This window comes from Conger conger, chromosome 1, assembly GCF_963514075.1.
Source record: "Conger conger chromosome 1, fConCon1.1, whole genome shotgun sequence".
NCBI lineage: Eukaryota > Metazoa > Chordata > Actinopteri > Anguilliformes > Congridae > Conger > Conger conger.
The window spans coordinates 16,081,419-16,153,507 of record NC_083760.1 but is presented as its reverse complement, the minus strand read 5'-3'; the positions used below and the strand labels follow the sequence as shown (position 1 = coordinate 16,153,507).

Here is a 72,089-nt window from a genome sequence, read left to right as displayed (position 1 = left end):
CATAAGTGCTATTATAACCTATGGCATACACAAGGCTAATCATGGTAGTGAGCTAGGGAGGGTAAGGTGCAGCCTTGATATGTGCTAGATGGTTGCACCACAGCATGGACTGTTGCCTAGATTTAGCTGGCAAAGCATGGAGATAAACTCTTCTGTAATGTTCAGCCTGATGTATAATTCATATAGTGTGGTACAATATATAGAAAACTTAGCAAGTCCTTTGGGCTTTGAAGCATCACAGCTTGGTCACCTGGTGGAATATAATGGTAGTCCCAGGTGTCTAAACTATAAACTTGTTCTACAAAAGTAAAGTTCTATGATGTAAAGTTAATCAACTCAGTGTACTTCTAGGCCTATTCGTCTGGGTTTTTTTTGGGTTTTTTTTTGCACTTGTGCCCTGTTTGTATCATATTCAACATAATCTCCCAGTGCCCCTGCACGCATACAGTGAGCTGGCTTTACTCATAGAGAGATAGTCATCTTAGTCAGTTTATATAAAAGTATAAAATGCTCAGACATATCTGTATCTTGGCACCCTATAATGATTGGAAAAACTTTTATTAGAATTCATAGAATGGCTTCACTGGGTAAATTGATAGGGTTTAAATGAACTGTCTGATTCTTAATTTCCCCCCTTTTGGAATAATGAATTGGACTGGAGTCCTGGGTTTTGTTCAGCAACTGAACAAAAATGATCTGAGAGCATATTAGCTTTCCCCACAACAAATGCTTTCCCCTGGTTCTTTCATCTCAGGCAGTGCCATGTTTAATGAGAAATCAGAATTTTCCATTTCTGTGGCAGGGATGCGTGATTTAATTTTAGATATCACATCTTGAAGACAACTGCAGTGAATGACAGATATAAATGTTTCCCCAGAAGTTTGCTTCCGGAAGTTTTGCAACTTCGATTCATGTCACCACAGTTCTATTTATTTGTAAATTATGTGACCCTTTAATTATTTTCTTCTCAGGATTCAAACAAATATGTCAATCATCTGGGACTGAGGTTATTACATCCATGACCTTGTGTCTGCCATTACTGTCACCTGCATAAAGTAAAAGGAATATCACATTAAAACAAGTCATGTCCCTTTGTCACACTACTGGAATTAATTTAATGACAATATCAGAAATATTAAATAATTCAATGTCTGCGCCCCGGGCCAAAATATGAAACAACATCAAAAATGGCAACAGAATGTGTAAATGTGCAGTTATGTCAGGTGTGGCTATGGTAACCATGTGGTCTCAGCAGGGCTGTTACCGTGGTCCAGGCATCGCTGGCGGCCTTCCAGCACCCGCTAATTCCAATTCCCCTCCTGAGGCCAACTCCAAAGGCTACACGCAGAATGCCGGAATGTTGTAATTCAGAGGATGTACTCTGTAAAGTAAAATCTATTATTAATAAATTCAACTCCCACCCTTTTGTGTGTCTGCGCCTTCATTGGGCACACTCATTTACAAATCCCTTTGGGTTATAAACTCCTTTAATTTGCATCTAACATGAAAAATGTGGCCATTTTGTCTTACTCTGGGAATGCTGAGACATGGTCACGATAATCCATGAATGTGGCCTAATTAATGACTTATAAACAGTCATCATCAACAAAATATTGTACAAGTCGTTACTGCTAAACGAGTGTAACTACAAATAAATAAAGCATTATAGATGCTTAACCATTTAAATTCTTTGCTACTGTTATTAATGGATTGATATTTACAAAGCTGTCATGACTACAAATAGCTAGCTTGCAACCCACCATAAAGACAGTGGCAGGGATGTCCCTTTCAGTGAGATTGACTGGTATTGTTCCATGCATATCTGACCCTACCACTGTTTTGTATTTTCTATTCTCTATTTTCACACTGCAGATTGTATTACTAGTAAACTTATTTTTAAAATGTGTACGAAAATACACATATTCACGTATAATATATAATAAGATATAATTCACAGATTATCTACATATGTGTTTTTCCCCCACTTCATTACCTGAAAATCACCTAACCAAATCTGAAACTCCTGGCTATTTGCTTACTGTGAACAGTCAGCCATTCATACACACACACACACACACACACACACACACACACATACACACACACACACAAACTAATGAAACCCTTGAGATAAAAAAATACAGGAAGGAAATTACTAAAATGCATTGAGATGACAGTGAGAATTTCCTGGGAACATGATAAGTATTTTCATTGGTGGATTTACTGGAAAATACTAATCATTTTCTGGCACCTGCTCCCAGAGTTAGATATGGCTGGTGGACTGAATAAATGTGAATGAATTGTTCACTTTACTCCTGAGCAAATCAATATAAAATATGGCTCAAGAGCAAAACATGGCATTAAAGTAGATGTGTTTTTTCCTGTACAAGTCGACTGCTGCCAAAGCTATTGGGTTCTTTGTGCAAATTCAGATTTGAAGTTATGATTTTGAGGCATAGTCTGAGCACTCAAGGTCAGCTCCATGCATAAGCCAGCTTTAGCTCAAGACCAAGTCTGGATAATATCTAGAACAATGCGGCTGGTTGGTTATGAATGATCAGAACATATAAGATGAACCACTGCACATGAAGCCAGCAGTAATGACTCCAGAGCTGAAAACAGAGGAATATCCAAAAGAGGGCTGACATACAGAGAAATAATTTCAGCTTTACCAAATGTTTAAAGATTCACCAAGGTGTTCTTCATGTATACATACAGTACTTTGCACCCTAGACTTTATTATATATATGTTTATTTTTTGTGTGTGTTAGTATAAAAGAACACATTTGAGATTTCCAAATATTCATTTTCCAAAAGATTTAATTTTACCGAGACATTTTTGTATTTAATTTAAAAAAAGCAATTGACTACTTTTTACATAAAAACTTGATCAAGGCTGTCTGAGATCAGTAGCAAGGAGCCAACCAAAGTCTGCAGTACTGTATACATTTTTATCCTGTATTCTAGAAAGAGTATATATCATGTTTTCCCATGACAATTATCTATTGCATTATCTATAGTGGGGCGGCAGGGATGGTGGACAGTGGGTAGCACTGCCGCCTCACAGCAAGGAGGTCCTGGGTTCGAATCCCTGTCGGGGGGCCTCTCTGTGCGGAGTTTGCATGTTCTCCCCGTGTTTGCGTGGGTTTCCTCCGGGTACTCCGGTTTCCTCCCACAGTCCAAAGACATGCAGGTTAGGCTGATTGGAGAGTCTAAATTGCCCATTGGTATGATTGTGTGAGTGAATGGTGTGTGATTGTATGGATAGGCTCCAGCCCCCCTGCGACCCTGTTCAGGATAAGCGGGTTAAGATAATGGATGGATGGATGGATGGATTATCTATCCTTCCCTGCCTCTGTCCTCAACGTTTTGCATATGGTATGATTACACAGACCAAAAATGCACTGAAAAGTAACTTCTCAGCAGTCAGTAAAGCAAAGACCGCCATGGTTCCTGTGTACTGTAACTTTGTTATGAAAGTCATTCTGAATATTTAGAGTGATAGCCATTTAATAGGCCAAAATGCAAATAAACAGAAATGAAATTATATAAAGTAATACATGTAAATTACTAACTGACCAATTTTATTATTTGCAGTAATCACTGGGCAATGCACTCTCATCAAGGTGACAGTGTATTTTTTTGTTTTGTGCTTACTTTATTTTGGAAAAGTATTTTGATACAAGAACTGCAGGTGTACATTATGCAAATGCTCTTTTCTTGCTTGCTTCACTAATTCCAAGGGTGTTATTATTTAGAGAAAAATTGACCTTTATCAACATGAAAACCCTGGCAGAAAAAATTTAGTTAGATAATTTCCCATCTTATTTCTCAAATCAGAAGTAGTAACAGGAGGTTAGGTAACACTAAGGCCTTGGTTATTGTATATTTGTATGTGCTGTTAAAGTTCACCATGGTATGCTAAGTATGCTCCTTCTCTTGGATCAATCAAGTCACAATTTCCAATGTAATGATTGGAAATTCTTCTGGATATCTGGACCATGGAAGCATCTTTCCCAATATACTGACAGGGGCTCCTCACTATGCTGACCCAGTATCCTTCTTTTCACACTTTGTCGTGAAGTTAATTTCACCATTTTTGCTTCAGGTCGATTCAGGCCCACACTTCCTTCATTTCGTCATTGCAATGATGTCCGAGCGAGCCCTCCACTTTGGCTTGGGAGAGTGTAGTGCCGTATCAAGGGAGGCAGTCACGGTGAGAAAGTGTTGTTTAATGTGTCAAGGTAAGACCATTCCAGTATTAAAAGGTGCTTAACAGTGCATTAATTGTTGTTTATCGTGTCAAAGTAAGACGCAGAGAGAGAGAGAAGGTGTTTTAGAATAATTATGTACCATTGCTTACTGTGCAAGAACCTGTAAAGACTATAAAAACAATTAAAATAGGTGTTTGTGGTGAACAATGCAGTATGAAAACATTCAGGGAAACAGCTGGATGTGTGGGCTTGTAGAGATATACTGTAGATGCAGATGGAGAGGTGGAGACATAGATGCGATGTATGTGAATAGGTGCTATCCTATTTTATCAGATGAAATGTGTCAAAATTATCCTAGAGCAGCCTGGGTGAGTACATGAAACTGAACATAAAAGACCATCAAGTTAAGTCAAGCAATGTGTCTCATGGGTCTCATTTTTTTTTTTAAAAGGGCTCATAAGAGAGTGCCATGTCGGATTCAACAAACGCACCTCACTTCAGACTGTCCTAAATAAAGATGTCCATTGTAATATAGTAGATACGGTACTGTAGGTGGGTTCCATCAGATAGGTGGTGTATGGACCACGAGACCACATTTCCCAGGATTCCACAAGACCTACCATGAAGTTTACAGCACAGCCCCGGCGTGACGTCTAGTTACAACCAATACTGTAACAGCAGAAGCAGTAAACGGTATTGCATTCTTATCTCTCATTGACTCTCTTATCTCTGAAGCACTGCAGTTCAATGAAGAAAATGTATTATGAATTCCTCAACCTTAGATAGATATTATCCGCAATTCCTCTTTTAAAATGCACTCAAAGTAATACAAATTTGTATTTGCAATTTGTACTGTAGCATATGATGCTTGATGCTGCCAATAATCTGTCAGAGGGGCCGACCCCACAACCCATAGCCCTGGCAGTATGACAGATACTCACTCATGTCACATGTCATAATGGATTTTCTATGTTGGCTTCTGGGGCCCAATCATCTCAGGTTAAGTGCAGGGTGAATAAATCATAGCTATGTGTCAATTGGCTAGCTATTTGTAGATATTCTTGTAGTTGCTGTAGTAGCAGTCTCGTTATAACTTGAAGACTTTCGTAGTAGCTTAGCTGTAGCCTAATAAATATTATAGCTTATGAATATGTCAGCAAAACAAGGTTGAAAACCTCTTAGCCTCTATAGAGAAACTGCCGATCAAAAGGTTGGGACCCCACCATTCCGAAAATATTAGCATCACCCAAGCAGGAAAGGATAAAAAAGTGTTTCCAGAGATCTCCTGTTAGGAACCTGGCATTCTGCACCTTGCCAAAAGACACTGTAAGTCCTCTCTAAGTCAAAATAACACAAACAGGAACTATCATGCTCCACATTCTTCAAAAACAGCCTACTTCTCCAAATTGATATTTTTATACCTATATATCCAACTACTTGACATCTGCCACTTCCAAATTGCTTACTGTGATTCCTAGAATAACTTGCAATCCCAGTCCTTAAAATTGATGTAAACCACATTTTACAACTACTGAACATGCTGTGTCTATGAACATCAACAGGGCATTTCATGACACACACAGCGCCACAAATCAAGCCAGTTGCTTGGATCATCCACCACGACTCAGTCATGACATGAGTCATAAAACATTGATCGTTTGAAAATGTGCCAGCTTGCTTGTCTCTATATTATTAACCCTTTGGGACCTAGGAATGATTTTTATGTTTTTTCACTATTATTTTTTTGACATTATCTAGTAGATAACTGCTCATGCAAGCCCTCATTTTTTGTGCCGATTGGAAATGTCAAGCATAGGGCTGCATATGATATGGTTGACTTGGTGAGCCCCATTATATGAGGAAAAAAATTCTTATCTTCGTAAAAGGCACCTGTATAGGGAGGCCAGTAGCGTAGTGGTACATGACTGGGACCCACAAGTTCAGTGGTTCAATCCCCAGTCTAGCCACAATAAAATCATCACAACACTCATACCGACGGGCAATTTAGACTTTCCAATCAGCCTAACCTGCATGTCTTTGGACTGTGGGAGGAAACCGGAGTACCTGGAGGAAACCCACGCAAACACAGGGAGAACATGCAAACTCCGCACAGAGAGGCCCCGGCCGACGGGGATTTGAACCCACGACCTCCTTGCTGTGAGGCGGCAGTGCTAACCACTGCACCATCCATGCCACCTTGAATTAACATTATACTCAACTATATAATAAAATTATACATTATTATATTGTAAATTACATGTTACCATAACAAACTGATTACAAGCTACTGAAATTATTACAAGCCACTGAAGCAGGTGACAAACAGGTACTGTGTTGCTTCCAAAATAATGGTTATATTCTAATAGTTATACCTGTAAATGATAGATGCCTGCATTTTGCCTGTAAATGCCTGTAAAATTAATGCTTCTCATACACCCATCCACACACACACTGACACACCAATGGCGACTGCCCCCCTTGGCAACCCTCCGACTGCCAGACAACTGCTCTTACCTCCTGAGCCAATGTCGCCCTGTAAATACATTTGCTACTTCAGATACAGTAGTAGAATATATAGATATTCATGTTTTGGATTTTATTGCACAAACAGATGGTTTCAGATGGTTCTCAATTGCATGTTTTGCTCAGTTGCATGGACATACACATCCCCAGAAAGTGAGGAAACAGCCAAAATTTGGCTAAATGTAGGTGTGATTTTCAAACACAACGCTTTTACTGTCCGTCAAGTCGACATATCTTAGAGTTGCATAACAAAAAAGGAAAATGATTCAGAAACAGAGTTATTCAACAGAGATTAAACAGAGTGCTTTTTGACGCAACGGGTTAATGAACATGCCAAGATTGAACTTGAAATCTAATCTGAAGGGTGGAATTTAATAGGGAAGGGGGGTAAGGGTGGTTGGGTGGAAGAAGGAGTAGGGAAAGAAGAGCTGCCCTGGAGAAAAATATTTCGGAAATCTTATTAGAGACAGTAATCCAAACTACAGATTTGCAAATTTGTTTGACTGCAAGTTTGAAATGAAAATGTGTAAATATTTAATGCCTTCACGTAATGTTTCTAAAATTGATTATAGTCAGAAGCGTACACTTTTGATTCCCAGAACAGGCAAAAATATGTAAAATATGATTATGCAAAAATATGAGCAGTCGCAAATGATGCCTAATGTACCCATAAAAAAGCATGGAGAGTTAGAACATTAGGAATGTAGGAACGTACAGGATACTTGAGTAAATATATGCATTGCATTGACAGTTCCAATATTTGCAATGAATGGGTGAAAATTATATTTACTTCAGGATGTGAAAGTTATATAAATGGCTACAAAATATTTAACACAATTTAATACATTCGGAGCAGAGAACATTTTTTGTTGGATAAATCTGCTGTTGCAATAATGATACTGATAGAAAAAACATACAGTGTAAGAATTCTGAAAACTGTCTTAAATTGGAATATAGCAAGGGCAAAATCACTGTTGATCCCAGTCGCCACTTGAGGAAATAGGCTCCAAGCAGAATGCAAAGTAATGTTTTCTTATCCTCAAGGGAAAGTTCCATGTCACTTTGCCGCTAGCTTTAACAAGATAAAACCTTTTGGACACGAAGGCCACAGTGCATCCTGAACTTTTGAACTGTGACAGTGTGCTTAAGTTTCATTACTTTGTTCAATGGTCCTCATAGTAGCACCCATGGGCATTTTTCTGCCTGTTTGCACTGGCCACCTAATGTATACCAGTCTTTCCTTGTTTGTAAGAAGCAAGTGAGTACAAAGCAGAATGGATACACAAGAGGTGTATGAAAGCAGCACATGATACTGATGCAGGTATGGAAGGTTCACCTGGGTACTTCCGGCCTCTGTCAGCAGCCTCTCCAGCATCCCAAGCCCTGGTCTCTCCAGTGTCCTGAGTCCCAGTCTCTCCATCTCCACAAGCCCCAGTCTCTCCAGTGTCCTGAGGCCCAGTCTCTCCAGTGTCCCAGGCCCCAGTCTATCCAGTGTCCCAGGCCCCAGTCTCTCCAGTGTCCTCAACCCCAGTCTCTCCTGTGTCCTGAGCCCCAGTCTCTCCAGTATCCTGAGCCCCAATTTCTCCAGTGTCCTGAACCTCAGTCTCTCCAGTGTCCTGAACCCCAGTCTCTCCAGTGTCCCAGGCCCCCTGTCTCTCCAGTGTCCCAGGCCTCAGTCTCTCCAGTGTTCTGAGCCCCAGTCTCTCCAGTGTCCCAGGCCCCAGTCTATCCAGTGTTCTGAACCCCAGTCTCTCCAGTGTCCTGAACCCCAGTCTCTCCAGTGTCCTGAGCCCCAGTCTCTCCAGTGTCCCAGGCCCCAGTCTATCCAGTGTCCTGAACCCCAGTCTTTCCAGTGTCCTGAACCCCAGTCTCTCCAGTGTCCCAGGCCCCCTGTCTCTCCAGTGTCCCAGGCCCCAGTCTCTCCAGTGTCCTGAACCCCAGTCTCTCCAGTGTCCCAGGCCCCAGTCTATCCAGTGTTCTGAACCCCAGTCTCTCAAGTGTCCTTGTAAGGCGGAAATTATTAATTATTAAATTATTATTCTGGCATTATCAATCAGGGCTGGTCAGCTTGCTGGCTTCCTCTGGTATTGTGGAATATGTGGCTGTAAAGTAATTTAGGAGCATGCATCATCAACCCCCACTATCTCCACACCCATATGGGCAGGAGCCTGTGGGGGAAGACTCAGGCCTCCAGCCGTAAAACTCGTTATGACAGGGCAACATCCTTTACGGCACGGGAAGGTTTCAGAGGGCACGGCCTGTTGGGCCCATTATTCCCTTCAAACCCCCCTTTATTGCTCTCTCCCTCTTTTACTCAGTCTCTAAATGATGTGTACAGCATTGGATGTTTCATGACAAAGTCAGTTTAGATAATATTCATGTTTGGTATTGTTCTGATTGTTTCAGTGCGACTGGTGCAATGGTTTTATTTCTGCAACAGCAAACCCTGTACATCATAACCAACCAGGAGAAGCTGTGTGGAGCTCTGCCCCAGTGAAAGCCATGTGCCTCAACCCCCTGCGCTTCCTGGGGAGGCGTGGCTCCAAATTACAGATGGGTGACCCATTTTTATGGTTAACATCAAAGGCCAGATTTTGGATTTAGGGACAGCAAACTAAGCAATCTGGGAGAATGCAATCAGCCTCCCGTGCACTCCGTGCACGTAATTTCTACATACAGGGTGTCTGTAGCCAGACTCCCGTATGTAGCTTTTATTACCAGGTATGACTTTTAAGACTCCGTAATTTGGTTTCCATTGTAATGTTTTTTATTTGAAACTAGTGTGTAATTACGTATGTAACCTGCCTGGTAAAATAAAATTGTTAAAACTTGGTCTGTTTGGTTTTCTTTACTGACACTTAATGTTACACAGGGAATGCGTGGTTTACCCCCTCAAACTGGTCTAGGGAGGATGATTATTTCCACTTACTGTATCACGGCGTATAGCACCCGTAGACCTATGTTGGTAAATCCCTCGCCTCCGCATGGTAGTTCATTCATGTCGAGCACAGCCGTAGCTATGTTGGTCTGCTTGGGTCCCTAGGCTGTAAACAGATATACCCGAGAGTAGCTATTCCTGCGACCTCTGTAATGACTACAGATAGCTAGTCAGTTCGTGAGACGTGCACATTACGCGCGATGTGACATGCGGTGGTACCAGCAGAGGATTGTTCAGCGAGTTTTTCTCAGTACAGGATTCCTATAGCGATCAAGTCAAAATTATAAATACAACATCCACTAATGTGGATAACTAATCTAAATTATTATTCTAAAATGGAGTCAGATAAACGAAGGTGAATCTATTGGCCCTATTGTGGAGATTCTGGGTCAGCCCGGACCAGTAAAGAGCGGAAGGCAGAGTGGTACTACTGCCCTTGTATCGTGGTTTGTTTATTGGCTGATCTAGACTGTCTGCATAGGGGCCACTAATTTTTAACCCTATTAGTATTCTTTCAGCAACACCAGAAGGACGAGCACGCTGATACCTTCAGCCCTCACTAAATTCCGTCGTTGGGTTAGCGTTGGGTTTTACATCCTGAACCCCAGTCTCTCCAGTGTCCTGAACCCCAGTCTCTCCTGTGTCCTGAGCCCCAGTCTCTCCAGTGTCCCAGGCTCCAGTCTATCCAGTGTTCTGAACCCCAGTCTCTCCAGTGTCATGAGCCCCAGTCTCTCCAGTGTCCCAGTCTATCCAGTGTCCCAGGCCCCAGTCTCTCCTGTGTCCTGAGCCCCAGTCTCTCCAGTGTCCCAGGCCCCAGTCTCTCCAGTGTCTCAAGCCCCAGTCTCTCCAGTCCCTTGATTCTAACCTACCTCTTTCCCACTTCTGATGGCCCCTCTTGGCAACCGTCTGGTGCCGGTCATCGAGGAGGGGGGTGGGGGGGGACTGTTTCTTGTAAGGGTTCACAGGACACAGTCCGTATGGCCTCTGTCAGCAGGCTGACAGCTCTTCCCTCATGTCTCCCAGTCTTGTCAGAGTTCATTGTTTGTCATTATTAGATTAATGGTTCTCTTCAGTCTATATGTGTTTAGTTAATTTGGGTGATTGTCTGCATGTGTCTTGGTGTATATATACACCTGCTCCCCTTGTTCTTCGCTGAGTCTTTGTTTGAACTTCCCCAGTTCTTTACCAGCTCATTGTGTTTATTACAGTGTTTTTTTTCCTTTGTGGATTTATTGTACTTTGGATTTACTCAGAAAAGATCCTTGTTTTTGACGTCACTCCTGTCTCTGTGTTCCCCATTTGTCACACGGTGATACTCATCTATGCATGTACACTCAGTGAGCACTTTATTAGGTATTTATTAGACTTATTTTTTAATACTTATTGGTCTTCTGCTGCTGTAGCCTATCCACTTAAGAGGCTTTTCTCTATATCACTGTAATGTGTGGTTATTTGCATTGCTGTCACCTTCCTGTCAGCTTTGACCAGTCTGGCCCTTCTCCTCTGACCTCTCTCATGAACAATACATTTCTGCCCGCAGAACTGCCTCTCACTGGATGTTTTTTGTTTTTCGCACCATTCTCTGCAAACCTTGTCTGGCACCAATAATTATTCCACGGTCAAAGTCACTTAGACGACATTTCTTCCCCATTCCCCATTTGGTCTGAAAAACAGCTGAACTTCTTGACCACATCTGCAAGCTTTAATGCATTTACTTGCTGCCACATGATTGGCTGATTAAATATCTGCATTAACAAGACGGTGAACAGGTTTACCTAATAAAGTGCTCACTGAGTGTGTATTTATTTTGGAAGGAGTGAAATGAGATAAATGAGAATCAAATATTGTTTCCTCTTCACTGCAGTGAGGGGGTTTACAGGGATTAAAAATGCCTCACTGCTCCCATCTGTTGATTCTGGCACGACAATAGGTGGCCAATCAAGTGCCACTGATCCATTGACTGTGGTGCACTGTTACTGTGCCTACCTTTACCGCAAAAACATTATCTCATGTAATGTTCAGAAACCCATTTCCTGGATCAATCATGTATGAAACCATGAAAAGTGCAGAAAGAGCTCTATTACATGTTGTATGGCAAAGGTCGTTTGATTAGACAGCAGCATGATTATAATACATTATTGATTAACACCCAGTTTGTGAATTACTAGATTTATTATTTTTGATACAGTCATTTATTTCCTATGGAACTGATGTGTGCCTGCACAGTGGTGACATATCAACATTATCACAGGTAATTCCAAAATAGAGGGAAGGTGAGCAGAAATGCTGAGTATGTGCAGTATTTTGACAAATGACAGATACAGTTCTTTTTTAATTAACTTGCCAAGTCGATGATCATATTTGCTGGTTCTGAGGAAATTAAATGTGTTAACCTACAGTGGTTTGCTTCTGCGGTAAGAATTTTGTCAGCTGGGAAAAAATAATTGCGAGGTTCCGACAGTAGGGGCAGTCACATTGCATTGAAGTCATTTGTAGAAAGATTGCCCAGAATCCATAGTGGTTTACAGTTTGATTTTCACACAACCAACACCAGGTGGCAAATTAGGCTATAGAGTATATCTTCCACAGCAGCATTTCATTTACACTAGCATCTCGTATATACATTTTAAAGATTTAAATCGATCCTGTAATGGGACTTTTGCTGTTTATGGATGATGTGACAGAAAATGTAGGTGCCACTGACCGTAATCGAATGCTTTCATTTTTATCATAATGTTAAAAAGCAAATTGTACGGGTAATATGGAGAGAGATTAGTCTAAATATTATTAATAAATGTGTGTAACATGAAAAGAGACACAAATAAGAGACACAAATGTGTTTCATATATCCATACACAAATATAGCTACAATTATATTTGACCAATTTTACGATAATTCGATAAGTCCAAAACTGGAACATGGACTGGAGTAAAGCAGCTGTTCAGGCGTTGTGTCAAATTCTTTCCCCCACTGAATCGTTTTCCCCCTAATTCCCTGTGCATAGAGGGTGTGTGTTCATTTTAACTCTGAATTTGACATGAAGATTATGAAAACCCAAACATTTTCCCAGGAATATAAAATGAGACTGAATAGTTTGCAGCCACAAAAGCAGCTTTTGTGATTGTGTAATCGTTGATGAGTGGAAAATTCCCATATTCATCACTTTCCGTGGTATATGTGCCAATTCATTCTAGGGAGCAAGCTGATTCCAAAAGGCGCTTCATATTATTTCTGTAGAGTCAGACTGCTGTGGATTAGTGCGCTAATATATGCCACCTAGTCGTGGTTGTGCAAACAACAAGTAATTACTGTGGAAAATAAAAAACATCTCCCGCAGCCCGGCAGATCTTCCGAGGCAGAAGAGCCAAATGAAACAGGAAACCGCTGTAACATACAGTCACAACCAGTAAATCATGAACCTGGAATGGTCCTATTTACCAGAATGATTGAGATGAGATTTGGTGGTAGAATGAAAGGAAAAGCTCGTTTTTTCTGCCTGCTGCCATCAGAACAACATCTGTGTTTTGTTTGAATCTAATAAAGGGAGCGTAAACAGTGTATTCAGATCAAAATGAGTGGATGACGCTTGGAGATTCCTGCCATACCCTGACGTTGCACACATCTGCAGCTGCTTCAAGATGGTGCAGGCCTCCAGCTCCTCAGTTAATCCTCTCCTCTGACAACCCTCCCCATCTTCCCACTAATTTCACCTACTCTCCTGTCATCTTACAGATATTGTCTGAACTCCTGCTTTCCCCATCTTCTAAATGCCTGCTTTCTGGTTAATTCCTCTCCACTGTCCTCCAGTAACTTCCCATACATCTCCTCTGTGCTGAAGTCATTTCTGTCAATTAGATGCATTACTGGAGTCTTGAAAAAAGTTCCTGTGACCCTCTGCTCTAGAAAACCTGTTTCTATTCTTCTCTCTAAAAACAGTCGCAATTCCTGTTTTAAACTAACACTCTCCTTTTCTCACTCTGCATGTCCTCCTCGATCCTCTCCAGTCAGGTCTCTGGGCTGGCCACTCCTTTTGGCATAATGACGTTGTATGTACACTCTCAGAAATAAAGTGACATCGGAGATACATTTTTGTTCTTCAAGGATCACGTTTCCAAAATGTATCCTGAAAGTACAGTAATGTTCTCTTTGGGTACACATGAGTACATTGTCCAAGCAGAAAAGGAAGAAATTAATTATATATTGCTGGCTATAGAGATACAGTTTTATGCACCTATATGGTCCCACCTGAGCACCAAGAATTTGTACCTTTTTAGGAACTTTTTGTACCTTTATTTCTGAGAGTGCAGAGACATTGGCTAACTTTAGTGGTATCCATTTTGTTTTCATAACTTTATGTTTATTGTTTATATAGTTGATTGATGTTCTACGTCTTCTTGATGGTATTGTTTGTATTCCTGTGGCTAACACTAATGTTTCTCTGGATAAGAGCACCTGCTAAACAATTATAATGTTAAAATGCAATTATCTTCTACACAAGAGAGATCTTCCAGTCCACAAAGCATCTATGTATGGTATACTTTGTATACTGATTTGTAAATTAAATTGTCCATTATATATATTTTCCATCTGAAAACATTTTTAATTTTCTTTCAATTTCTTTGAATTGAAGAATGAAAAAACAGCGTACATTGTCTTTTTCAAAGTGTATGTAATCCAATGTTGAATAATCAATATGAATGTGGAAATGCCATTAAGTTGACCGAATCACCACTTGGGTTAAGTTCCAAAGAGAGAAAATATTAGCTCACCACATTAAGTGAGTGTATGAGTCACACTTCGAGTTAATCAGGCATTATCTTGACTTCAGGGAATGACATCAATATGAAATCTCCTCTCCTAAATTAATCAAGTCAAATATATTTTCAAGCTTGTAAATTTATTGTGTATTGTTCATGTCTTTTTATGTTTGTGCACAATTATGACTTGCCAATAAATGCAGTAATCAGATAAAACATAGAGAATACTTGCAATATTTCGCCGAATGAGTCAAACATATGAGTTTCATTGTATTGTATTCAGAAAGAGAAATTCAGTGGCAAATCAATAAAATGCTGTACATGTTGTTATGTCAGTTGAGTTCACATGATGTAATTCTGACATAATATTAATATATTATTTTTATTATTATTAATTAGGCAGATTTTATTGGCATTATGTGGAAAATGTGAATGTGTCTGTTTGAGATAAGTTGATTATTCATTTGGTGTCATATGTCAACACAACAGATTGCATGGTGGTGCTCTTACCTCACAGCAAGGATCCCAGCTGTCTGTGAGTTCTCCCTGTCTCTGTGTGACTTTCCGTCCTTCCGTCCACAGTCCAACGAAATGCAGCATCATTGACGTGGCCAGAGTGTATTTCCGCCATTCCCCAATTCCAGCCCCCCCCCCCCCAAAAAAAAAAGAGTTGCCAGTAAAATTGGATTAGAAAATGGATGATGCCACAGCACCAAGCCCTCGCACATTCTGTACAGTCTATTTAATCATGTAAATCCTCAGTAGTATGATGCCCAGGGTAGGTTGGATTAATTTGGCTTGGGTTCAGTTATTACCACATTAGTTCCTTAACTGTAGTGCTGTTGGACCTGTATTGTTTAAAAATGTTGCTAGTGTGTGTATTTGGATAAAATGATCTGTCTATGTGTGTGTGTGTTTCAGTTTTTAAGAACAAGTGCAAGCTGTACTGTTGGCTATTGTTGTACTGTACGTAATGTTGAGAAGCCTTTACATTTGATTAAAAAACCATGGTAAGTACCAATACTCCTCATTAAGATAGTCATAGAACACTTTATACCATATTCTATGCTAATGAGCTATTCATTCAATATGTGAACTCTGATGCGAAAAGTAATTTAAAAACTGAGATTGTGTTTATGTTCCATGTATCATGGGCAGGATTCAAACACAGCTGTCAGAGGGGATTCAAAGACTACTCAGCAGACAACAAACATTACCAAGGATGCCATTCAGGGAAGCTGACCTTGCATACCACAAAATGGAGGGCAGCTGCAGGATAGATGTCAATATAACTGCACTTCAAATGCTTAATTTGCTGTATTTCAGCTCAAAGGCAAATATAATATCACTCTGAGATACAATTGATTAAAAAATGGGTTTAAAAACTGTTGATTGATAAAATATACTGAATGTACTTAAAACATAATGGTGCACCACCACAAAGCCTCATAAAAGTGCTAATGTGTGGCAAGGAAAAAAACCAATGGGTGTTTTTCAGGAGCGGCCCATATGCAGTGGCAGGGCTACAGCCTTGCAATATTCATGGAACAGAGGGTCACATGTGTTCAGCTCTGTCTCAGATGCCCACTGGGGGGGGAGAGCAGTGATCTGTACAAAGCCTCTTACAATTAACGGTATATAGGACTTACTGTAAGAGTAAATCTGGTGGATGATCTGAAAAGGTACACTGAACATAGGCATTAAATAGAAATTGATACTGATTATCATTACTCTTCTAACATTGAATTTGTCATGTTGTTCTCAGTTGGCAGTAATCTTAGTCTACTATAGGCTCGGCCTGGCATTCAGTGTAGAATACAGGTTTCTGAATCAGATTTTGACATTCCCTAAGTGGTATTACTGCCATTTTTTATTCAAATTTCCTTTAAGAATGGTTAAATTGTTTATTAAAGCACTGTACTCACACACATGAAAGAAACAAACATGAGCCTCATTAATTTTGGTGCTTGGTGCCTTCTTGGTGCAAATGTGCATTAAAAACTGTGCAAAATGTGTAGAAGAATTTAATTATAATACACTTTGGTCACATTCAGACCACTGGCCAAAACATTATTATTGTGATTATCCAGACTCCTTTCACACTTTTAACCCCATAAGTCGCACCGACCTGTATTCCAGCCATACTGGGTTAATTTGCATTCATTCCTTTTTTATGCTGACATTTTGAATCAATATGGTCACAGGGCATGCCATTTGAAAGTATTAAAAATAAGGGTTCTGTCCGTTTAAACTGTTTTGCGATGCCACTGTTCTAGCAACAATGGTTCCTTATTTAGTACCTTGGGGTGGCAAAACAAGCGTGGGTGACCTCACCTTCTCTGCATTTTGGAAATCCACAGACAACACAAATCAGGGTGATGTTGGGATGCTTTTCATGGCAGGCATAGGCACCAGTGACTCAAGGGATGCCTTATCTGTCCCCCGCAATGTTCAGCACACATTCAAACTTGGCTAAGGCAAACTCATTTCAGCAGCTAAACATGAACATGGTGCAAGAACATTATCAATCCAGCATCAAAGCCATTGCCAACCAGAAGATTACATTCTATTGTATACTGCCAATTCAACAAACATATCATATTCATGGTTACTCACTTAAAAAAATTAAACAACAGCTTTCAAACATGGCAAATAGGGCACAGAATGTATATCAAACACTATTAATTAAATTGTCTGTGATACTTTTCTTATTTTCTGATATGTTGGGATTGCTGGGAAATGTGTGTTTTTGGTTGAGTGTTTTATTTTAATATGATTATAGCTGTAGGTAATTTCAAAAGTTTTGCTACAACTTGCTGTATTTGCAGTATTTCTATGCTGAAAATAATTCTTCCATTTGCAGCTAACCTAAACCTAAAACAGCTAAACAGCTCAAAAAGCAGTGTGTGCACTTTAAAACTATGAATTTAGGAGAACATTTTTGAAAGAACATCAAAAATGAATGGGAGTGAATGGTAGCCAGACAAATAGGCAATGTGGTTAACAGTCGTCAGGGACAGCTGATGTTGCCAATATTCACTCTACGTAAAATAAAATGGGGTAAGCTCCACAAATTTACTTGTATTGTAGCAAAGTGAAATTTCGTTTTAAGGGGTTAAATGCATCTCATAAAACAGTGAGATGCTGAACATGATAGACCAAGCCCAGTTCAAAGCAGTCAGCAATCATGTTATAGATCGTGAAAACCCCACAGACCTTTTGCGATGCACAATTACAAACAGATAAAAATACAGATAATAGAAGCAACCATTTTGTTTATTTGTCCACCTCTTACAACATTAACGTGTCAGATATTTTTATCATGAGCAAATATCATCTCCCGGTTCATCAATACAACAGCAGTCTTCTTGTCACCGACACACAAACTCCACCACAGGCCCCTCGACCGCACCGCTAGTCCCTGTCATAAAATAAAAAATATCAGCATTAGAATGAACAAGGATCATGTTTATGTCAGTGTGTGAGTACAGTGCTTTTATTAACATATGATCTCATCCGTTTCTTTTACACCTGCCGTGTCTATAGAAGACAACAACACTCATAAGTGTTTTCTCATCAAGTGCGACACTCGTTTTCACTGTTCATAAAAATCTGGGGATATGACAACATTTTGGTATACTTATTCTTTTTTAATTTTACACAACATAACAACACAGCAGATGTTGTCTTTCTGTACAGAGATTTTTTTTGTGCCTTAAAACAAAGGCAATAATAGTGTCACTGAAAAGAAAGCTCTGTTTTTTTTTCTTTAAAAAATAACAATTTAATCAGAGGTCCAATAAGAAGTCTTTTTTTTTCTTTTTTCGTTTCTATAATATGCAGGAAATGTTATTTCCTCTGTAAAAAGGCTTTTTGTGAAATCTTTTCCATTCTTCCCCATTCCACATCCCAGACAGGAATTGGGGCTTCTCATTGGTGCTTCCAACTGCTTGTTATAAGATGCCAATTTTTTATGCAAAGGAAAGCACCAATGCTTTTTTTCTCACAATGATAATCATTAACTTATGTATAGGTGTGATTTCTCCTTTGTTTTTTGTTTGTTTCTTTGTTGTATGGAGGTTAGCACAGTCATTTTGTGCTTTTGGTTCAAAACCCTGCTAGAACAGCCATCTTCTCGGGCAACAAAGACGGTGTTCCAGGTCCCTACAAGAGAAGCCTCTGCTTGCATTTTGACCATCTGAAACAAAAACTGACCTAAACTGTTCAGGGAGAAAAAAAAACGAATAAGGGTGCAAAAACCACAGTCACACAGTGCTTTCCAGTATCCACTCAGAACTTGAAAATTTGCCTTTCCCCCCATCTATATCAGAGCTCTCCAGTTGGAGCAGCATTCCATTCATAGAAAGACTCCTCTTGGACCACAGACTACCCAACCTTTGAGAACCAATGTAGCAGTGATACTTGGACAAGTCTTCATTAAGAGAGAACCTGCGCTTGGCCTTATCACCTTCTATAGGCAGGGTCAGGTACTTGGCGCCGGACCTGGCGTGCGCTCTCCTGAAGACTGGCGCCTCCTTGATGCGGGCAGAGGGGCAGGGGGAGGGCTGCTGCAGAGCTGTGGAGTTATTCCGGTTCGTGTTCTGGGTCTCAGCGCTGGGCAGGGCCTCGATCCTGGACTCCATGCAGGGCTTTGGCGCAGCCTTGCGTTTTGGCTTCAGCGAACCGGAGGAGCCAGGGGTCCAGCTCTGGCTCGCCGTAGAGGTAGCGGTGGAGCATTCCGGAAGGGAGGTCTCGGAAGAGTGCGTCACCGTGTCGGTGCCCGCTGCCTTGCGGCACGCATCGCTCTCGTGCACCATGGCCTGCTTAGACATGGACGGGGTGACGGAGCAGCCCTGCGACTGAGCCCCGTTCGTCTGCGAGTGGACGTCCGTGACCATCGTGCCCTTGCTGGGGTCGCTGTTGTTGCACACTTTGTACCGGATCATCAGGATGATGATGAACACCAGGACGGAGGACACGATGATCCCTCCGATGATGATGATCATGGTGCCCCCGAGGAACTGGGACTGCATGAAGTGGCAGCGGAGGTACTCTGACTCAGTGGTGAACTGGATGCAGCCCACAACCCTGGTGGCTGTGAGGGAGGTGATGCCGTCGTCATAAATGGCCAAAACGCACAGGTCGTAGACCGTTCCTGCCGCCAGGTTGTTCACCAGGAAGTTTTTGCTTGTTGGCGGGATCATTCTGTGAGGAGAGGAAATATATTAGACACTTAAGACACAAAAAATGTATTTATATTCAATAATATAATAATTCTAAAAAATACAGAATCATTCTGGTAAAATATAATCACTCAGTTTTTTTCATCGCAATTCTGTTCTTCAGAACTAGAAATTATTAATCATAACAAATTTTGTTCAGAGATGCATATTAGCACTTTATATATGTTCAGCTATTATGTAACAGCAAAACAACAGCCTGCACAATGCAGTTAAGTCAGAAGCATCAGTATTAGTTGAACCATTTATTCTGTGAGGTCATTATATCAGGAAACCCTTGAATAACTGCATTAGAGGAACCGATAATGGATATCACTATACACTACCGAAATTCAGTTAAAGTGTGGTGTGTACATCAATGCACATCTATGAAATGATAAAATAAAGGAGTGGAATGCTCAAGAAAAACAATCAGGTAATGGAGGAAAAAACACCCTTAGAATGCATGTACTTTCCAAATAAACTGCTAGCTATGGTTATAACAATTCATTGATGAATTGATTCAAATGAAAAGGTTCCACTGAATCAATTGTGAAATTTACAATCAGTTTGCTATTGACATTTATTCAAACACATGCCCTGGGACTACCTTCTAACTCAAGTCGAGTCCATTATTAATCCTCACACCCATTCTGTCAGTGTTCCTGCCCTGCCTGCTTATATATGCACCATGAGGGAAGAATCGAGAGTGAGAAAATCACAGCTAGTCCACCCTTAGCAGATAATTGCAGAAACGATGTGATTTCATTATTAATTAAAAAAACAATTTGATTTCAGAAAGGAGGAGAAGCAGAGCATGGGGAGGCCCACGATGTTGGTCTTGATGTGCCCTTAATAGGATTCAGAAGCTTTCTAGCAGGCCCTTAGCAGCCTTCGGAGTATGGGCCTATTTCATATTGAATGATCGTAGAACGGAAGTAAACAGATGCAGTGTATCGCCTCTTCCGGTTTCATAGAACTTCAATTGCAAAACTGGCGCAAAAATGCTCCTTCTTTAAAGTGAATTATCAAGGCGAAAGACTTAAAGGTACAATAGATAAGATTTTTGTGTTAAAACATTGTTACAAGACCATTGCAAATCCCTTCCTATCATTGAAAAAGGCTTACTGACATGATGACTCACCATCTGCCTGTGTTTATAGTCCTTAAATTCGGGTTTCAAAGTGTATATTTGTCGGGCTATCAAATGTCTCAAAATATTGTACAGCTGTACAACAATTCAAGCTCATTGGTTGAAAACAGCCTATGGCCTGCGGTTTATTCTGATTGTTCATGTAGCTGCCCAAATTGCACTCCAGACAAGCAATCACTGATACTCTGTGTACTATTGCTAAGTGAACACAACATATCAGTTTGTTATCTATATAGCATATATATATAGCAAGAAGCAAATTAGCTGTAGTTTTCTTGAAGAAATTACAAATGTCCACTTCCATAAAATATAGGCAATATGAACATAGTAGCGTTATGCTTCAGGTGGATATTTATACATTCAGGAAGCTAACTAGTAATCGCTAATTTGCTTGTTGTAGCAAACTGGTATTGTTTTCTAACTAGATAAGCAATAGTATACAGAGTTTCAGTGATCGCTTCTCTGGAGTGTAATTTGGGCAGCTCCACATTCCTTTTTTCTCTGTACTTTTCAATCATCCGTAAACCTTTATTTCTGTAAGTTGCAGTTGCATCGTTTGTGGTAGACTATCATATCTTAGTTATATAGACAGCTAGTTACATAGCCAAATAACCTGGTTGTTCACAATATAGTGGGTTAGCTAAAGTGAAAACTATAAATAGTGTTGTGTAGCACACCAAAGTCACCAATCTCATAAAGTCGGCAAACATTTTCTTACTAGAACACTACGAACTGACAGCAAGCTCTGTTGTCCGTTAGTCCAAAATTACCTATTGTACTTTAAGGAAAATAGGCCTAAATTATAGTATAATTAAAAGGAGAAAGTATGAGAAATTAAGAGAATGATCCCTTTCATTCACTTTTATCTAGCTACCTAATGTTAATACTAATCTACCCAGCACTATAATATGCATATAAGCTTCAGTATAATTTAAACAGAAATAGATCTTGATGCTCTTTGCTGTCTTTCTGCAGTAAGCACCAACAAGTCATGCCGTTTCTCCATTAAAAATGCCCTCTGTATCAGCTAACAGCTCCGTTTTTCAGTTTACAACTTTGCTAAGTTACGTGCCACTACAAGAGAGCTATGAGTTAGCTGACCTTCTCTTTCGAAATGTCATATTAAACTTATAGGTTATACACTCAGTGAGCACTTTATTAGGTAGATCTGTACACCAGCTTGTTAAAGCAAATATTAAATTATAATCTTGCACTGGGGCCCGTCATAACAAGCTTCCACCACTGCACAGCTAATATTGCATCTTTTTCTTTTTTTTTCAGCAAATGTTCCTAACAATTGCACATTGACGACTGTTGATCTGACACGACAGCATTATGGAGATTATGAAGTATAGTGGGCTATTTCACACCCAATTCACACAAAATGGTGATTTTCCGTTTTATGCAGATTTTGCGCGATTTCGGTTTGACAAAGACAGAAACCCTGCGCAGTGTGGAGCACAGATATGCATTGGCCGACAGACAGACAGTTTTTATATTGAACACTGGTACAGGTGTCCAGCAATCTTAATGAGCAGAGTTGCTGTGGCCACTGATTCAACTTGATTGGTCCCAAATTGGTGTACATCATGTTTAATCAAAGCCATCATAACATCACATTGTCCAAGAACATGAAGAATTATGTCTTGCAGAAATGTGCATATAATGTGTACAATTAGCCTAATGCTTAAATTTAAATATTAATAGCAACATGGAATACTGACATATTAGCTAACTAACTATGCAGCAGTGGTTCCTTACACCTGCAAGCATTACCTATACCATAAACTGAGTACAAACTATATGGCTGTGGAATAAAAATGCATGTCACCCATTAAGCTTACCATGACATTGTGATACATATTCATAATAAATGTGTTTCAGAACATAAAATAAACCGACCGACGCAATTTACTATAGTTATCCCTAAAATGTAAAAACAGAATGGCTGTTAGCAACCTGCGAATGTTACCACATATCAACACAATGATTATGAGTGATCTCATCCTAGAAATTAAATATATGAATATAAAAATGTAAATGTTTGCTGAGTAAATGCATCACACACAATTGATGGGTTTAGAATTGATGAGCATTAATCACAAAGTGACAATCACCAGTGGAAACACACAACAAGACTTGCATGCCAGGAGAATAAGAATCCACTATACAGCCTCTGTTCAGCTGTATTCATTGTTACTTATCCAATGTCAATGTCATTGTGTTGATATTTCAGCTATAATGGCAATACACACATATTTCTATTAGTTACAATAGTAATAGAATTGCAATATTTCTGGATAGATGTCCAAAATAGCATGATGAGATTAGAAATATTGCAAACACTTTAACTATATTCCATACATCCTTTATAATGCTGTCATAACCATTACATAACACCTGAAATGATCAACCATGATCACATATTATACTTCAAGTGTCATATCATCGCCATATGTAAACAGCAAATTTGGCAAAGCAGATTTCAACTTCTACAAAGTTCAGTATGTCAGTGAAATTACATATATCACCAGTTGTAATAAACTGTCATGACCAATTATAGCAATATGTTTTGAGAATGTGTACAGAATATTTTAAGATTATAGTATTACAAATCATAAATTTGACAACATGACAACTATTTCTATGTTTAATTAGTTAAAAATTGTTATTCAAATAATTAAGTTATATATGCATATAAATGCTTGCTTTAAATCATTGTTAACACAGAGTGGCGTAACTAGAAAACTGTTTTTTTAATTTAACTGTTTTCTTTGAAATGTCTGAATGTTCAGAATCATCTTGTAAGCTGTCCTAAATGTAGGCAGTCTGGCATAGATTAATGTGATACTAACGGTACTAATGAATGAGTGTAAACAAAAAGCTATTTAATTTAGTTTATTTTCTTAATTTATGCTATGTCCAATTTCTGTTTACAACTCATCGGTTTGAGGCTTTGGAATAATAATGAGTAGAAATCTTAAATGCTGTCAATCACTGGATTTAATCATCTAATCAACAGTTTGTCTATTATTTTTATGTCTTCATTTTATATTATCACTGTTCTAATTGGTATTATTTGTCGATACTGCATACATATTCATTGGTATTTATAACCAGGGGAATATGCATGCTTGGAGCCTTTTACCTTCATCCTGAAACATTTATTCTAACATTTGCAATTTTTATAACTGTTCCAAAAATATTGTACTAATTACTGAAGCTTACTTGACACAGCACTAAAAATTTATTTTGTTCTTTTCTTGTTAAACGTGTTCTTTGTGTCCCAGTATGATTCTAGTTATTTCTACCATTAAACTGAGGCACACAGAAAATAAAATGAAAGTAATCCATTTGTGTAAAAAACATGTCACTGCTTAATAAAGATTTCGTACACATTTTCTTGTGTAAAATGAGACCTTAAATCTGCTCTCAATGCGTACATTGTAAACATGCACTCTGTCATAATTCCCCTATGTCAAATGTGGGCTAGATTTCTCTGTAGTGGCTAGAGCTTATTGGTTAAGTCTTCAGGTTTACTTAACCAATAAGCACTTCACCAGCTTGTCTTCGTATGATTTAATGCTGAAATTAGTCTTATTGACAATGTGGTTTTAGATCCAAACTGTAATATGGTGTGCCATTATGCAACCTACACATATGGAATGCATGACTACCGTGCAACATAGGTCAGCATACTTTTTGTATACTTGCATTGCAAGTATATATTGCAATATAAATAATGTCATGTTATGCAAGTTCTGCATGTACTGTTGTGGGCCTCCCAGAAGCTAAGAAAGTTGCTGCTCTAGACTGGAATCCTCTTCATTCCCCAATGGAGTCTTAGTTTTGTACATGCTGTATATATGGAGCTCTGTCTACAGCCAGGTTACATGGAGCAAAATAAAGTGGCTAAGCATTGCTGATAACCTGAAGAGTCTACTGAGAATAATAAGCATTTTTGGAGGATAATTGGGGTCCTGAAGGTCCAAGAGGTGCTTTCCTTTTTTTGCATTATACTTATTATCCTTTTTGACAGTATTCCTTTCGTATTTTCGTAGCCATTCATTTTTTTAATTATATAAATGGTGATCTTTCAGGAATGGCATTTTGAGCTTTGCATTTGCTAAATTGCAAAATTAATGACTATAGGTGGTAGTGCTGATGGAATAGGTACATGCTATTCACTGTATTGGTTTTAATCACCCATACAAAAACACACATTCTAATCTGAGGTCAGCACATGCGCAACTTGTTAAATGGGACGTTTATGGTTTTTAAGCACATACAGTATTCCCTATTGGCTGTGAAGTTGGCATTAATTAATCTGGCAACGCAACGTATGTATGTATTTCCATTACAGTTCTGTTACAGAATATGACAGCCCAAATGCTCCTGTGCCTTTACCATATATCTGCTGAATTTTCTTTACAATTATTTTTTTAACCGTGATATATCTGACACTGCCAGCTATGAGATGTTTGAAACTGCTCACACATATACCTATGAACAGGAGCAGGTTGATGTTTCTGTAATGTACTAGAACACATTTCAGTTGAGCTGCTAGATACTCTTTGCAGCATGCTGTGCACACAGACTGGGCTGTAGAGCAAAACAAAAACTTCTCCAAACAAAAATATGTGCTGTCTAATTTTTTGCTTACGCTTGTATTATCATTGAATTTTGTCTGCTAATCGAGGAAAGTAAGACATTGAGTTGTGTAAACTGGACATATGAATAGTACAGCTGTACACAGACGTTTCGGAGAGCATATGCTTAAAATGGCTCTAAGCATCGGTTAGAAAAGAAAATGGCTACAGCCACAAGGGCACTATCGCTGTCTCCGGGCAGGGGCATATGTTTCAGCATATGCTGATGTCAGTCTCTGCATATGCCTGACGAACAGTATATTGGGTTAGCATGACTGCAGTGTTCCTAAGAGAGATATTTAGTAATGTACAAGCCTATTCCATATTGCTCATCATTTTGAAAATGCTGTATGTGGCCTGCTGTCCGAGACATCCATGAGAAGGTGTTGCAAGATAAAATTAGTGCACTAGTATTTTATAGCAAGAATGCCACAAGCGTGGATTGAAAGTCTTATTGGTCTTCACAAATGTACGCATATCTGTAATCAGTGGTCACTGTAAATTACATTTCCCAACAGACACAAGTCATAGTGATTCATATACGTAGTGATTCATAGTGACAGATTTTGCTTTCCGATTTTTATTGTACTGATCATTTCTCAGAACCTTATGCAGTGGATAGGCAGGCCCTCACTTTGTCTCCCAATGCCAATTGCCAGTGCGCTTACAATTGATGTCAACATGTAGTACCCATCACAGCTACGCTTTCCCTCATTGAAAGCCATATTAAGCATGGTGTAGGCTATACCTTTACCGGTTAAATAATGCATTCATGATGAAGATGAGGACAGTTCAGATGATGGATTAGGATGGATTAGGCAATAATGATATCATGGAATATACCGTCACATTTCACATCTGGCCCATTATTTATGACATTATGCATTCCAATCAGTGTAATATCGTGTTATTTATTTATTCATGTTTTAAACAAAACCTTGCAGTAGTGCTTCATAAATATGAAGCGAATATGAAGCACTACTGCTGTTTGGAAGTCAAAGGATGCAGGGAAATTATATGGGAAAAATAAGCTAAATCAATTGTATGCATACCTTTTGGCAATGCAATCCTGTTTCTCTGATATTGGTACTTAAGCAATGTAAGCCACATTATGCATATTAGTGCATCTCCTTTCAAAAGTGCTTAAGTCAAGGAAATGCGTATGCAACTGCAGACCCAATATCGCCCAAAGGGAATTGCGGCTAGATTGAAATAAACGCTGCGCTCCCCTTGATATAATAAAGTAAATGCTTTTCTGTTGTTTTAGTTACAATAATAAAAATGCTTTCATAAAGCGAATGGAGTATGTCAGGTTTGTGTGTGTATATAGTATAGTATATATGTAGAAAACCTAGAAAAAAAACTATGTTTAAGTAAATAAATAAATAAGCAGAGCCAACTGCTGGCATAAATGCTCTATGTGGTCGCTTCGAGCCACAACCATCTGTGGGCCACACTATTGAGGTTTCTAATGCCTTTTATTTTTTTAAGACATTTTAATTGTGCATTATTCACAGGGTGCGATGCTATTGTTCTTGCACCAGCTCTTACAACCACCCCCGTACCCCCAACCACCTCCGTCCCCCCTAGCTGATTCCTTCTTAGGACCACCAACATCTTAGAGCCAACTCAGTAAACACGAACTGGTGTTGTGCATAGATTCATAACACGGCCATTGACAGTAAACTACTAGTGTTAATATGTGCAAATCATTTACATTTTCATTAGGTTAAATCAGTATTATATTTGTTTATGTAACACATTTTACAGCTAAACTACTGTACCAAAGCTGCAGTTAAAATAAGCAAACACTCCCAGAGATAGAGACAAGCAGAATGACATGCTATACATTTGACTGCAGCTTTACACAATTGTTCTTCCTTGTCCCTGGAAATCTGAAGCGGCTGATGTAACCAGCCTGCTCTGATTTAGAAGTGCAGCTCCAAATGCATTCTGAAGAGTGATCGGTCCATTAGACTAGCTCTTTGTGTGCGTCACATTTACCGTATTCACATTGACATCATCTCTGCAAAACAGTTGTTTTCAGCTGGAAAAACACAATACACTAGTACATTTTATAATCGGCATGATCCAAGTAATGACCTACAGATTTTGAAATTGCTAGATTTTTTTCATGTGCTATAGCTATTTATGGAATGTTATGTTTTACACCTGAACCAGAATCTTACTCTGATAAGCAATATGATTCCACTCTATTTGACTCCATTTAATCTTGTGCATACACACACAAATTAAAGATGTCCCACAGTTTATGTATTGGCACTAAACAGAGAGAAAATGGCTTACCTGTAAACAAGAGAGTCATCATAAGAGCCATTGTATTGGATCTGGAACATGCGGATACCAGGAATATTCCTCTGGAAATTGAACTTGATGAGGGCAGTGGAGGACGTGGCTTCTGCGATGACCACTCTCTTGTCTGGACTCGTCTTGGCATCTCCTGTGTTGTTACTGCCATTAGTGCCAGACTTGGTGGAGGTTGAGATGTCTGAGGAGCCAGGGTCCGGCTCCTGGATATTATTAGTGCTGTTGGTGATGTGCGGCAGCTTGATGATGACAAGCTCCACTGTCTGGTGTGCCTCGCCAGCTGGGTTGGAGGAGATGCAGGAGAACGACCCTGTGTCCTTCACCGTGCTGATTAGGATGTCCAGGGTGCCATTGTTGTAGACCAGAGTCCGGGATGAGTTCGACACCAGCTTGCCCTCTGGGGAGATCCAGTGGATCGCTGGCTCAGGGTCTCCTCTGGCCTTGCACCTCAGGGTCACCCGCTGACCTTCCAGTACCCGCATCTCATGGGAGTAGCGAGTGATGAGGGGCGGCTCGCACAGAAACTCCTCCTCTGGGATGGACCAGAAGTAGCGGCCGGAAAGGTGGCCGGGTGTGGCGCAGGTCTCCAGATCGTCCTCGCGGCTAAGGCGTCTTAGCCATAGCAGCTCGCAGTTGCAGTGCAACGGGTTCCCCCCAAAACTCAAAGCAAACGAAGACGGGAGCATGATGCCTGAGGTGGCCAGGACCTGGGCCCTCTGGAAGAGGGGATCTGGTGGGAGCTTCTGGAGTTTGTTTGAGGTTACATCCAGGCGGTTCAGCTTCTGCAAGAGTGAGAAGGTGCCTTCAGGGATGTATTCGATCATGTTGTGGTCCAGACTGAGAGTGTGCAAGCTGATCATCCTCTGAATGGCCTCCCAGGGGATGGTCTCCAGGTTATTATAAGATAAATCCAACTCCTCCAGAGCCAGAAGGTCGTTGAAAGCTCCTTGGTGGATGAGCATGAGCTGGTTGTTGTTCAGAATCAGGTGATGCAGCTTGGACATTCCACTGAACGTTTCATTTGATATCCGCGTTAATCGGTTGCTGTTCAAGTGCAAGGCACGCAAGTTCTCTAGGTCCGTAAAAGCATGGGGTGTTATGAAGCTTATTGTATTCCTGGACAAGGTAAGGTCCACCAGTCTGGTCATGTTGGCAAAGTCTTTACGTTTTACAGTTGTGACAAAGTTATCGGCCAGCCGCAGCTCCACGGTATGCCGGTCAATGTTTGGGGGGACGAAGAGCAGCCCTTTTTTGGCACAGAGAGTTGCAAGATTGGGGGACAATATTTGACATATACAACGTTTTGGACAGATCTGGGCTTTAACTGCCATGCCAATAACCAACAAACAGACAAGCAGTTTTTCCATTGTAAGTCAGGTTCAATCACCTGCAAGAGAAAAAATAAAAAAAGTTAATTGAATGCATTTTTAATTAATTGCATTAATAAATACAGCATTTTTGTTTATAATAATTTTATGTGTATTTTGCATGAGATTAAAACTATTCACGTAAATTACACTATTTTTAATTGCTGCTTAATGGATATTACTTTGTAATATGCAGATACTATTGCAAATTTGTTATGCTGTAGGCAAGCAGACCACAATAGATTAAGGCTGAGCATTCCAAAGTCTCCTGCATACAGAATGTTTGTCAGTTGTCCATTTAATCCCGATGAGAACACACACATAAAAAAATGTAAACAAACTGTAACCACATGCCTATAGAAATGAGCAATACTAATTACAATAGCGCTTCCATAAAGTATGTTCAGAAACGTGTCAGGGATATGCAGGTAAAGGAAGTGCCATTTGACCCCATGAAGGACATAACTTCTAATCATGATCTATAAATGAGTTCTCTTCTCATACTCTGCATGAGTCACACAAGCCACCTGCTGGTAAACATATTGCGCCCATTTTGGATTCACAACATCCTGTGTGGGGTGTTGGGAAATAGAAGGGGCTGGGCAGCTGTTAATTGTCATTAGACATGAACAGTGGATGCTTTTGCAATCAACCATAAAAAAAGTATGCCATCATAAGGCAATGTTCTCATTTTGTAAATAACCCTATGTCATGAGAAGGACATTTTATTAACTGAAAACATGGTTTGCAATTTCCATTCAGTTCGAGCACTTGCTGACAAGAGGTTTATTATATCAGATCATATACAGTATATTGGACAGGTCAATTTACATTAGGATTAAGCCAATTTCCAATCGAATTAATTCAGCCTTTTTACTACAGGGATTTTGTCGGATTTTCATTTTTGCAATGAAATAGAATGGCTTTCAGCACACCAGGGGATCCAAGACCTACATGACAGGGTATCCAATTTCAAATCAGACCGAGTCTGTATTGCCTCCTAAGAGCATATGAAGGTCAGAGAAAGAGATAATGAAACTGATACCGTAGCTACTTGCCATGCAAGTAAAAAGATCATGTTCACTACCAGACAGTGATTCATTTCCATTGATTTTATTTTTCCTGACTGTGCTGTCATTGATAGTAGTGGTATAATGGTGTGAAATATCAGGTTTTAGTCATGTATTATTTCCATTACATGTGACTGATCTGGATTGTAAAATTAATTGTGATCATAATACTGAATCATGAGCTAGGTTGTGTGCCAACACTATACTCCCAGCTAGGATATCCTTTTTAAAATGGTACTTTGAACACTGCATACACTGTTGTTTCATTCACTACAGCTAATATGTTTTGGCACAATTTATTATTCGAAAATGGCAGATTTTGTGCAGGCTTATGATTATTTATTAATTTATTAATCACAATTTCTTCTGAGAATCTACACTGTGAATTGACACTGAATCTATTCTGTTTCTGCTTCCCTCAGTTCTCCTAAAGACACAAGTGAGAAAAATTAACTTGAAAATAATGAACTATTGTTGAAGCACAAAGGTACACTTAGACTGATTTTTTACTCTCTTCTGTAATTTGGAGGATAATTACAGAAAGGCATGCATAACCATGCCTTGTGGAGATAGAGATCGAAGGGCTAGACATCAAAAAACTGATTAAATGTAGCCCCAGAACAATAACAATTACTTTCCCTGAATGAAATGTAAACCACTTTCTTTTCAAAAGGCTCCTTTGACTCTTTACTCTAATGCAGGAGCAGCTTGATAATCAGAGGTTCACTCTTCAGAAGAAATTATGGCAGGTTAAAAATGTTGATCAGGTGCTCTTTGACTTGCCTCCATGCTGTTAAACTGCAGATGGCTGGCAGAAACACTCCTGTTGTGCTGTGTGCAGTTTCCGTGGACTTGCATGTCTTGGATGGTCATATAATGTAATTATACATTCAGTGACTTTATTAGGTATTCATTAGACTTTTAGACTTATTGGGCTTCTGCTGCTGTAGCCTATCCACTTAAGAGGTTTGATGCATTGAGATGCTCTTCTGCATACCACTGTTGTAATGTGTGTTTATTTGCGTATTGTCACCTTCCTGTCAGCTTTGACCAGTCTGGGCCTTCTCCACTGAGCTCTCTCATTAACAAAGTATTTTTTCCAGGAGACCTGCTGCTCACTGGACATTTGATTTTTGTTTTTCACAACATTCTCTGCAAACTCTAGAGATTGTAGTGCGTGAAAACCCCAGGAAATCAGCAGTTTCTGAGATACTCAAATGACCCTGTCTGGCACCAACAATCATTCCATGGTTGAAGTCTCTTTGATGGCATTTCTTCCTCATTGTGCTATTTGGTCTGAAAAACAGCTGAACCTCTTGACCTTGTTTGCATACTTTTATGCATTTAGTTGCTGGCACGTGATTGGCTGATGAAATATCTGCATTAACAAGCTGGTGTACAGGTCTAAATAATAAAGTGCTCACTGAGTGTAAGTTGGGAACAGTTGAAAAGATATGCATAGGGATAAATGCAGGAGATGCACCTGTTTTCAGCTGCTTTTCACATTGTGTTCTGCCATTCAGTGCACAGTGTGCTTTTTTGGACGCACCCTGGTTAGCATAATTTTAAACCCACATTTACTGATATACATTTTGTTTCCAACATTATTAAGCAAGACATTTGCAAAGAAACCACATATTTATGGTTTCTTTGTATATATGAGGGAAATTAAATGGTCAAACTGGGCCAAACTGATTCTGCCAATCCACGTTGCCATGTTTGGTGGCCCCAGCTGTCATTGCGGTGGTTGTTGTAGAATCTCTGTGTGAGTCACCAGCATAGGAAGAGATTTCCATCAGCGGGACACTCTTGTCTCAGTCAGGTCAATCTGGCACCCACGGTCTGCCCGCACAAGCTACAAATGGAGTGTCCACATCTGACTCAACATCTGGGCAAGCTTATTTTTAAGTAAAAAGTAATGATATGCCTGTTTCAGAGAGAGTGCAGTCAGGAACAGAAGAATTTTACAGAGGAGGCTGCCATGACTAGCATTAACTCACTGATCTATACATAGTGTTGGTCCAAACGTACAAAACTGGCAGAAAAAATGTTTATAAAATGTAAAAAAACTATGCTAAACTTGTGTTTTTCAATTGTGCAATGTGTTTGTCGCCCAGTGTCATCTTTTATCATTGGTCAAAACCGCCATTTTAAACTACCAATGTTGTGGCAACCCAGCAATGACAGACACAGTCAGTGAAGTCAGCTGGGTCAGGTTACAGTTCTGTCTGAAACAATGGGGGTTCACTGAACTTCCTTACACATAAGTATATAAGAGAGAGGATGGTGTGTGAATGAAGTTCAATAAATATTACACATAATTCCTAAACTATGCTAAATTAGGTAATTTATCACATAGCTATGGAAACTGCAATTATGAGACAAAGATATTTCTGGCAAATCTATGAAAGAAATATGACATTCCAATAGGAATTCACAAAAATGTTTTTTGAGCAACAAAACAAGTTCATAAATCTTGCATCCCGTCTAGCCCAGTGCATGCTGGGATAGGCTCCAGCACCCCCTGTGACCCTGACCTAGAATAAATGGGTTAGATAATGGATGGATGGATGGAAATGTTGCACCCATCAGTCTCCCAGACAGTAGCCTCTCCTAAGGTGGACCCCTTAGAAATATAAAAAACTATTCCAGCTGCCCTGTCAATTTAAATGGTTGTCCAGTGCAATTACAATCAGAATGAAGTCAATTGATTTCCTAAGACATATTATCGGACAGAAGTAATTATGCAAGGGCCCTAATTATTAAACACCCTATTAAAACATCTATAGAGGCAGACACATTCCATAAAACAATGGACAGCAGCAAAACCATTTCATTCTTTCATAAATTCACAGAATGTACTAAATGCTAATGTATTATTGGTGAACAAGAGAAATATGATTCTTGGTTTTGTTTAAAGTGCACTCTCAATGACCTTTGTTTGTATAAACAAAAGTGCATCCGGAGTATTGCCAAACAATACATACAATCTTATTCAATCTCGTGAATTGAATGTGCTATGCCACACATATTGTAATCCATCCAGCCACCTTTCATGGCTTGAAGGACACATTTGTAATCACAATTTGCACCCTTGTGGCTTGCTCTTAATTCTTCATTTTAACATATTGCTGTTTGGATGATGTCTAAACCACAAACTTAGAATCGCCATCCCTCTTTACAATTCACCCTTAAAAGATGAATGAACAGCATTACAATGCCATGTGAGCAGTAAACTCCATTTGTGCAAAGACACAAGGTTAAATAATGCATCTACCAAAACCTGAATTCCTATAAATAATTAAAACTGGTCATTTCTACACAGAATGCACATGCAAGTCTTTGTATTTTAAAACCATTTCAAAGTACAAAATCTTCCCATTTCACAGAAATTACACATTTAGAATGGATAATTCTGGACCTAAATGATTTACTTGTGGTTATCAGTGGTAATAAACCAATCAGGACTTAAACATTGGAGAGTAGGTTTACTGACATGATTCCGTAGTTATTTGTTTTGATATTGTATCCAGTAAGGAGCAGCTTTTAGCACCATTGAATTCTCTCTCCCTCTCATTCCCCCCTTTCTTTCCCGCCTCTTTCTCTCTCTGTCTCTCCCTCCATCTCACTCGCCCTCTCTGTGCTTTATTGACTTTATTGTATTCTGTGTTTCAGAAAAAAAGAAAGAAATGGCTTCTCTTCATTTCACTATCTAGGTCAACAGAGAACTCAATTTTCATTTGCAGTGATGACCAGGAGAATCAAAGTGTTTGGAGTGGAAATGCAATAGATTGTGTAGCCTGTTAGATATAAGTGGATTACTATAGGTGGCCAAATGTAGAGAGAGCCTGTTTTGTGGGAATTTTCAGGGTTAACACCCATACTCTTTCTCAAAATAGCATGGACCTTTCATGACCACAAAGCCATCTCATCTGAAGGACAACCCCTCATATGGCACTGTGCTCTGGCAGTGGGTCCAGAAGAGTGCCACCTACTGATATCCATTGCCTCAATGCCTAATTTCTGTTGTTTGTGAATATCACATTGTATCACTTATTTCTTAAACCTGGAATGTCATACAAATGCAATATAATTGGCCATTCTGTCTACTGCAGAATAGCAGAGGAAAGCTTATGATAAGGGGTGAATATGAAAAACAAAATATACTGTATTTAAGCATATACAATTACAGTTGAATCAAACAGAATAGATCTTCAGATATTGTGGATGGAACATGGTACTAATATTGTACAAAACATGGTAACCTTACACTGGCTACAGCAGTAGATCCTGGGGTATTATGAAAGCTCCTACAGTAAATATAATCATAAGAGGTGGGGTGAAGTTCTCTTTTGTAGTGGTTTTAACCTATTTACGGCCTGTCATCAAAGTCCTGCAACTTTCAACTCAAAGAGTCCATAGGAGTCGAGGGGCTGCACATTACTTACTGTTTCACATCCCTTCTCAGACATCCACTTCAGTCACAAATACCCCCAGTGACCAAGCTGAGAGGCTTGTCAACCAGCATTTATTCTCCCTGATCGAGAGAAGGTGTTAAAAGGATTAAGGCAACAAGGAGCTTTGGGACTGAACTATAGCCTATCCCCATATTGATTTCTTTAGTCTCTGCAGTGGATATTTGGCTGGGCCCAATGCGATGTTCGCTAGTCTGGAGATAAAGAGCGAGAATGCTGGGTTCACTACTGCGAGAATTTGCATTTCACAAGTAAGGGAGCGCCAGTATAAAAAAAGGATCAAGCCAGAGTGGAACAAGCCAGTTCTTCAGCTGCTATGGCATGAAGTGAGATGATGCTTTTCAAACAATGTTTGCAATATTCCACTTTGCTATTCCAAGAAATATAATTTAAATGAGATAAAATAAAAGCACTGTAAAATAAGAATGAAATCATGCAGGTTGCCTGGCCAAAGGTTATAGATTCATCACACCTAAGAATTATAATGTAATCAAAGTTTATTTTTGAAATATAAACTGAAAAATAAAATAGTTATCCCTCCTTACCAACACCTCTGCATGACACATGTACAACTGAGTACATGACACTGCATGGTTCTTACTGAAATTAAATCTGTGGCAATCCATTTAGTAAGCCTCGTGTTAGCTCATGAGCCTAGCTGCATGGGGTAATGAGTGAGATTAAATTCTATTTTTTTCTGCATTAAGTGGTGACAGAAGGTTTTTGTTTTTTCTGTTAAACATTTCAAATGAATCAGCATCTAACAAACAGACCTGAACCAAAACACGGAGTGTTCCTCCCTGGAAAGCTTTTCTCCAGGAAAACAGACAGAGCTGCCCGATTCTGTGGGAAGCCCTACAGTCTTCCTGAAAGCATAGCCTCTGGAAGCTCAGCCCAGCTCTCCGGGAGAATCTCACAAGATGGAGACAATGGTGTGTCTGTAAAGCTGCTCAGGGCTGGAAACATCTCCCTCTCTGAAACCAGACAATGCCCATATGGAAATATTTTACACCAGAGTTAGCAGCTATTATAGTGAATATGTTTTCTTAAGAGGACTGTCATTGTTAAGGATGAGTAAACTAGACCAAGCAGAGAATATGTACACCCTGGAAATTTAATTGGATGTGAAAATTAATTCACTGCTGTATATCATTGGTGGAAAATTAATTGGCCGGATGAGGCTCATAGCACTGCGCAGTTCTTATCTGGGTTTTTATTCCCATGTCCCCTGTTGATTAACAGGGCCAGAGAGTGCTATGGTGCAGCTGACACCCACAACAATAGGATATTTTACATTTCCCTTCTATAAAGTAAAGCAGGTTTCCTGGTCCATAAGCCAGTGCCTCCAACACAATACTATCAGCTCTACCAGTCATTTTGTTATTCAGTGTGTTTGTAATGGACTGAGACTAATTGAAATGCATGACTTAAAATCCTGGCAAACCATTTTTTTTATTTTTGGTGCTGTTGGGTAGTCCCTTGGACTGGTAGGGACAGAGTGCTGTTTGTGCTCCAGATGCTCTGCTTGTTGTGATCCTAGGGTTTATGCTGCAGATGATGGAGGGAGATTAGACTGTCACAGGCAATGAAATCCCACCATGGTTTACTGTAGAAAAGCCCCACTGAGTCAATATGCTGAGAACACAATGCACTCGGTAGACTGAATGGAGCAGACTGCCTGGTGTTCCATATGCATACATTTAACACTATCCCTAATTGCAGAGGCCTGCACTGTACCCCTCCAAACCCCTCTAGTGGGTGGGCCTCCCACAGCCAAGCATTTTTCTGGTGGAAAACACACTCCACTGTTGCTCATGCTGTGCACCCAACAACTTATTGGCCCAAGTGTAATGAATCAACAGACTGCGAAAGTCTGCCAAGAACACAGCCTAGCCAAGAGTGAGGCACAGCGCGTACGCTACCTCCATTCATTATTTTTGAGGATGCTCGAGTGAAATTGAAGGCAAATCGGTTTAATCTGAAATATAAACCCAATGAAGAAGATGAAAGACCACTAGTAGAGCATATTCTAGCGCTTCTACAGGAACCCTGCCATGACCATTTAGTACAATATAGTGAGGGGAACTTACCTCACCTTAAAATGAAGGTTACACATTTGTTCTTATTGAATAAATATTAAATAATATTATTGATTAAATTGATATAACACATAATATTATTGATTGATCTATTATTGATCTATTAACTTACCACACTTTTATTGAGTACGTATGGGTGTAATTATTTACAGTGTACAGGAAGTTCTCAATCTCTAATGACTAAGGCTTTGTGACTAGCTTGAATATTTTTACCCATATCACTCCAAAACCTAGTGAGGTTATGCATTCACAGATCAGTGGATAAAATGTGATATACCTACAGGTTATATGCATTGCTTGCCCTGTAAGCTCTTCTTTTGCTAAGCACGTGTAACACCCAGCCCACCGGAATGACTCTTAAAACAATTAACTGATATAAATGGATATATTATTAAGGGCCTGGGACATTTTAATTTCAATCAATGAGTGTTCAAATGTATTTAATGAGTCATTAATAACCCCTCTTCCAACATGTGTTTTTTACAACTGTGGTGCCTCACCTTAGTTGTGAAATAATTATCCTGATTCCCCTCTAAGAAATAAATGAACAAATATAGATTTTATCTTTATATCATGTATATAAAGTAACTTTGAAAAAAATGAAATACCACAATACACACTTTAAATACAAATGAAAGTATTTACTGAATTTATCTGAGTTCAAATAACAATTTCCCAATTACTACTGTATATCGATGCATTAGTTTAGAACGTTATTGAGCTCTGACAAAGTGTATCATTGCTTAGATCTTTCCAATTAATTTCAGCTAGTTAGGAGGTGTTATACACATGCTGGTCCATGTGTGTTTAAAACTATCAAACTGTTTGCATTAGGTTTATTTAAAGCTGAATGAAATTCTGATCGCGTTATGTCTGACCTTACTACACATGTTATGTCTTATCTCACAGCAAGAACATTCACTTCAACTATGGTCTCACTGAATAAAAAAGTCCTCAGATGACAGGCTTGAGAAGATTTCAATGTAGTTCCCAAAGATTTTGACTCAAAAAGGTGATTGAAAATACATATTTGTGTGTCTCAAAAGTGTTGGATTGCACCCAAACACTCTCAGCCTTTTATATATTTTCTGAAGCCTTTACTCCAATCCACTCACATACTGTATATTCCTTCATTGTGTATGGCTTTATTTCTGAATTTCACGAGTGGAGATCAACCTCATCACATTCTTACCCCGCTTCCTCATTCACCTCAAACCGAGCCAAGTTTTCACGCTCGTTTTTGGATTTTTAAAAATATTTATTGTTAATTTTGTCGTTCACTACATAGCATTCTGCGTCCAGGGCACGACGTGAGAGCCGTTGTCTCAGCCTCATTCTTGTCCCCTTCCTGTCCGTTTTCTGGCTCTGACTTCTTGTGTGATAGATCTCACTACCTACACTCTTCTCATTTTTGCTGAAGCAATTTCTTTCAGCACAACAGATGCCGCTGTCCTCTTGCTTCTCTGGTTGGACCCATCTGGCAGTAAATCTGCTCCTTCCTCTTTTGGCACAAACCTTTTCTGAAAACTGTCACTTTTAAAAGGCCCTGCTTTAAACTGTGGCCTCATCTCCACTAGGGTACAAGCTCTCCATTTTGGCTTGTTAATCCTGCTTCCTGATGGGCCAAATGAAGGGGGGTTTATAGCTCCATATCACTGTTGACATAGGCCACTGTGACTGGTAAAAATCTGCCACATTGAGCAATAAAAATAGATAGGATGTGTAAACTAGTCTTAGTGAGCAGTGAGGATGCATGCATGTAATAAAATTATATTGAATCAAAATAGGTCGATAAACTTCTCAGCTTCACAATTCTACAGTGCCAAGGTTCAGTCTGTTTAATCAAGACCCAGTAATGCAGCCAACAGAATTAAAGTGTGCTAACTAGTGCACTAACTCGTTTCAATTTGGACAGTATGAGGATTTGCTGCTTCACCCTAAACCTGCCGCTATGTTCTTCAGTGAAAGACTGGATGTCAATGTACTAGCATCCTTAATTTTCATGTGAACTTCAGCCTTCCACTTGCTGAATTCACATTTTCATTTCATGTAGTCTTATTTCTGTTGCTGTTTTTTCAGCCTTCCAGCACCAAAGTATAATAATAATAAACTTTATTTATAAAGCACATTTAAAAAAACCATGGTTGACCAAAGTGCTGAGTATAACACATTCTTATCACTGACCCAACACTAATGCAGTCTGAAAAGTTTAAATCAATGAAACATATACCATATTCTGTTTGTGGCGTGGTAAATTGCCTAATAAACAATCTGCCGAGAAACAACATATTTCGGGTTCTATTGAATGTCACCCCCAGAACACATATTCCAGCAGATTCATTCCAAGTTGGAATATTACCAGATGAAAAAAGATTTGCCAATTGAAGTCTTATGTACAGTATTTTCAAAGATGAGGTTGAGCATAAGCAGTGCTTTAACTTGGGCAATTCCTAGGTTATATGGTCTTGATGTTTTCTTTTTGAGCACAAGAGCCAGGCTTGGGAATTACATACCTTTTATGAAGCTGAAGAATACATTTATCTTAACCAAAAAGCAAAGCCTTATGCTTAGTAAACACCAGGCAGGGATATGTACTTGCCTTTCTATAGACCTTTATGGTCACACTTTAAACACAAAGTGTTTCTCATAAAGGCTTCATATGGCGTATACACTCAGTCAACACTTTATTAAGTCTTTATTAGACTTATTTTTTAGACTTATTGGTCTTCTGCTGCTGTAGCCTATCCATAGGTTTGATGCATTGTATGTTCAGAGATGCTCTTCTGCATACCACTGTTTTAATGCATGGTTATTCTCGTTACTGTCAGCTGTGACCAATCTGGCCCATCTTCTGTAACCTCTCTCATTAACAACCCATTTTTGCCCCATTTAGAACTGCTACTCCGTGGATATTTTTTGTTTTTCACACCTTTTTCTGCAAACTCTAGAGACTGTTGTGCATGAAAATCCCAGAAGATCAGCGGTTTCTGAGATACTTAAACCACACCAACAAACATTCCATGGTCAAAGTCACTTACATAACATTTCTTCCCCATTCTGACATTTGGTCTGAAAAACTACTGAACCTCTTGACCACGTCGGTCTGCTTTTATGCATTTAGTTGCTGCCACATGATTGGCTGATTAAATATTTGTATTAACAAGCTGGTTTACCTAATAAATTGGTAACTGAGTATATATATACCTTGATAAACAAGCCATAATGTTGTCATAAATCATACATATCAGCAAATAACATTTCATAAAGGATGATATAACACCTTATGCAACTTGCAACTGGCTAATGGATATTCATCATAAAGGGTGACATAAAACATGCTTTTGTTGGATGCTACGCTAACTTTGAGGTAACGCATGATGTCACTTCATGTCATGAAACAATCAAAATCAAACCAAAGGAAGTTGACTCTTGTTACAATGGTAGTGAATGTAAATTATTTGACATTTTAAATTATTCATTTTAATGGTTTTACTTTAAATAATGACCAGCAGAATAGTACATTAAGCATCTCTAAAAAAAAAAAAATACCCTAGCTTTTGGCATGCTGAAACTGGCTTTGCTTCAAAGTAGCTATTCATTTCCACTAGTTGCCAAAAATGAATGAGAATTAAACCTGACAACTGGCAGGAATGGCAATGCAGACAATGGTCAACAGGAGCATCTGATGTTGCAAATTCAATGGCGTAGGCTCCACCACAATGTTTAGCCATTAGCCAGGTGACATTGTTGTTTGTGTCATATTTTTCATAAACTTGTATATTATGGTGTTATGTCACTCATTATGAAGCATGCAATTTGCCTATAAAGTATTATACTTGTAACATGAAGCATTTATGAGAACCACTTTCTTAAACATGTGACCTCTTTTGCTTGTTTAGCTGACTTCAATGATTCAATGCATTTATAATCATTGCTGTTGCCATTTTGAGGCCTTTTCACTGGCTAATCATGTAAATAATTATTATTGCTTTATTTTGCTATCCTCTGCATTCATGGTTTTTTAAATAGTTATTTCCAGAAAGGAACTCGAATCCAGTCCCACTTACAGTATACTGTGAAGCTAAAATAATAAGTACACTCTCTGAAACAACGTTTTTTTGGGTTTTTTTGGCGTGTCTCCGTAGGGGAAGCCTTTTTGGTTTTGTATGGACCTGTGGTAGGTGTGAAACGTGTGAAAGCTCCCAGATCGTTTTGTCCTACAAAAAAAAACCGTTGCACTACATAGGGTTCCTCATTGGAGAAACATAGGAGCCTTTCGGATCCCTTTCTTCTGAGAAAGTCATGACAACATTCCAAGCAAATAAACACTGCTTATTAATGATATTTCCTGTGACATCGTCCAAGGGAAGACTTTCCTGAGAATTTAGCAGACAAGTCCAAAACTTATGTCAGCTCATTGCTTTTGAACATACGTTTCTCAGAAAATGTATGAAATCCATTAGTTTTTATCTCCCCATTTCCTAAATGCGGTGGGCAGGGATTCCATGTAGACCACAGTGCATTACATACACTTACATGTAGCAGCTAAAGAGTGACACTGCAAATTCTCATGCACAAATGCACAAGATCAGTAAAGTCTACTTGACCTGATAAAACTGAAGAGACTTCAGACATTTTACCCTGAATTATTTAGACTGTGTGGAATAAACCAAGATGGTATACCGGGAGAAGCAATTACACATTAATAAGTAATATCCGTACAAATACGCTGTTGGAAATGCACATCAAGACTCCAATCTTGAAGCAATTAAGAGTTTCTCCATTAACTCAGGATTGCTTTTGGTATTGATGCTGATTAGCAACAATCTGTATTTTATCGCGTGTATAGTATATTACAAATATGCGGAGCACTTTACAAGCATTACTCTTGAACAGAGCCTGTGGAAGCAATCCATCCTGGAACCACCTTAATCCTCAGCCAGTTAATAGGTATGCCTCCACATTATATAAAGGCTGGTTGGTTTGACTCTGTTATATAATCCTCTCATCTTAGGCATTCACATTTGCGCTGTAAAGTCTATGGTCACATGTAGTAGTATCGAAACAGGAGGTTGAGAATAACTTTGGAGATTAACTCTAAATGTCCCTGCACATATCAGCTCAGACCATCTGGCTGTTTGTACTCATTGTTTGAGCTTTCCAGCATACACAGCGTACTGACAAGAGAAGAATAAGTGACATGGTGTGCTTAAAGTCAGAGTCACCGAATGATTAAAATTTAGAGAGAAATGCTGGAAAAATCCCTGGCAAAATGTACCCAACAAATAAACAATGCTCCAGAAAAGGCATTCATTTGAACAAGCCAACAAATCCGTGTGTTACAACAACAGCAAGCGATGTAAGTGGCTCAGACTGTCAGTGAGAGATACTGTCCTGAAGAGCGACAATGTTTTGTTCAGGCAATCCCCATTTTGAAAAAGCAGAGAGCCACTTGAACCCAGAGACTAATTTTCTGTGTGTGGCTGTTTTTTTGTTTTTTTTACTGTTCTCTCACCATTTGGTGCCAGACGGTGGTTCATGTTAATTGTGTATCTTTGAATGCCTCTCCATCATTTCAGTACTTTGAAGAGAAAATTAGAAAATCAATATCCACAGAAGTCAATGAGTAAAAGGGCCTGGGGGGAGACAGTGGTGTATGTATCATAGGGTTCCGAACAGCTTCATCTGGGACTGCCACCTTGTTACCAAGCAACAAGTGCACCTGATTCTGAGCTAGTCTAGCTGGTTTGAGAATTAACACAGGAGCCGGATGAATCCGGATTTGGAGTATGTATAGCTGGCAATCCAAGCCTCTTTCCGTTATCCCATTGCTCTGTCAACAGTTTTTTTAAGTTTTTTTTTTGTTAATACTTTTCAATGACATATCTGTATCTCTACTATATTTATGTAATTGTTTAGCTCACCAACTCCAGCAAAGTATGAATGCCTTGTGATGCCTTGATTTTGCACTTAAATTTTTAATTGACTATTTGTAAAAATAGTACCTTTACTTGTTTACACCTAGGTTTAGAGTCAGGTTCAGAAGATAATTGCTCATGTATTTGTTTCAGATATTTCGATTATTGCATTTGTAATGTTCTTTAATTGTGGCTTATGACCTTCATCATTGCAATACATATTAGCAATTATTCTGCAAAATAGTGTCTATATTTTTAGTGTTGTTCATATTGTATGCATATTTTAACGATCACACATACATGAAGAATATTATATATTATAATATTCAGGTACTTTTTCTGGCACGCAGTAATCTGGCACTGAACTTTTAACATATTTCTCAAGCTCAGTAAGAATGTACAGTCCTGCTGCCGTTCTTCCTTTGAAGGGGAGCGCCACTTAAACACCTGAAGATGCGGTTCTTGATTGCTGCAGAGACACAGTACATGCCCCTCATCAGAGTATTTGATCCAGCCGCTCGTCGGATTGAATTTTAAACATGAAGCCAGAGGCGATGTCTGACATCTGCAGCTCAATAGTCCGGTCCCCCCCCCCCCCCCCCCTTTCAGTTCTCCATCAATAAAGTTTGCTGAGAGGCTGAGGTCAAGTTCCAAAGAGTCCTCTCTGATCGACCTCCTTCAGATTGGCTTCCCACACTTTGATGTGGAATATGCACTCAGTTTTCTGTCTGTCGTTTTTCTCAAAATGCAGACTACTTGGCCTTAGCTTTCAGAAAGTTGTGACTCTTCACTTTTGAGCCTTTTCTAATTCTGTGACGGGAGAGAGTCAGTTTATATTTTATATAGTTTAGATTATGACCCAAATGCCAACTAGTTCTGTATTTACATGTCCTTTTCCCATGAGGATCATATGCCTGTTTAACTGATGCTCTCTGTTAAATTATTCCCACCCCCGCCAGTGAAAGATTGGTTCTCTAGTATGAAGGTCATTAATATGGTGCCACAGGTTATTTGGCCGAAATTAAACAGAGCAGAATAGGTAATTTACTGTTTTCCCCAACTGCTTTGTAGTTTAAAGATGGCATGTGCAACATCATCTATGTTCTGTACATGCTTGTTGTTGGACTACAGATCTGGAGGCTCTTTTGATGGGTTGAATTTGTCTGCCTGGCTCAAAAAAGCCAAAACTGCACCAGGAAACTAATTACAGTATCAAGCCCACCTTACTAATTAATGCTAGATGTATGCTACCCATATCAGCAAAACCTTGTTCTTGTGTTGCTATAATTTTGTATCCACAACATTTTTTCAAAAATATTGAAAAATATTTAATCTACAGGAGTAATATTTGGCTATAATGCAAACATGGCTTCAGAATGAAAGGGTTAATTATTATCTTAAAGATCTTTAATGTCTTCCGCTTCACAATTATGTACTGTGTCATCCTCAGCACCTTCCTGTTGAACAGCCATAAACCTTCATAACAATTTTTATGTTTTGACATCAAATTTGGACAATTCTGTCAAAGCTCAACTCCTTGTTGTCAAGAGCAAAGCAAGTTGTGAATAGATTAAGTTTGGTGGTTTAAGGTGCTAACATGAGTACAAACTTGCAAATGAGTTCGGAGATAAATTATGACAGCAAAGTTGTTTGCATTATACTAGGGTTGCACAACAAGGACCGATCCATTTCCGGATTTTGTGCCAACTTCTGGTCTTAATTACTTAATTGATGCAATCATATCTTATCTGACATGTGTATGAGTACCGGCTACAGCTGCAGACTGCAAGTGTATCCTCATGATTTTACTGTGCTCAACTACAGGCTTGAATCAGGGTAATCCATAGAGCTATCAGCAAATTAAAAACAAGGCAATTGGTTGGAACAAAAACCAGTACGCAGACCAACCCTCGAGGACCGGAGTTGTGCACCCCTGCTTTATACCCTCTACTCTACAACATCTATAGATGTGGTGCTTTTGTGCTGTGCTCATCTATCTGTATGCTATTTAGTTTGATGCCTTTGTCTTTTCAGGCAGTTCAACCAATTACTTATGCTCTGCCATGGAGATCCTGTAATTACTGTCATGGCTCTGGAGATGTCTAAAGAAAAAGGTGCTAGACCAGTGATGGTGAGGTTTTATCTCTTCCCAGGCAATGCAGGTGTACTGGAAATGTGCTGAAAGGTCCACTGCCATTAATGATGCTGTTGGGTTGTGAACATCCCATAAGCATACACAAGCTGTATTTGTATGCAGACTCCACATGCAACAAAGCTGCTTATTCCCACTCATCAAATTAAATGCAAAGCCTGATTCTGAGGGAAAAAGATTATATATGGAGGGAGGGATAAATAAATAAAAATTCATTACTAATACTTCTCCGTTGCAATAATAACCCTCCTGATCGTGTCACGTGAATAGACAACCAGTGAGAGGCACTAGAGATAGCACAATGCGACATAGGCCCAAATGAGGGTAATATCAAGATGGAAAGAGAGACTCACAGGTGGTCATTAAGACTTAACAGTACAGCCTCGCTCTCTGTGAGACAGAAATACCAAGAGACAGCTTGGATCTGGGCATGTGTTTTCGGCCTGTATTATTTACAATTTAATGTAAAACCTCCACTGGCTCCCCGCTTTATTTCTGCATGGACTTTATTTTGCACACTGGGAGGTAATTAAGGTCTGGATGAATAACATCATTTGCTAGATAATAGAGTGAATGCTGATGGAATGCTGATGGAGATACAAACGTCCATTCGTATCTCCAAACAATGCATAGAATGTGTGGCCCACTGCCCCTGTAATCAGTAATATTAAAGCAATTCCAATGCTGTCAAACAAAGTAGGGTATTATATAATGGCAGACATTATGACTTTACATTGTTTATTCGTCAGAGTGTTGAAAGATAAGATAATTGGAAAGTGAAAATATGCGGTGCTGGATCTGTCTCAGACCTGTACTGTGACACACCCAGCAGCTTAATATTTGGAAATACTTTCATAAGGTACATTTTACCAGTGTTTTTGAAGTAGTGTCATTCCTAGCTAACATGTGGACCACACACGCCGAACATAATCCCTGGGGCTTGGAGCTAATGCCGTATGACTGATCCCAGTCTCGATCGTCTCAATGCCCCTGAGCATCCGCCTGGGAAAGGCATGGCTTCAGAGGTGATAACTCATGGTGTGAGCAGTCCCCTTCCTCACCCCTCCATCCTTCTCCCCTCGCTCACTACAGTGCCGCTCTAAAACCTTCTGCTATCGTCCACTTTCAGGTAGAATCAGAGCCCCAGTTTTGAGCCGAACACGGAGCATCTGTTTTGTCAAACAGCAGCACAGGACGGTGAGAAAATCACCAGGTGTCTACTTTTTCCCTGTGGTGTCTCTTTGGGAAAATATCAATTTGCCATCATAAGAAGTAACAACAGATTTTGGTCAGTATTGACAAGTCCCACTGTTGGGTAAACAGTCCTTGACAAAGGAAAGAGTATGGTAATAATGTCCTCCATGCACGGAAGGTACAGTATTTTAGTTTATTCAGGATTCGGGGTACTGTGAAGTGAGGCTCTGGAGTATCACTTTAGTAGAGGGCTCCATCTAACTCAGGTTATGCAAAGAATGGCATGGAGATGCTTTTACATTGTACAGCCTTTGTGCTAAAGTGTATTGACTGACTGATTAATGGGTGTTCATTTTCATGAGGTTTCATTGTCCTAATGACATCTGGAAGAGGAAAAATGTTTCTTTCTTTTCATTTCCAAGATACGTTTGAACCCCCACATATTTTTGTTAACCTTCTGGAATCACTGTAATTCCGTCTTTCTCTTATTTGAGAGAATATACTGTGGAAATATATACTTGTAAAAATCTAATACATATAGCTATTCTATGTATATAGCGTATACATATGTATACATTTATATGTACTGTTCCATCAAACCACACTGGGCCACATACAGTATATATTTTACAGCTAATAATGCATTTAAATTACCATGTATTATTATTCTGAAAATGGGGAAAATCTTTATTCAAAAACTGTCCTACAGGATTACACAAGGTGTATATTATCTAATCTATTTTTAAAATACCATTATATTCCATCTGCTGAACATCATACTGAATTCACATCCCCCTAGTAGATATATTTCCATTCACTCTTGAATATATAGAGCAAATATTGAGGAGTTAATAGTCATAGTAAAAACCCTTGGGGCTTTCAAATTGCACATATATATCTTCTACCTTGCCACCCACATCCAGCCCATATTATTATTTAGTGTATTGCAATTGAATTTGCGGCATATCATTTGGTAAGGGTATATCTTAAAATACGAATACTAACCTCTATCAGAACAAGTAGGCCAGTTTGTTCATTGACAGGATTATGATAAGTTGTTTATTTACGTATGCAAGACTAAATAGAAGTCTCTAGGCAACGGTGCAAAAGAGAACTGCCCCAGTTTCAAACTAAGGCAAAAATCTTAGTTGGCCAAATGAAACAGTGCCTTGTTTTTCAGAGCAGAACACCATAAACCCCCCCCCCCCCCCCCACCCCCCCACCAACCAACATCACTCCACTGCAAAATGCCCAGAAACACACATGTATAGATGATTCTCTTGTGTGATCTACTGAGTTCCCATTGAAATTGTGTGTAACCTTTAATTTCTTATGTAATAAAATAAATTACATTTTATTTTGTCCCAGCAGACCAAGTTTAGAATGTTTCTCTTTGCATTTCACTGTAAAACGTTATTACAACAAAACAGAAAAGCACCTGGATCATCTGATTTGCAGACGCCTATTCCCTGTGGTGTCCCTTAATCCCTGTATGCTAACATCGGCCAATGCTAAAAACCCCTTGAACTACTGATTGTGTCAGCATTTTCTGTTCTTTTTTTGATGGAGCTCCACTTTAATAAGCTTACAGTACAAGCTTACCAACTCATATATACAGTTTTTGCTAAGTTGGCCAGTTTATTGGGTTTTTTTTACAAATTCTGACAATACAGCTATTAAGGCATACAGTAGAACCTCTGCTAATTTTTCTTTCTGAAATTATACAAATATAAAAATATACAGAATGTACACAAATGTGCAGAGGACTAGAATACCTAGCACATTTCTATGTTTGTTGTATTATAAACACAATGCAAAAATACTTGATATGGCATGTGTAGTGTTTTATTTGACTAGTGTGAATGTTAGTGAAATGAGCCCTTGGTCCAGAGGACTAGTGTATGGTCTATTTACATTGGGGGACAGAGCTTTGCATTAATCAATTACAGACTGTATATTCCATAATTGTAAGGCTACTGTATATTCAAAACATCCTGTCTTTACTTGCTGTTGCCACATTTAAGCATAGGTTTTTAAAGCTGAACTAAATTCTAAATATACAGTAGTTGCCATACATAAAACTCATTTGTATATCATTTATGGAATTGAGTTATTTAGCAGCAAGCTGAACCTTCATTTTTGGCTACTGGAGCGCAATTATGTTAATGGTACTAGCCTTGAATGGAAGTAAAATGTTGCTTGTTTACAGGCAGATTGCAATTACTGGCAGTGTTTTGCAATCATATTCCAGTGAGGAATGTTTAGTTTGTTGATATTTTGGTTTGTTGTTGTTTATGCATTTATTTTATTTTTGTGCCCACATCCTCAAAATGCACTCAAGCAACAAAAAAACGGCATCCCCTGATACAGATAGCTGTATACGTTACACTGCAGAAGAAGGCAAGCCCCCCAACTGACAAGCACACTGTTGAGACAACCATCACAGCTTATACTACCTAGCTTCTCATCTGGAGGCCCATGCTGTATGCATGGACCAAATCTTTCTTAGCAGCACATTCCTGAGTGGTGCATCATAGCTGGCCTCTTCGCATGGCAACAGCATACCATGCCTCATGCTGATCGTCATGCCAATCCATGTAGTCAGCACAGAAGCAACTGCGTCTCTCCACTTGACATGTCCAAATGACAACTTAATGTCCGCGCACTGTCAGTCTTCAGAAAACATGCAATTGGCTGTAAATGATGAGTACTGTACAGTACAGCCTGTTGTCACAAAATGAATGTATTTTTTTCCTTAGGGAAAAGGACCTGGAGTTGCATTTCGACTGAACAAGACATGACTAATCTAATCCTTTCACACCAGACGTTCAGCAACTGCCACGCAATTGTCACTTTAGCTTCTAAAAATGTGGAAACTCAAGATGAGGCAGAACATTTTCAAAGCACAGCAAAACACTTTTTATGGTAACCATACGCAAGTTATATGATTTGTAACAAAGCTCCACATGATATGAAGTCTCACCTTAACAACCACAGCAGTGTGAGCTATTGCCTACTCTGTATATTTTCAATTCATTGGCAGGTCGATTTCTGAGATGCACTGACAAAAATTTAAGCAATGGAAGTTGTCATAGAAATAATGGTAAGACTGCAATAAAATAAATCTACACTCTAATGACAAAAGATGAATGAAATGGGTGAAAGTGGAACGAAACTCATCTCGGTTTCCATTTGTGCAAATAGTGGCAGTTAATATTCAGAATGAAAGAAATCTGATACTTGCACCACTTTCATTGCACACTTACTAAAATGTAGAATACAACAAGTGTTTAATGTGTATAACATTCCTGATTCACTAGAGATTGCTTGGTTGAGAGAATTTACTGTATGTTCATTTTTTACCCTATATGATCTGATATGAGGATTCACCTGAAATGTGATCATGTGAATACATTTGTTGACTTCTCTCTAACTAAATTCTCTCTAGCTACTACAGATTTGGAAGAATTATACAGTTTAACCATGGTAGAAAACTGTATCTTCAAAATTAATAAAAGTATCACTGTATGGCCCTGTGCACTAATAAGTTGTTTCAATGTTCTCGTATAACCTCTTAATTCTATAATATATATATGAATGAAGTAATCTACCATACCACTTCATTGTACATGATAATTACCATGGCGCCTAAGTGAAAATAAAAGGAACATGTATTATATAACAAAATGGAATCCATACTGCTAGATTGTCATCTCCTCTTTCACTTGTATAGAGTAAATGTAGTCTACAGGATATCTAGGCTAACACAAATAATGGGAAAATAGCCATTGTGGGAGTGGCAGCCAAAAGCTAATTCTTGTACTATACCTAAACTTTACTGTACCACTGTCCATGGTACTGAAACAGCAGCTTTGAGTACATGGACTCCCCAGCCTTCGTGTCTGGCTTGTGTCTGCACAATGTTGTACTGTAACCAGGCAGTAAGCCATTGGACTGATATTGCATTACTCATATGCATTAGTTTCCACTACAGTGCATATCAAGCATGAAGCAAATGCAGTAACCCAATATACAGTAAATGATAACATACCAATGTTTCCTCAAAGAAAATTACAGCACACTAAAATGCACTCTGCATGGGTTATCTGATCCTTAAGTGCGTGTGCAAAACGTCAGATCCAATCAGTGTTTGCCAACTGGAGCTGTCAACTGTCACCTCTGCAGACACATCATTGGTACCATGGCAACTAATATTGCGCTGTGGGACAGATGGCATTATGAGAGTCTGGAGGTGGGTTTTGCTTCAGGAAAATAAATTGCATTAGACTTGAAAGTAGGTTTTTTGTAATTTCTTAAAGCACCTTTGGGTGCAGTGAAACCTTGTCTTATATACCTTGAATGTATATAAGACAAGATGCATACACACTGACATACAGACATTAACAATAATACTTTTATATATTGTAGCTTGTTCCATTGAGTAGATACACTGACTGTGTAATTCATATCAAGTCTGAAATGAGAATACATACACACATCACACTACATATCAAACTGAGGCGCTTTACAAGGCTCCGAGTGGCGAGAGGGGCGCAGCGGCGCAGCAAGCGCTTAGCTTTCTCCGAGGACCAGAGCAGGGGTGTGGTAATTCTGAACACACCGTTCTTTACCTGCTGCTCAATACTGTTAGTCCACTGCTCCATACTTCCGAGGTATGATTTAATCGTGTCAGTAGCAGGAAACTTCGACCGATACATTTGATTCGACGGAACCGACTGAGAATAGAATTGAGGCAATGTTTGCAAGAGTAATTAAACAACTCCCAACACGGCGAAGGCACGGCTGCATCCATGCCCAGTCGACAGGATCTCATAACAGTGCAGTGTACCTGCGATGCGCGAACAATTTAGGCACTGAATCCCGTTTTAATGTTGATGTATGGGTGGCATTAGACCTAGAGAGGACCCTTCAGTCTCCATTAATCAGATCGAAATACGCACGAAATGAACGGTGCGCCCCCTCGCTGCATTCTTGTCCATTCTATCCTAATAGTGTTGTCTCCCATGGCGTGGCTGCGGATCCCAGCGTCCATCCGCAAAGACAGTCAAAGCCCTACCCCACTACTAAAGCTGCCAGGACGGAGCATAAATTGAATTATAGCACCACCAGCCAGTCAATGGTGCGCTGCAGTTTAGCTAGCTGATGCTTCTGGCCGTGGATAAGTATAGAAATATTTTCATATAACTTCTGGTTCCTGGAGTTAAAAAAGAAAGGCTGATCTATAACAATTTGTCTAAAAACCGCTGTAAATTAGTAGTTTGGTTAAATTTCACATTTGAACACGTATTTGGTATTTGGTTGAAGTGCCATATATGGCACGGCTGTGTTTGTAAATCGTACCTGTTTTTAAACTTCATTTCCCGACACAGAAAACAAGGCAACACGATATTAAACATTGCATGTGCTACTGCATAGTAGTGCAAGATTGGTGCTGGCCTGGGAAGACGTGATCCAGTTAACCTTATTCTACTTAGCGTTTACAACGTGCGTTTTGTTTTTTTGGATAATATTTTGCCAATCGACCTTGAATGTATAGAGCGCAACGTGTAGCCTACTTGTTCATGTTGTCCTTCATATATGCCATACATGGCTTAGCCAGCATCTTAATGATTCACTTCCATGTTAATCTATTCACTTCCCAAAAACACCACATATGAATGGGTCGTGCATGTTTATTAGATATGCATTACCTTGTAAATACACCAATTAGCCTAAATTATGACATAAAGTTGAAAAAATAAAATTGTCTCGAGAGATCTGTTACACTGGTATGCAAAAGAGTACAGTCACATGCATTTGATTGAAACATATATACAACACCAAATAAATATTCGTGTGGTTAAGGTTTTCACGTCATGTTCTGTATCTGTCATGTAGCCAAATGATATCTCAAGCTGGATATCTAGTACCATTACATAGCCATACGACGGTTAATCTGTTTGCATCAGTAAGCTATTATCACAAACATGCACTATTTCCAAAGATGGAAAAAGATGGCGTTATTGAAAAATATAAAACGTATATGTCAGCCATCAAAGGTGCAATAAGTATGTAGACCCTAGATGTATGATTATGTATTTCTGCCTTTTGTCCAGCTGGATTTGAAAATTAGAGGAACTCTTGAATTTTCTATCGTAATTTGGACCAATGCCTAATTTGAGTTAGGTGAATGGTCAACATCTTATGAAACGTCAACGCTTTCATCGAGTTTCACATGAGGATTGAGATGCCCGTACTTTCAGCTTCCTCGGCATGCAAGTCTGTTTGCGTGTAAACCTGGTTTATCTTGTTTGAAGCTGGTCCTGGTTCTGAAGGGCAGGGGCGGTTTAGAGGTGCCATATCTAGGCTCACACACTCCCTCTATCCAAATTAGATGGATAGCCTATGGAACATTCAGAGTAGCCTATGCGCTTCAGCCGGGATATACATTGAAACCCAACGCCATTTAGACATCCATTAATCCCCTCCTCACAACATCATGATTTCTCCTTCAAAGCGCTAGATTGTTTAAAATTGTGATTTTTCAGTCTGAAAAAACGAAATCATACTTGCGATCCAAACCTTTTCCCCCACATTCAGATCTTGAAGGCACATTTTGACCTTGTGGAGTACAGTGTCTGAATTCAGGCTATATCCCTAAAACCTTCAGGAAAAACCTTCAAAAAATCCCTATCCCTTTCCTACAACCACTTTATAAAACGGGTAGCTAAAAGAACACCTATTCTAACCCGGAATTTTCGTTTGTAATAGTTTTATAATTATTGGCGTTTGTCTCAAAGAGAACAATAGCATTGTATGGTAGAAATAAAAATGAGGTTAAAGAAGAAAATAAAAGTTTACCTTGAGAAAGGAACATTAGCCCTGCTGACAATATGGAGGGTCAGGGGAATCGAATCTTCTTACTTCTCATATTTTCCCATATTTTTTATTTTTTCTCCATAGGATTTTGGCTAAATTCTGTCAATACAAGGTGTGCTGGTTTTCTTAACGCGCAACTCCGCACAGCCCATCTCTCCCCTGTGCTTGGACGAAATCATAGGTTTGTATTCGTTAAAACCTTTCGAATCCACTGGGGTCCCTTTGTAGAAAATCCAAAACAACCAACGCACTGTAACAGTCAAATTCCAACGCAGATTTCGAGAAACCCTTCACCGGAAAGGGGTGCTTGTTTTCTCCTTTTAAACGCCGCAGACCGAGCCATTCTCCCGTCGCTCACAGGCAAGCCTCGCAACTGTGGAAGCTTTCCTCCGCATTAAACCAGCTTGCTCTATTTAGCTGAGCAAACGTCTCTGCAGTGAGTGCGATCAAGTGGCTGAGATGGGGAACTCAGATCAAATCTCAGCAGGCAGACCTTTGCACCGTTGCACCTACCACCACTTCCCCGAGTCCAGTTTGCACACAGGTTAATCCACAGGGTAACCGAAAGCTACATACGCTCGTCCTCCACCCAAGACTCCAAAAGGACTAGTCCTCGTCCTCTGGAGCAGTTTATTTCCCTACCCAGTTCCGTTTTAGCATAATGACTAATTATGTAAACTATAGCAATAACTAATTGTATTAACGCCACACGCGCGAAAATCGAATTCGATTATTGTAGGGCGTGATACATCGCACCGAATTCCACCGCACCCCCCACCCAATAAATAAATAAATAAATAAAATATTCCGACGCATAGGCTATAGCTGCTGTCATGTGGGATTCATTTCAATATGTTTCCCCTAGTCAACCTTTGCAAGCATTGTTGTGAGACATTTAACACACTGAAACATGTAGAGCACTGATATCCTTGATGGGATCTATGTTCTTCTTCCCACAGTTGTAAAATAAGGGGGAAGTCATCGCGGATTGGTTCAAACTGACGTTCGCTCCCCCAGATTCTATGTTTGTCACTCCTTGGGACATGCTAAGAAGTTCTGTCTGCGTAGCTTTCATAGGAAAAGCGGGTCATGTGTATCGAACAAAAAAAGGTATCCAACTGTCCTTACTCATGGCTACGCCATGAATCTCAAAAGCTGATCATTCCAAATATAACATGTTTGTCGCGAGCTTGCTCTGGCTGAAACGAAAATAGGCTACCCAGGCTATATCGCTCTCCGGAAAGCAACCGAAGGGGGAGTAACCCCATTCTAACTTGAACAATTGAACGTGCTATTAAATGGCTTTAATTTTTCTATTTTCTCGTGATACTCTCACATAGTTAATATTTAGCAAACATTTTTTTTGCACAGATATAGGCCTTGTGCCAGAGATGCGGTAGCCTGTATAAAATCGCAATCAGTAGCTACTGAACCTCGTTGCTGTTGTTTGGACGCCGGCTCGACGTTATGTTACTGTTCGAACTGATTTCTACTCACTTGATGCCTACTTTACAACGTTAAATGCCACTGTGGGGCAGGGTTGTCCTCGATATGCGTCAATAGCATGCCAACTATAAAGAACGATAAGCAATAGGCACAACAAAAAATAAAAACTTTCAAAAGACTAGACAAAATACTGGATTTTAGCGAGCAGACGTAGGTTACAACCAAGCAAACAGCGTAGTGTATTGGGTAGAAAAGTTGCAAAATGGTCCCACGGGTTAAGATGGACTGCGGTTTTTAATATGAGGATCTGTTCAGCTAACCTAGCCCTCTTTATTAAGCGAATCTAGCTGTATAACTACAAAAATCCACAAGCGTAGGCTAATCAAAGAAAATAACGTCAATAAATTAATAACGTCATGTTTAGCACCATGGACAGAGGCATGGGACATTGGATACAGAGTAAGGAGGGGGCGAAGGACATTAAAAAACGATTAAAAAATAAGAGCGTGGGGGTCGCCCGAAATCTAATATTTCGGGGGCGACCCCCGAACACCCCCCCGCCCCTCTCTCTCTCTCTCTCTCTCTCTCTCTCTCTCTCTCTCTCTCTCTCTCTCTCTCTCTCTCTCTCAAAATGCTGCATACTTCAGCGTGTGTCCCAGATCTGATCATTAGCAAAATATTGTGTTGTGGTTACAGACACACACGATAGCCCATTACATTACTTAGATTACTGATTACATGAGTGGAAACGGTACAGTTACCATTTGATTTGGATAAAAGTAATGGGATTGCTGCTTGCGGAAAAGGAGGAACATAAACCCATTACATTTCACGACAGATTAATAATATTTGATACTTGTTAAACAGATCATTCTGCTAAGCACCCCATGTACTGATATATTTGGTAAGATGGGGGAGCTGTTGGCTTACAGAATGCAATGATATAGCACACAAGTAATTGCATGGCATTAGAATCTATGTATACATTTACAAGATAATAGATGCATACAGACTGTCAGGTTGATGTTTTGTTTGACATGGCAAATGGTTTTATCTGTTGTTCTACCAAACATTAGAATGGGTGATCTAAAATGATCTATTAGCAACACTGAGCATGGTATGATTGTTGGTGCTGCAGATGTGGTGGTTCTAGTAACTGAGAAAGAGCTGCCCTCTTGGGGTTTCCATGCACTCCAGTCTCTCGAGTTTAAGAAGAATGTTGTGATGAAAGTTGTTAACAATAAGAAGATGAGGCTACATTGGACATGTGATCACTGAAGTCACCTGGTCTGATTAATCTTGATTTTGTGCTGCAACATGGTTTGGCCAGAATCTGCCTTGTGTCAATGGTGCAGGCTAGTAATGCTGGTGTAATGGTGTGGAGAAGGCTTTTTGGCACCCTCTCGGCCTCCTAATACTAATAACTACTGAGCATCATTTGAAGCTTGCTTGTAGACCGTGTGCATCCCATTATGGCCACAATCTATAATTTTTTCCATGTGGCATTTCACCAAAGCTTGCATCAAGTCAAGCTGGTTCCATTAACATGACGACGTCTTCCGTTTACTCAAATGGCCTGCATAATCCCCAGATCTTAATCCAATAGAGTAACTTTGGGGTGAGGTGGAACAGGAGATTCACAGCATGAATGTGCAGCCAAAAAAATCTGCGGGAACTACGTGATGCTGTCAAGTCAGCATTGATCGAAATCCCTAAGGAATGTTTCTAGCATCTTATTGAATTCATGCTGAGAATAATTCAGGCTGTTCTGGAGGCAAATGGGGGTCCTACCCAGTACTAGATAATTGTAGCTAAGTGTCCACTGAGCGTGTATGTGTGTGTGTGTGTGTGTATATATATATATATATATATATATATATATATATATACAGTGCTATACTACCAGTGGCTAGCGTAGGTCTTTTCCATCACCACTAATGCTTAGCTAAAGCTAGATATCCCCGTAACCTGGTTTTTTCTATTGGATATATCAGTCAAGCATTTTGGCAGACTGCCTTTTAATGACTGCTATTAATGAATTTTTTAAACAGACGTGATTTCAGCAGCCTGCAATATGATTCTACAGTGCTACTTGGCATACCTAGCCAAAGCAAAATATGTAGTTTCATTGGTGAGTGAGCTTTGATCTTGAAGTTGTAGGCGAGGTTGAGAATGTAGGAGTAGTAGTAGTAGTAGTAGTAGTAGTAGTAGTAGTAGTAGTAGTAGTAGTAGTAATTTATTTCGGTCCTTATGAACAATTTTACAGAATGCACTTACAAATACTGAACAACAACAAAAGTTCAAAATGTTTCATACCCAATAATAATCATACCTCAGTTTTATATTTTTTTAACACCTTATTTTTAAACATTTTCTCTAAATTTGCAAAGTGTACTACACATTTTTAATTCCTTGTCACAAATATAAAGTTAACCCCTTTTTTAACCAGTCGTTTTTTATGGTAAATACCAATCAAATCAAGCAAAAAATAACTGCATAGTATGCCTTTAAAGAGTATTTTTATACATGTTTTCACCATGTACAATCCCATCAACATTTAAAGCTGAAGTAGTACTGTTAGTCTGTCAGTCACTGTCGAAGAAGACCCAATTTGGATTTATTAGTCGCGTGTTCACTTGCGTTAGAGATCTGCGTTCAAACATAACCAGTGTGTTTGGATTTTCTCATTCATTAGGAACCATTTCTAAATGCCTAAATCATAAATCTTGATGCTAAAGATGACTCGTACACTCTCTCATTCTCTCTCTCTCTTTCTCTCTCTCTGTCCATGTGTGCATATGTGTACTTGTGTGTGTGTGTGTGTCTGTGTGTGTGTATGCGTGTCTGTGTGTGTGTGCATGTGTGTGTGTATGCGTGTCTGTGTGTGTGTGCATGTGTGTGTGCGTGCGTGTGTCTGTGTGTGTGTGCATGTGAGCGCCTGTGTTTTTGTGTCTATGAATGTCGTCATGTGCCTGTGTCCTTATGTGTGCATTTTCACTGAATTTCTGTGTTTTTGAAGAACTCCATGTTGGCCATGACTGGGTTTATTGTGTGATAATGACTTTCCGCAGCCTGCAGGCAATGGGATGGAAAAATGTGAGGAAACTGTACAGCAGGTGTTGTTTCTCTCCAAACTTCAACTCTGGTTGCTGTTACGGGGGGGAGATTACAACTCCCACGATGCAATGAATATTGATGGGAGAGTGGTCGAGGAAACAGAGAACCAGATTAGAAAGGCAACAGCACAGGAAAAAAATCTAACTACAATTCAGTGTCTGATAGTAAGCTTGGGGTCGAAAAGTACTTTACACGTATATATCACTGTTATATATCACCATATCAACAGTACCATAACTATTACCTTTATTTGACTACAGTTGGAAGGAGAGCAGAATAAACATCACCATAAAGTAAAGTCATCATTCATTATGAATTGTTGATGAGATACTCTTATACACTAATAGGCAAATGTTAAAAACAATATTGTAAGAGCCTTTGGACTGAACTGAGGCAGAGAGCGCCTTCCTCTTTAGCAGACCCTAGCATATACTTACTGACAGCATGACTAACTCACTTTAAAAGTCAATTATTAATGGTGAGACACCTGTCTCCAGAATTACAGGAACCCATAGGTGACTGACCAGTCCTCCTTCCATATTTACTCTTTAATGTCATTGGCCATTTTCTCAGGTTCATTCTTAAATAATGAACATTTTCTCAAACTGGGAGATTTATATAAGAGATTTTAGCTCATCTTTTGGGACTCACATCCCTCAACTGCTGAGTTTGGGACTCAACTCCCTCAACTATTTCTTTCTTTTCCTCATACGCAGAGGTCTATGCTTGGATTAAAGCATGGATGATGGTAATTTCTCTGATAGAGATAAACCAGCTTTAATTTTATGCTGCAAGAAATGGAATATATTAGTGGCAGGTAAGATATGTTAAGTTATCTCTTGCTCTATATTCCTGGATAATGAATTCATCTGATTTACTTTATTTGCCCTTGAGCTTGAAGTGAGATGTGCTGTCTTTGCATTGCTCCCCTGTGCTGCCTGTTTATAAGCCACAGCTTAATCAAATGCACTGGTTTAAATTCACACTCTGATTGTTTCACATAGTAGAAGCTTCCAGAATGGGTAAACTGTGCGGAATATACAGCTAGATTTTGTGAAGGGAGTTTTTGCGCTGTGTGAGCTGGCTTTGGTTTTGGCTCACTGTGAAACAGAAGCCATTTTGTTTCACCACTTTCTTCCAGGGGATGCCTGCTGGTCATCCCCACTCTTTGGCTTGCGAAGCAACCGAGTAGAAACCACTTTCAAGTGACACAAGCAGGCATTTTCCATGTCACAGACATCGCAAAAAAGCTGAAACAAGAGAATTAGCATCGAAATCGGATTCTGCGGGAGGTGAGGTTCACCATAACCACAGGTACATTCCCCTGATGTCTCTCTGCCATTTCCTCCAGCAGCACTTAGGTGTGGCTGCCTCACTGAGCCAGGAGGCCGGGTACCCATTACTCACAGGTACTGTCTGTCTGACCCGAACCGCCAGGTCAGAGCTACACTGCTGCACCGCACCGCCATCCCCTCAGCTCCTACCTGCAATCAATTCCTTGATTGGTGGGAGTCCTTGCAGCAAAAACCACAAAGGCAGAGGTGGGGGCGGGAGGGGCGGGAAATCACAGAAATGATTTATCCTCCCGCGCTATTGTTTGAGCACAATTTATGAGTGGTTTAGATAGTACCACATTACCTGAGGTGGAGAATGGCCTTGATTCAGTGCTGTTCTGAGTGACAACCCAGACCCCAGTGGTCTGATATAACATCATAGGAACACAGAGTGACGTAAGGCTCTGCCACAAGTTTTACAGCAGTTGCGTGACATCTATTGTCCTTCAGAAAATGAATTCCCTGTTTCGCAAGAGTCTGGTTTAATTAATAGTCGCCAACTAGCAAGATATGCAGTGTTGCAGTTGTGTTTCAGCATCTCTGGCACCTGCTGTCTACACCATCACGTGTGCAAACTGTTTGTTCTCAATATATTTTAGCTCATTTGGAAACGACGCCAGATTAAATTTAATGTCAACGTACTTTCCCAGAAGTTTGGGAACAGTTAGTTTTTTGTTTATTAGTAATATATTCTACTAATATTTTAATGTCATCTCATATGAAAAATTAAAGAAACACATGTTGCTTGCTTGAAGTATTTTTCTCAAAGGTAAGGTAGAAGAGTAGTTTGTTTACACAGAGTCTAATCATGGCTCTGCATGAGTAAGTGAGGTAAGCCATCCCTTTTGTGAAGCTGGGCAATACAGGGAAGGCTTGCAATACTGTGCTCATTAAACAGGATAAAAAATATTCATAATTCATCATAGTAAAGTTGGATTTATGATTTATAATAAATCAAACAAGCAGGCATAAACATTTTAGCTGCATAATTTTCTCTACCAGGCCGAAACCAGCCTAGTCATGTCTATAAATTCACATTAATGGTTGCATGGGTATAGACAGAATTAATGTTCTGTATTGAACAAATAAAGTATTACAAATTAGCAAGTCAGTGATTGAAGCGTGCAGTGTACATGTGGCTGTATACACAATTGTCACTGTTTTAATTATCATTTGTAATTGGTTAGGTACCTATTGTACCCAAGAGCACAGCTCGCCAAAAGTGGGAGCAAGTTCTATTTGTACATTATTCTCCAACTGGATTTGTTGATGTGAAGTTTCATCATTATAATTAAGGTTGTCAAAAATAAATAGTTTACAGGTTTGTAACCATGCCATACCAAATATCTCCCTGCTGGGGTAATGGCCTTGTGATAGCTCTACCCCTGTAAAGGAGCTATGTTTGCATTTCAATATCCAAATACTTTGTGAAACAGATGTTGAATAGGACCTTCAGGCTCCACAACCTCACACAATATGGTTGGCAGAGCATGAGAAAGCCGTGCCTATTGTAACTTACATATATACCCTCACAAGCACTATTATGTATTCATTAGACGTGGTTTATTTCCAATCAAAAATATTTTCCAGACTTTCTGTTGAAACTGCCCTTGTAACATTGCTATGTGTTCATTTTCATACCACTCTTGATAACTGCAATCATATGCAATCTCTATCCACCCACTGGCCCTTCGTCTCTCTTTTAAGTATTTCTAATTATTCTTTCCAGATGCGTATCCTCGCCCATGTATATGTCTCTCTGCAACTTTCCCTCCTTCCTGAAATGTTCAAATACTATAGTGCATAACACCTTGGCAGAATATGTGCTTGTGCACATCAAACGCTAACACGTTTCAAATGATGTTAGCTATTACACAATTACACAGAATTTTTAGTATTGAGGTATTTACAGTATATTTTGTCAGCTGATTTAACACACTTTTATGAAGTTTAAACTGGACCATTTTAATCTACCTATCCCAGCTGGGGAAAGTCAAACTGGACCATTTTAATCTCCCTATCCCAGCCCCGCATCCGACCATCGGATCAAGTTTGCAGTCAAACTTACTCCGAGTTGAGTTCCTGCCCAAACTTCCACTCACTCGGAATTCCTGCTTTCAGATTACTGCCCCTCCTCTTTGTTTTTCTGAGTAAAGTCGCTGGTTTTATAGGGGAAGAACCACCTTATTCCTTTGACTACATTCATAACTTTTGCAGCAAGGTTTTACAAGCGATATCATTTTAACTCGCTTACCTTTTGTAAAGAGGTTTGTAAAGAGGTTGAGGCAGAATCTTCCTGAATATCAGACTTTATTCTTCAAATGAAGATCACAAAGCCGTGGTGTCTCTGCAGAGTGACCAAACATCTGTTACACACATGCTTTTATACTGTTTCAAACGTATCCCCTTATCCCCTCCCAACAGATGTTTCTTTTCCTCCCACCACAATGGTTTCACAATACTTAAAAAACATAGGTTGTATGTTATTGCGAAATCATTGTGGTTACAGACTCTAGGAAACTTGGCAAGTACTTTCCAGACTGATAAACAATTGTGGAGAATGTGTCGTAGTATTAAGTGCATACAAATCCCGTCACGTCCATGCCCTTCTATTTTTCCCTTTTCTATGTTCTCTGTATTTCCACATGTCTATTACATGTCTCCTTCACTCCCTATTTGGACTTCCTTCCTGTCATTCATCAATTCCTCCCAACTGATCCTCATTTTCTGTTCCCCAGCTCCCACATCTGTTTATCATTTAGTAACTTTGTTAGTCCATTTAAACCTGCCTGTTTTGTTCTCTTGTTGCTAGTTCATCAGTTCTGTTTCCCTGGTGTATGGTTGTGCTCTGTTCCGTTCCGTTCAGTTCCAGCCTGTTTTCTGTCCGTTTATATTCTGTTCTGTTTTGTTCTGCTTTGGATTTCTGCTTTATGACTCCTGCCTGAACTCTTTGGATTGCGATTTCGGTACCTCTGCCCTCTTTAGACTGACCACCCAGTTTTTGAACTTTGCCTGTTCTTGGAATTACACTCTGTCTGCCCTTTGATCTGCCTTTATTAAATCTGCATTTTCACTGCATTCCTGCGCATGGTTGCAACAGCCCACACCTCTGACACTCTGAGTTCATACAAATGCTAGTTGAGCGCATACAAACAGTGAGTGACTAACAGTGAGTGGCTTGATTGATACAACATTGTCAATATGGATTATCACATTGACTTCATATAAATGCATATTACCAAGTTTATATAACTAATAATGCAGACATTACATTTCCTTTTTTTTTTTTTTTTTAGTTTGGTAGCCAATTGTACCCCGTCTAATTCAATGAGAGCTAGTATAGATACAGCGCCCACACCCCGTCCCTCAGCAGCCCTATGAGAGCGACACGCCTTCTTCAAGCCATCTCGCCACATGCTGGTAACTGTGATTCCGAGGCGCCCGAGGTGCTTTTTGTGCGGCGATCTACTAACCCTGCCAAGTCCCTCCCCCTGGAGCAGCGAGCCAATTATGCTGCTCCACGTGAGCCGGCCAAACTTGGCTTTTGGCAGGACCGAGAATCGAACCCCGGTCCCCGGTGTGCAACTGCAGCGAACTGCAACCGCAAGTCTGCTGCATCTTAGCCTGTTGCGCCACCACGGCCCTGCAGACATTACATTTCCAACAAAAATCTGAGATACTCAAACCACCCTGTCTGCCACCAACAATCATTCCATGGTCAAAGTCACTTAGACATTTTTTACACATTCTGATGGTTGATGTGAACATTAACTGAAGCTCCTGACCAGTATCTACATGATTGTATGCATTGCACTGCTGCCAGACAATTGGATTAGATAATCGCATGAATAAGTAGGTGTAATAAAGTCCTAATAAAGTGCTCGGTGAATGTATGTGTAGACAGACCCTGCACAAAGACATGCATGAAAAAAGGAATGAATAATTAATCTAGTTTATAATCAAAACTGAATTAATCTAATTTATTCACCAGGTAACATGGTTTGTCATTGATATCAGCTGATTTGCTTAGCCTCCAATTACCCAAGGACTGTTTTCATTTTTGTTTCCTCCAGATATTCATTTAGTAGAGCTTGGACCTCACTGATTTTGCGGCAAGTTGCAATCTCATTCCTTCTCCTCAGCTTTCACTTGTCTCTGAATTCATCAAATAAGGGAATTATGGCAACCTTGCTGCTTACCTTGGACATATACCGCATACTTGATCGACATGTTTCCCACTGGATATTGTGCAACCTCAGAGGTGAAGGCAAAACATATTCTTATTCTAATGAAACTTCCATGAGTGGAAATGAAAGCATGTTTTTTTTATTCCAGGCTTCTTTATCAGCAATATGTTTTCAAAGCATGCCATTATAGCAATTGCATGCTATAATAAAGAAACATATACCATAAAGGGTTTTATTTCAAGTTCAATCAAGCCAGGCCTTTTCTTTTTTTTTGTAAGCACAACCACAATGCCTGATTCTCGAGTTCGGGAGTACAATTGCACTTCAATATCCGAATACTTTGTGAAACAGATGTTGAATAGGACCTTTAGGCTCCACAACCTCACACAATATGGTTGGCAGAGCATGAGAAAGCAGTGCCTATTGTAACTTACATATATACCCTCACGAGCACGATTAGGTATTCATTAGACTTCTACTGCTGTAGCCTATCCACCAGTTATGATGCGTTGCGTGTTCAGAGATGCTCTTCTGCATACCACTGTTGTAATGTGTGGTTATTTGCGTTACTGTTACCTTCCTGTCAGCTTCGACCAGTCTGGCCATTCTCCTCTGATGTCTCTCATTAACAAGGCGTTTCTGTCTGGAGAACTGCTACTCACTAAATGTTTTTTTGTTTTTTGCACCATTCTTTGCAAACTACTCTAGAGAGTAGTGTGCGCGAAAATGTTGTGGTTTATTTCCAATCAAAAATATTTTCCAGACTTTCTGTTGAAACTGCCCTTGTAACATTGCTATGTGTTCATTTTCATACCACTCTTGATAACTGCAATCATATGCAATCTCTATCCACCCACTGGCCCTTCGTCTCTCTTTTAAGTATTTCTAATTATTCTTTCCAGATGCGTATCCTCGCCCATGTATATGTCTCTCTGCAACTTTCCCTCCTTCATGAAATGTTCAAATACTATAGTGCATAACACCTTGGCGGAATATGTGCTTGTGCACATCAAATTTACAAAGCTGACGCGTTTCAAATAATGTTAGCTTTTACACAATTAAACAGAATTTTTAGTATTGAGGTATTTACAGTATATTTTGTCAGATTTAACACACAAAACAAACTTTTATTAAGTTTAAACTGGACCATTTTAATTGCCTTTCATATTGTACACTTTTAGTGTTGGATACAGTGATAAAAGAAAGCTCCACATGTGCCAACAATGCTTGAAAGACAAAATAACATTTTAAAATATAAGGGGTAGACATGTACAAATGTACAAATAAAGGATTCCATGAGTTTTAAGATTTATTGGATTTTATCTTAATACGAGTAACCTCAGCTCCTGGCTCAGGCGTACTGAGGCACACATTGTGTTTGTTTTCTGCTTTTCGGATGCTCGGAGCTTCTTCCGAAACAAGCATGGAAATATTCTCTGACTTATGACAGAATTTATGGCAATGCTATGACAAAACCAATTATCATTTCAGATGTGGACATTTGTTTTCCCAATAATTATGCCAAATCAGGCATATGCATTTTGTTTGGGTAAACATGTTGTTATAGAATGGCTGTGACATGTCATGTCGGTATTCATTCTGCCAAGTTTCACTTGCCAGTAGCACAGCTTCATAGCTTTTGCAAATCATAGATCACATATTCAGAACCTGTTCTTCGATTTTACATTGTTAAACAGCAGCAAACAGTCTGCCTGAGTGATGTCCATGTTTCATTTTCTCCCAGTGACAATATGTTACCCTGGAAACTACCAACATATTAGGAACTATCAACAAATTAATATTCCATATCGCAAGACTATTGCAAAGTTATATCATTTTTTAAATTAAGCATTCAGTTCAACCAATCTGAATTGCATTTGCTATTTATTTAACAACAAAAGTAGGAACAACTTTGTAATCCACTGTGGCTACATCCAGAAACAAGAGGTTTCTATAAACCTAAAACACTTTGACTGGCAAACTATAGAAAATTGAACTCTTAGCTTTAAACAGGCTCTTTAAGTAATCCCCCTGATAACATGGCGGATAATGTTTTTAGCAGCTTTTTTGAAGAGATAGTGTAGCTAGAAGAGCTCCTGAAATAAGAACCAGGTGCAAGCATTTAGTTCCCAGAGAAAAGTGGCTTATTTGTTTTGGTGTAACTGGGTCGATCATAAGAGTGAATCAGTTGCTGGGTCATACTCACCCAATTTTAAACGGCCTTGCCTATTTGTGAGGAATAGTACTTTGGATTAATCTGAGAAAGGCTCAAGCAGGAGACCTATAAATCCAGGCCAGCAGAAAGGAACGGGAAGCAGTGCCGCGCCCTTTGCCCACCCGTGTGTGGGGGAAACGTGAGCAGACATGAAAGAACCAACAATGTTCCGGCAGTTTCTACAATTAAGAAAGACACCACATCCAGATGAAGACTGGAAGGCCCCATGAGGTACATGAGCTTATTCCCAGTGCTGATTGTAAAATGGCAGGGATGATCTGGTCATCAAAGCTATGATGGAATCAAAGGCGCTTTATTTTTTATGTTCATCGCATCGCATCGGATACAGGATGGTGGAACTGCTTCACCCTGTCGCCACCTCTCCCAAGGTTAGGCTTCCAAACGGGAGACAGTGTGCAGGCAGAGGCCAGTGTTTGCATTCCAGACACAGCACAAGGGCAGCTGGTAGTGTGAGGAAGACAGCCGCACTGCACACTGAAGTGATAGGTTATGATAGATAAGTTCACAGACTCTCTATCTGTCAGGGAGGGGTAGAACATGGCCAGGAGTGTGCTTACAGTGCCTACCTATTGTGCTTACACAACTTTCCTTCGAATCCTTTTGAAGCCTCTTCAAACGAACCGCATGCCAGCCAAGACCAGCATTCTCAAATGCCTACATTGTTGTGCTGGTGTTAGAATGCACATCTGAATCAGTAGAATGCTTTTCTCTGCATATTTACACATGGGCATCCAGAAGTGAGAAATATGATAAATGAGAGTAATTGTTGCAATTTACATTAGGTATGATGAAAGTAATGCTACAGAGAAAAATTATGGCACAGGTCCAAGACAGCAAACAATAATACAAGGATCCATTTAAAAATTAGAAAAAAGGAATGTGTACAAAGTACCTTGGATTGAAACATTTGTCTGTATAACATCATTTTATGAAAATCATTTGAATGAATTTGTATCCCCTTAATACAAAATAGAGAGATATTCGTTTCCCATCAAATCCCATCAAACCAAGATCATTGAGACCATAACCATAAATATAAAAGCTGCTTTGCAGATACTTACTGAGGCAACTATAGTCTTTCATTAGCATTAGTTCAGGGATAGTGAATTTGAAAACATTAAGCCTCTCGCAGATAGTATTGCTTCTGTATGATTACTGTAAAACAATACATTTTCTATCACGTACAGCCCTGCCTTTAATATTAGATATGATGAGATTTGACAATTGAGCATTGAAACTTTTCAACATAACAAGACAGGGAATTCCTGTCGGCACCACCTGACCAAACCGCAAAGCGCTGTCCAAGGTTACCTGTATGACATTAAACGCCGCTGAAACTCCTGGCCTATTTTGAAGAACAGCTGCAGTTGAGAGAATTGCTGGATTCGCCCCTGGTGGATAGGAATAGAGTCTGCTAATGAATGGTTTGGGCAAGGACAGCGGGGTGAGCGCAGTAACCTGTCAATCTCGCGGCCGAGGTTCTAATGATCTCCGCACGAACGCCGGGTCCCTCGCATCGACAAGTTGAGAAACAGAACCACGGCGACAGTGGGGTCGCGGCGGCCGGGAGAGGGGGCCTGTGTCCCCCTGCGCTGCGTCTCGTCGGCTGAGCTGCTGACGCGCTGTAATTTCAGCTCCGTACTGTCCACGCTGAACGCCCGCTTAAAATAGATCTGTGTCTATACTGCCACCGTTCTGACACTGGACAGGGACCTCCTCCTCATTCTTTAGCCACTTAGAAATACGCTCACCGAGCAGTTTATTTGGTATTCATTACACTTATTTTTTAGACTTCTACTGCTGTAGCCTATCCACTTAGAGTTATGATGCATTGTGTGTTCAGAGATGCTCTTCTGCATACCACTGTTGTAATGTCTGGTTATTTGCGTTACTGTCACCTTCCTCTCAGCTTTGACCAGTCTGGCCATTCTCCTCTGATGGTTGATGTGAACATTAACTGATGCTCCTCCATATCTACATGATTGTATGGATAGCAATGCTGCCACACAATTGGCTGATTAGATAATCGCATGAATAAGTAGGTGTAATAAAGTAAAAAATGTAAAAAAAAATTGTTTAATCACCTTACTGCTTTAGACTCAACCGTTAGCATCTATAGAGGTAGGTATAGAGTATAGCTCAAGACCTGACTGATATCTAAAAGGCCGGAGGGGATCCTCTCACAAGCCTAATCAATCATCTTCAGATTTACGAGACAAGCTAACAGAAACAAACACTTTGGCAGACAACTATGCCCGGATTTGTTTAGTCGTAGTCTTTGTACACTTCCTGGTGCCGGCCATGATGATCCAAGCAGAGCTTATCGATTAAAAGCTGTTTGGAGATTTCTCCTTGCCATTTTCAGAGCTGCATTTGGATGCGGCTCGCCTCTCCAGGCAGAGAAGAGGCAGCTGCATCTCCACCTGTGCCATCCACAGCACCAGAACCTGGCCCCTTTCCTGCAGAGGAGGCTGGGAAGCAGCCAGCAGCCAGGCACAGACCTGGCAGGAAAGCAGCATTACTGATCAACTGTTACTAAAAGCAGGGCAGGCAGGAGGATGCAATCAGCACCAGCTAAGCAGAGGCTAATTTCCAAGTCTAAGTAATCGCCACCGGGATACAGAGGAGAGCAAGGGGGTGTGCATTATGTATTCGCATAGGCAAAACTATAATTTATGGGAAAATAAATAATAAAATATGTTATGAAATAATTTGTATTTAAATAGCTAACACCAACAGAGTATATTGAAGTGGGAGTTGTACTGCTTATGGCTGACTCATGGGGCCACACTGTAAATTCTTGTTCAACTTTGAAAATTGTGATTTAACTCAACTGATTGAGCTACGGGATGAAAGCTGCAGTCACCAAAACCCATAATTTCACTCCGAAGTTAACATTGGGATTTTTAATAAAAACACTTTAAAAATGTAAATCTTCTTAATACGTGAATACATTTAATATGTTCATAGATACTTAGGTTTTTTACAAAGCTAGAGAGGTCTCATTTTTAATCTGGAGCCATGAAGACAGAGTTTTTCCTTAATTGCAGTCACCTACATACTGTACATGCAAATGCATAGTGCCAAAATATAGGGACCTACCATATATAGCATTACCCAACAGGTCAGCTGCAGCTGCAGAACAGGATAATCCTATTGTTTCTGAAGAAAAAATACAAATAATTGACAGTGCCTTTAAGTATTACTCTGGTACCCATTTTTTCTTGTTTCACTCCTGATTGAGGATTGCAAAAAAGAAAAAGAAAGGATAAGAAAGGTTGGTGAATAGCACAGTGTGAATAGCACAGTGTCACTGTTTGCATTGGCCAACACGACTAGCTAATGTTCTGAAATAGCACTCTGGGAAACAGAGTCAAAAGTGTGAAAACTACAAGGTGAGGTGGTGAGATGGAATAACCCAAGGGCGCACTATCTTTCCTCCACCAGCCTTCACCTGAGATGTGTCAATCAATCTTATAAAAACACTCCCGTGTAAGTGGATATTGCCTCTCCTAGCCTTTCTTCCCTGATCAAACATGCACTAATGCGTGCTCTGCCCATTAAGTAGGCTGCACTGAGAACGGTCACAGTTTTTGTGTTTATTCTCCCTTAAGCTCTTAATATTTTAACATTCTTTCAGTAGACTACAGCCAACTGGGTCAGTTTAGTTGCCTTTAGTGGTTTCTGTTCTTTCTTGCGCTTAACAATACATGTTGTAAAACTTGAGCCAGTGTATAAAATGTATCACGACGGTCTGTGTACGTGTGGTTATTATTATTGCCCCGGGCCCGGGAATTTCACCCGGCAACCTGCTTAAAAGTGCCAGCATTATACCAGTATTATACTTCCAACAGTAACAACACACCCTAACACACATTCAATATGTCAACAACATATTATGGTAAATGACTGTACTGGAAATCAGAAAAACAATATATTTGGAAAATAATGATAATGACTATTTCTCATGAATTAGCAAAGCAATTGAAAGTAAGTAGGTGGATGTGTACGGTAATAAATGTGTACATGGATGTGTACTGTCCAGTAAATGTGAACTAAATGTCTGTCTGCATGCCTGTGAAAGGCATGCCTCATTCTCTCTTGATTCACTGACTCGATCCCCTCTGCTTCAATCGCTATGACGATAAGGTTAGAATTTACCTGGTCATTGAACATACCACAAGCCCAAACCTCAAGTGTTGTCATGTTGCAGTGTGCTATACTTCATTTTATTGCCATCATTAATTGTTTTTGAATAATTTTCTCATGTGTTCTCCATGACTGAAAAACTAGTCTTTGAATTTTCAAACCCCAGGCTAGCAAACCACCTGCCCATAATGCTAATTTAACCAACTAGATAACCAGCAATTAAACTAACTACATTCTGTATTTTGCAGGAGGAACTAATAGATGATTGAATGTGCTTTTTTCCACATTATTTTGGAATATTATTCCACATTTCCAGACAGTCACTGATCATACTTCACACCACCTTGCCAACTGACTGACAAAACATCCTCAATATGTGCCATGAGTCAGGTTCCAAAAAAGATGTTCTAATGCTAAGATGTTATCAGGTCAGTACTAATGCTCACTGTGAGTCAATGCAGGACCCTGGTAATATCTGCCGACTGTTATATATGATGCTAAATTACTTGTGGGAGGAACTAGCAACATGGGGAAAGGGGGTATTAGGGGTTTGCTGTAGTATGTTCTATGGCATATTTAGAAACATACTTCTGGCTCATGTAATCCAAAGTATTCATGAATATCGCCAAATGATGAATGTGAAAAAGTATGTTAGATACTAAAAGACGTTACAAAACGTTTTAACTGACATGATGCCACTGCACACAGGTAAGAACTGATGTTTTCCTTTCAGGACAGTAAGCTGCAGCACCTGCATCTGTGACAGGATCTCCGTGTTGCCTAGGGAAGGCGTGCTGCGATTGTAATTGAGCGCTAGATGACTTAAACACTGCCTCTCCTCTGGTTGTGTGGCAGCTGTTGCAGATGTGCGAATGGCTATAGGCACCATCCATTAGTAAATTAACAAAACACACATGCTAAACAAGGCACTCAGGCTATTGTGCATATGGTCTTATTCCAGGGCTCAAAATGTATTTACTCTGCTTGACATAAGAACCCAGGGCTACATTTATCAAATTCCGTAATAACTTTTGATATTATGAATATGCTGTACATGTGTCAAATCAAATCATGTACATTTTTTTTTTTTTTTACAATTAAATGGCATAAAGAAATTAAAATAGAGCCATCATTTGCTTCAGAAATTAGCTTCATTGTGAACAGATTCATTACCATACAACCAATGGGATATAGGATTCAAGGCAGATTAATGCGGTGCTAAAAGGTCATTATCTTTAATGTTCAGCCACGTGACATCAGTTGCATGGAGACAGATGGAACTGTGTGTGGAGATAATCTCATATAACTTGAGGGGATTCTGGGTTCTGGTTTCCGCAGATAAGTCCTGCCACCTGAGGGGAGTTCGAGTCCACAGACGGGGACAATGAGACGGCATGGTCAGTGGGCAATTGGAGAAGAGACAATGTGACCTAAGGCTAAAGGAACATAGATATGAGATTTTACTTCTGGGGTAGGACCCTGGGGAACTGGTGCAAGGAAAATGTTCCAGTTTCAGGACTGTAAATAAAATAAACCCCAGAAACAGATATGCTATGGCGATGCGTGCAGCAATAGCTTGGACAAATTTATTTTTTAATCTAGCTGTGCCTTTAAAATAACATACATTAGCAAAGGCAGAAAACAGAGATGAGAAAAAAAGGTTTAATAACCTTTTCTTTTCTCAGACAGTAGATCATTATCTTATGTACCTCATGGGGACAAGCACAGTCCCTACTTCAGTGTACTGTACCTCTGTTTGTTTGTACTATATTGTATAATCATTTTAGGAAACACAGTTTTGTGCACTCAATTTATGAGCAACACATTGGATTGGTTTATGTGTTAATTGGTCCATAGAATGCGATGTCATGGTTTTATTGTAAAAAGTTCTGAGAATCCTCAGAATATCTCATATTCAAACAGTTTTACATGTGAAAAAACTTACACATATTCTGCCCTTTAAAACTATATTGCCAGTCCTTATAGGCACATATGAAAACTCTGATAATTGCTTGACTCACACTACTCGTGGGTTGTAACCATGAGAGGAACATGGAAGCAGTTCCTGGAATGATACCTGTCGGCATTGTTGGACTTCACCACCTCCCACAAGAAATATGGATTTTCATAGTAAATTGACAGTATTTTTATATGGACCAAAAAAACTAAATGAAAGTAACAGTTATGTTCAAATTTTCAGTTTTTTCTAATGCAAATCAAAAACATTTGAGTTTTGTCATGAAAATCAGTACCGGGAATTGCCCCCAGAGTATAATATCATATCTAATTTATGTATTCCCTGTGGAATAGAGGTCTGAGGTATTAGATTCAAATGTGCATAACTAGCAAAAGGAAGAAAGTCCTTCAACTGCAAAATAGACCATTATTTCATACAAGAGTGAACAAAATCACTCCCCAAGTCATAAAGTTTTTGTGAAAAATGTATGCCTCAACACAGTAACCATCTATGACAATGTGCTGTTCCTGAAATTCTGAAATCTTCAGATGTGAAATACATGCATCGCATACTACGTAGCTCATCCTGGAATGAGGAGGATATATATGACTGCTGAGAGGAACACTCAAGCTTGTAACCACACATTTGCCAGTTTCTGCAACAAGCTACTGAGCTACATTTAGCACTAAAGTACATCTGTGATTAATCTACTGTACCTTGTATATGT

General features: G+C 39.5%; 1 protein-coding gene across 3 annotated transcripts; it reads right to left on the bottom strand.

The window, feature by feature from the left end:
* Positions 1 to 17,716: 17,716 nt before the first annotated feature.
* lrfn5a (leucine rich repeat and fibronectin type III domain containing 5a) lies at positions 17,717 to 61,181 on the bottom strand. Of its 3 annotated transcripts, XM_061247483.1 has the most exons (4): positions 52,919 to 53,586; positions 27,762 to 29,169; positions 18,902 to 19,638; positions 17,717 to 17,854 (listed from the first exon to the last, which is right to left on the bottom strand). In XM_061247483.1, the coding sequence occupies exons 2-4, from the start codon at positions 29,147 to 29,149 to the stop codon at positions 17,805 to 17,807; spliced, it is 2,175 nt and encodes a 724-aa protein (XP_061103467.1). In that variant the 5' UTR covers positions 29,150 to 29,169; positions 52,919 to 53,586; the 3' UTR covers positions 17,717 to 17,804. The 3 variants fall into 3 exon arrangements, with proteins under 3 accessions (XP_061103467.1, XP_061103458.1, XP_061103448.1); XM_061247474.1 differs by lacking the exons at positions 17,717 to 17,854; positions 52,919 to 53,586 and adding an exon at positions 61,088 to 61,181 and having other exon boundaries at positions 18,063 to 19,638; XM_061247464.1 differs by lacking the exon at positions 17,717 to 17,854 and having other exon boundaries at positions 18,063 to 19,638.
* Between the last annotated feature and the right edge of the window lie 10,908 nt (positions 61,182 to 72,089).

What these genes read in the sequence shown, in the direction of transcription:
- lrfn5a (XM_061247474.1), bottom strand. Translation starts at nt 29,149, where the DNA reads ATGGAAAAACTGCTTGTCTGTTTGTTGGTTATTGGCATGGCAGTTAAA. An exon ending in GATGACTCTCTTGTTTACAG is followed by an intron (nt 19,639 to 27,761) that starts GTAAGCCATTTT and finishes CTCTCCTCACAG; the next exon opens with AATGATCCCGCCAACAAGCA.